At 39.7% G+C, this 72,089-nt stretch overlaps 4 protein-coding genes and 4 pseudogenes across 4 annotated transcripts; 3 read left to right on the top strand and 5 right to left on the bottom strand.

Moving 5' to 3' along the window:
- On the top strand, positions 17,090-17,881 carry Olfr754-ps1 (olfactory receptor 754, pseudogene 1; annotated as a pseudogene).
- Olfr98 (olfactory receptor 98) lies at positions 29,726-30,655 on the bottom strand. Its single transcript, NM_146510.1, has one exon. It carries the CDS (start codon positions 30,653-30,655, stop codon positions 29,726-29,728), a length of 930 nt encoding a protein of 309 aa, NP_666721.1.
- A 3,413-nt stretch (positions 30,656-34,068) lies between these two features.
- Gm25104 lies at positions 34,069-34,231 on the bottom strand (annotated as a pseudogene).
- Positions 34,232-37,226: 2,995 nt separating this feature from the next.
- H2-M3 (histocompatibility 2, M region locus 3) lies at positions 37,227-41,478 on the top strand. Its single transcript, NM_013819.2, has 8 exons — positions 37,227-37,327; positions 37,515-37,784; positions 37,991-38,266; positions 39,262-39,537; positions 39,641-39,745; positions 40,712-40,744; positions 40,859-40,905; positions 41,162-41,478. Exons 1-6 carry the CDS (start codon positions 37,255-37,257, stop codon positions 40,720-40,722), a joined length of 1,011 nt encoding a protein of 336 aa, NP_038847.1. The 5' UTR covers positions 37,227-37,254; the 3' UTR covers positions 40,723-40,744; positions 40,859-40,905; positions 41,162-41,478.
- Positions 44,321-45,080, top strand: Olfr755-ps1 (olfactory receptor 755, pseudogene 1; annotated as a pseudogene).
- On the bottom strand, positions 46,494-47,411 carry Olfr99 (olfactory receptor 99). Its single transcript, NM_146515.2, has one exon. It carries the CDS (start codon positions 47,409-47,411, stop codon positions 46,494-46,496), a length of 918 nt encoding a protein of 305 aa, NP_666726.1.
- Positions 52,110-53,023, bottom strand: Olfr756-ps1 (olfactory receptor 756, pseudogene 1; annotated as a pseudogene).
- Positions 66,439-67,477, bottom strand: Olfr101 (olfactory receptor 101). Its single transcript, NM_146834.2, has one exon. The coding sequence runs from the start codon at positions 67,411-67,413 to the stop codon at positions 66,487-66,489; it is 927 nt and encodes a 308-aa protein (NP_667045.1). The 5' UTR covers positions 67,414-67,477; the 3' UTR covers positions 66,439-66,486.
- Between the last annotated feature and the right edge of the window lie 4,612 nt (positions 67,478-72,089).

Consider the following 72,089-nt stretch of genomic DNA (forward strand, 5'->3'; position numbering starts at 1 on the left):
AACTTCATTGTGCCTCACTGCCCATACTCACATTTCTCAGTAATAATTTTGTGTCTCGTTCAGTTTCTATTGGTAGCATAATATTACAAGCTACGAAATGAAAAAAAAAAGATTTATTTTGGATCCAAGATCAAGTATAAGACAGAAGAACCCCCTTTTGATGGACTCTGAGACAGCATAGAGCAAAACATAGGATTATGTGGAAAGTGTGTGTCTGTGACTTCTGGTAACTCTTCTTAAGTCACTAGTGTCTAATATTTGTGTGTTTACTTAATACAAAAGACAACCAATGGGTCTACCACAGTCAGACTCAATTCCCTCAATTGAGCTGTGATAACTGTGAGAAATAATACATGATTTCAAACCATAGGGCTTATCCTTGCCTTCTCAATTTCTCTTTTAGGAAGTCATGGCTCTTTGATTGGCAGATCTACTTTGCACCTTCCAGGATTACCACATTTATGATATCGAGTATACACACACGCACACACACACACACATACACACACAGACACACACACTTTTGTGTGTGTGTCTGTGTGTATATATGTTATATTATGTACATATATGTCATATTTAGTAAAATTTTAAGTTAGCATTTGCATCCTTCACAAGAAAATGAGACATATCATGATAGAGCAAAGCAGAAACTAATTTTCCTCTTCAAGGAATGTCTAGTGGCTTGGTATTACAAAATAACCAGCAAATAAGAAGTAGGCACTGCGTTGTCCCATTCTATGGTCCATTTTAGTATTTTAGGAAAGAAATACCTTTCCTCCAGGCATTTCCCTACTGGTGTGACTTGAACACATCTTGTATCCATATCTTTCATTCTCATATATGTAAACAATTTTACAACATTGTTCTCCACAACATCTTCCTCATTTCAGCTTCATTCTCACCTTTTTTTTTCCTGATCTTAACTGGACATTTTCTCATCAACTCTGTCAATCCTAATTGCCTCAACAGTATAAATGGATACACTTATTGTATTCTAATTACTATCACTGCAAACAGTTCAGTTTTGTCTCGACTCTATTGTTCAAATACCTCTAGTGTCTCTTCTTTCCTATTAATTACATATACTATACTGTTCCTGGTTACTGGGAAGTCCTAGGTGTGCCTCGGCCCACTTTTTCCATTCCAGCAAGTCATTCTTTCTTTCTGGCCGGGCACCCATTGTATTAGTCAGGGTTCTCTAGAGTCACAGAGTGCATGTGTAGTCTCTCTATATCGTAAGGGAATTTGTTGATGACTTACAGTTTGTAGCCCAACTCCCAAACAATGGTCAGCAGCAACTATGAATGGAAGTCCAAGGATCTAGCAGTTGCTCATTTCCAAAAGGCAAGCAGGCAAAGAAGAGAGATGATCTTCTAATGTCCTTATGCAGCTCTCGAGCAGAGGGTGTGGCCCAGATTAAAGGTGTGTTCACCTGGGACATCCATGGTTTTTCTAATTCTCACTCCTGACATTGTGTAATTCATAAATACTCTACAGAATACCATTCATTGAAGTTAGCTAGGAATTATATTTAGCTATTTGGTCCATCAAGACAATATTTGAAACTGGTAATAGTCCAGTTTTCTTTGTAATAAAGATGTTCAGAAGTTGGTAATACAGAGAAGAGCTGGTGAAATACCAAGATTATGAGAGAATGATGTTTTTGTGTCTTTTGGTTATGTACAGGCACCTGCCAGAACTGTGAAGTTTCAGTAATTATCTTATTTCTTCCTTTATCTTAAGAACATGACTGAATTCAAGTATCAAATTAGTCTGATTAGATTAATAATAAGAAAATGTGTAAATCTTTTCTAATGTATGTCATAGGGGCATCCTAGAGAAACTATAAACCATAGAATGTCATAAAGTAGAAACTTCACCAATTCTACAGTCAACTCTCCTAAGTATAAATTCACATTTGTCTCCTTTGCCACAGCACCAGATCATTGGAGTTTTTTAAAACTACATTATTTTTTTTTCATATTTTTGAAATTTCTACACCATTCAAAGTTGGGTGGAATTAAACTGGTTAATCTTTTTAGTTACCCAATATAGGTGACTGATAGAACAAACAATGTTCCTAATGCACTTATTAATAAATATAAAATACATATGGAGTTTTACAATGATATTATTTCCATTCATGTCCAAGTAACATTGCTCTTAAAACTCATCTGGTATTACTGTTACCTGTGTATAATGCTCTGAGCTTTCTAGTGCCTCCCCTGTTATTTGAAGGTGTAACAAACTGTGGTGACATAGAAGACCCTTCACCACCTTTCCTCTCTTTACTTGTGCATGTCTCTCTGCTGTTCAACTTTCTGTCTCAACCACACTGACCTCTAAGTTGGCACTAGTTCTACACTGGGTCAAATATTCTTACACTTGATATACCTACATGGATAATTCCCTTGTATTTGTCCTAAACTCTCTGTGTTTTTCTATCTCGTGTAAACACACATGTACACACACACACACACACACACACACACACACACACACACACACACTTGTTGCCCTTTCTTGCTTGGATGTTATCAATAGACTGTATCTTAATTTGGTGTATTGAGTCTTATTGCATAACTTCAACTTAAATCCAAGTTCTAAGAAGAAACAAAAATGCTTTCTAATTGTTTTCAATACTGTAACCCCAGAATCCAAAACAATACCCGTTATTTTTACCTGCCCTGTGTACATTTACTGGTCGCAGTATCAGTTTAATATTACCTATTCAGTGTTTGCTAACAAACCTCATGAGATCATATTTATCTTTTATCACAGTTTGCATCTACACTTTATCCACAAAATTCCCTTGACCATGATGTTAAATGAGAACATAGATAAGCAACACACCATAGCACAAGTGATCTATGTCCTGGACTAAGTAAATGATTTTAGCAATAGAGGGACAGTGGCTTTGGCATTTTGCTGTCCTGCAAGATGTATTCCGATTAATTAGTATCAGAAGCAGTTTGGAAATTTCATTAAATTATCAGTGAGTCAACACAGACAGCAAGGAGATGTCTGCCATGAACCCATGTATAGATGTAACTAAATGGTGGGGCATTTCAAGTATCATGAATCATACTAACAGGCACAATGGCCAATGGTTTGGGATTATGTACTAGAAATGATGTAAAAAGTATATCTCAATATAGTTCACAAATTATTTTCATCTTTTCTGAAAATAAAATCATCTGTCATCCATTAAGAACATTCCTACACAGAATCATGTGTTTATAACACTAAGTATAACCTAAGTTTTTACCAACACTGGAATACAGCCTGCTTCTCTGATGAACCCTGACTTTAACAGATAATTTGGATAAGAAATGAATACTCTAATTCTTTGTTCTCTCTCCATTCTACTTATCTCCTCTCTCATTCTTACATGTACACATGTGCCCAACGCTATGACCAGATCGTCTTAAATGAAAGACACCCAGACAAACACACACACACACACACACACACCACCCTGCCATATATTTACAACATATCATATGCCTGTTCACACAAGATACTGAGATCTGAAAACTCCACACACACCAAGGGTGCATGTGCCCCCACCCTAAATCAAATCTATAAACAAATTAGGAAAATAAAAGACTTCCAGATAGTGACTTGTACAGTTTACCTATTTTATCTATGATATAATTTTCACAAACTGTAGTGAAAGATGGCCTCGAGTTATTCTCCCTCACCCATTGCTGTGATCAGAATCTCCTTTCATCAGAGGGGACAAAAGATCCTAAAAGTCCCTGTGAAGGAACATTCTACATAAGCCAAGTTCTCAGGAGGTGGATCATTAAACTCTGCACATATATAACAGTTGCTCAGCTTGATCTTCCTGTGGGACTTCTAACAGCAGGAGCAGGGGCTGTCTCTGACTCTGTTACCTGCCTTTCCCCTAACTGGCTGCCTTGTTTAGCTTCAGTAGGAGAAGATGTGCTTAGTAGTCACTGCAACTTGAAATGCCAAGGTGGGTTGATATCCTCTGGAGACCTTCCCTTTTCTGAGGAGAAAGGGAGGAGAGGGGAGGGGACAAGGAGGGGAAACTGATAGGGATGTAAAGTAAACAAGTAACTGAATTAATAATTTCTTTTTTATAAAAAGAGTTCAAAGAGTTAGTTCACCTGAGATACATTGAGATTTTCATAATAGCTTGGGCTATAGGACACCTAAAGTGAGAAAGATAGAAATAGGGGAAAATGAGAGAAATTTTCTGCCAGTATTACATCAGTCTAAGCTGCTGTACATACTTTAGAATGCATATATATGAACTTACTTATACTTACAATACTTAATCTCAGCAGATCTCACTTTGTGTTCTGACAGAGGGAAGACCAGAACGAACCCTCTCATACTTTCCCAGCCGCATCTTGGGCATTAACATCTTGGGGTTTTCTCTCCAAGGAATCACTCTGTCCAAATTTCATTTCCCATAAGAATCAAGTCACTTATTTTCTTTTTGTTCTAGTCATTTCATTGATGTTGAAAATAATAACATTTTGGTAAAACCTTTGGCCAATTACAAGAGAGGAAAGGGTGGCAATAATATCAAAGATGGGGCAGCACCATAGCAGTCCTTGAGAAATCCAACATACAGTGGATACAGAAAGTCATGAAACTTAGAGTAATATACTGCAAATTAAAATGATGAGCTTTAATCTGAGTTCTACTGACCCTGTGGATCATTTGTGATCAAACATGGAGCCTGAGCCAGGCATGGTGTTGTACACCTTTGATCCCAGCACTCAGGAGGCAGAAGTATGAGGATCTCTGTGAGTTCAAGGACAGCCTCCTGCCTCATCTACCAATCGAGTCTAGGACAGTTAGGGCTGAGAAACCCTGTCTCAAAATATAAAACAAGACAAAACAACATGGAGATTGAGCAATAGGGGTGAGAGTTTGGCTAATTTACCTGTGGGGACTGCTGTTTATATATACACAGGGTAAAAGTAGCAAGTGGGCCTATTGAAAGACTGTAAACCATCTAAATAATTCATTTGTGACTAATATTATTGATGAGTGCAAGTTGAGTAATCATATAGTCTATGACTATTCATTAAACCTCTAAAATCAACTTTAGACTCATTAGACTTTATCTAAATATTTTTGTTTTAATACTGTCCTTGTTTTCTACCTGCCAGAGCTATTTCCCAAATTGCCACCTGTGTTAACGGATCTGCATCCAAGTCAGTTTCCTGTGCCTACACTGATTCCAAGATCCCCAGTGGAATGGGAGGACTTTAGAGCTTGCAGACAAGGAAAACTCAGGGGCTTCCACTCCTAATAACTAAAAGGTTTGACCATAAGACCTCTTGGAACATTTCTCACCAGAGCTCCTCATCTCACTGTGGTACTTTTGCCCTTCCTCCAGCCTTGAGCAGGCTGGCTCAGACCTGGCTTGCCACAGCTGGCTAGCCCACCTAGGGTGGAGTCTTCTGACCTGGGTAAAGTCTGTTGTCCTGATACAAGTGCAGCTTTCCTCCAAGACACCACCACCTGCTGAGAGGCTAAACCTGTTTTCCTGACAGTATCCTGACAAAGCAGTGATCCTGACAAAGCAATGAGATCCTGGTATGGTGGGAGATGGGTTCCCCTGCCCCTCCCTCCGCTCCTTTATAAGCTTGGGCTCATAAGTGTGGGTTCGTGGGTGTACAGGTAGTGGGGGGGGGGGGGGAGAGAGCCCACGTCCAGCCAGAGTTCTGGTGCTCTGGGTGGGTGGATTTGGGAGGACTGGTGGATGCTTTCCACACAACCCCGGTGGGCATCTGGCTGTATGAAGCCACTGATCCCACAAGGCAGGGGCGGGGGAGGGGGGTGGACAAGGGGCAGCCCCCAGTACCAGGTTCTCAGTTTGGGCATCCCATGCTGGATATGGTGGAGGAGCTGAGAACAGAATAGGGCCCCAGGGTGGCACTTGGCCCTGGAGATATGGGAAGAGAGGGCAGAGGGAAAGAAGAGTGTTCGGTGGTTCCCATGCAGGTGAGTGTCTTTATTCCAGGCCTTGATGAACAGAGACAGTCTATGGCTTTAGAGATTTATTGTAGAAAGGCAGGGGGAAAGAGAGAAGATAAAAAGAAAGAGAGAGAGAGAGAGAGAGAGAGAGAGAGAGAGAGACTGGCAATGGCCAAGAGGAGAGAAGGGGATAGGGAAAGAGAGAAAGAGAGTTAGAGAGTAAGAAATGTGAAGGCTTAGAGAGAGAAAGGTAAAAGCTTAGAGATCGAGGAGGGGCCAAACAGCCCCTCTTATAGTGGGATTGTTATCTTGCTGTTGCTAGGTAACTGTGGGGAGGAGTCTAGCCAGAAGGTCAGAAGCTTGGGACATTGTCTACATGACTGAAAGCCACATGCCTCTCCTGTGGGGGTTGTGGGGGTGGTAACTTTGACAGGAGTCAGGGGTCCAGGAGACTTGATTGAACGCCTACCTTCCCATGTGGGTGGAAATTACCACCCATCAGGTACCACCAGGCTTCAAGACCTCAGCTTGAGTGGAGACCAGGCTGTCTGTGCATAGCCCATTGCCCTGAAAAAGTGAAACATAAAAACAAAAACTAGGCCTTTAAGCCCAGGCTTGAGAATGTGACCTTTGTGACTCAATGCTCCAAGGCATGCTAATCATAAAACAGATAGCGACACTCTTCCACCCACCTGGATTCAGGGTGTGTTCATTTAAAGAAAGTCATCCTGACCCACCTTGACCTCTCCTAGAATCCGCTATGCAAATGTGCTATTGTTAGAGACTCATAGAAACTGTCTTGACTTCCACTCCCTCCTGACTCTTAACTGGTATTTTTGATATTTTCCAACAACGCCCTCCCCACCCCCTTGAGTTGTGTTTTCTTCCTTTAAATACCCCCTGTCCCAGCTACTCGGAGCCCACAGTCCTCTACCCCTGCGTGGTTTATGACTGTGGGCCCCAAAGTGCGCCTGGAATAAAAGTCCTCTTGCGGTTTGCATCAAGACCATTTCTCGTGAGTGATTTGGGGTGTCACCTCTCTTGAGTCAGAATGTGGGAGAGTCCTCACCTTGTGGGTCTTTCAGCCCCACACATAAGTAAACATTGGTCTTCATCAGAACTTTGTCTTGGCTTATTATTTCTCTTGCAGCCTTTCCAATCCAAAACCCCAATCTTCCCTTTCAGGAACCCCATAACCCTTGGCCACTGGTGGCTACAGGTGGTGCTCGAGACTAGCCTGAAACCCAAAAGGACTTGGGGTACACTGTCTTGGTAAGGCTCCACAAAAAACAGAAGATATATCCCTACATGGTAAGCAACATATAGCATTAATGTTAGTGCTAAAAATTTCATCTTTTGAAGGTTATTGCTCACAAGGGTGCAAAAAGGATACAGGCTAGACTGAGTTAGTGTTGGCCCAGCATTGATATCAGCTAGGGGTTGACAGTGGAAAATGGGAGTGGAAAATTCTAAACAGGCATTTGTCTACGGTAAAGAACTGCATCAGGAGGGAGGAGTAGGGCTTAAAATAATAAAATAAAATAAAAAGAGTAAAATACAAAAAAAAAAAGGGGGAGATGCTAGATATACAAAAGACATCAAGAGAGAAGGAAAATGGATTTTGGTATTCTCCCAGGGACAGACGGAAATTGGGAGACATCCAGCTTTCTCTCTGGTTCCTGCAGGAGACATCCTTAGTTCTGGTTACATCAAGTTCTCTACCTTCTCTATATTCTGTGTTTGGTGCACCAATCTGTCCATGTGTCAATTTGTGTCTATTTTTGTTTCGTTGTCTAAATGACTGTTGTTCTATGTTTCATCCTGAAAAGAAAAAAAATGGTTAAAACTTTATCTGCTGGCTACCCATCTCTTAATTTGCACAGCAGAGGCTGATTAAAGTTGCCCAGCACCTTAACCAGGAGTCAAGCATAGCATGCAAATAAGATGATAGTTTTCCTAGAAAATTCTCTGCAATTGTGATTATTGGGTTCAGCAAATGACAAAGTGTTTTTCCTCTTGAAATTATAGCTAGAAAAGGTAAAATTCTTTAATTGGTATAAATTTTTAAGATTCGTGTAACTGCTTCATTTAGTTTCTGACTGGTCTTAATGGTATAAATTTGCTCTGCATGTCTTGGTCATAGAGTATTGGCTTATAAGTTATTGGGTGTGATTAAAAAGTGTAACATTGGTAACAAGAAATTTAGCTTAAAACTGGTAACTCAGGGTTGGAGTCATTTTAAACAACAACATGTGGCATGAACCAGCCCAGGAAACTAGGCCTCTAAGGATATTTCTAAATTGGGATAATATTTTATGTAATTCTTATCCCACAAACTAGAGATAAGAATTACATTATATTACATAACTTATAAGAGATATGATTAAAACAATGTCTCTTTAATGAAGCATTAAAAGTTGCACTGTCATGAATTCATATGTATGAATTGGCAGTCAAACTTTGTAACATGGAAGTGATATTTCTGGTATTGATTTTAAAGAGAATAAATTGTTTAAAATTGGGTTTTGCTTTCCAAAAGTTATGGATATATCCTAATATTGAAAAAAAAAACCCTTAAAAATTATGGTTAAAATTGCCAGTGTTCCATTAACTGCAGTTTGCAGTTTGATCGAAAGCTTAAGATTTTTAACTCACCCATATATTGTTAATTAGGATGATTACAGAAGTAATCATCTTATGAGGATGATGCTTTAGAGTAGCGGGTAGCACCAAAGCAGCATGCTAGGCCAAAGTGGTTCCACATAAAGAGGTTTTATTGAAAGGGAGAGACAAAGGAGTGGAAGAAAGAGAAGAAGGGGAGATAAGAGAAGAGCAGAGAAGAGAAGAGAAGAGAAGAGAAGAGAAGAGAAGAGAAGAGAAGAGAAGAGAAGAGAAGAGAGAAAAAAGAGAGTGAGGAAGGGGCGTTTTTTCTTATTTATACGAAAAAATGATGTAACACAACTAAGGGTGAGAGGTAAGCCAAATGGGTTCTTGGATATGGTGGTCATTGGCTTGACAACCAGTCTGCAGGTCGGAGGTTGCACTGTTATCACATAGGTTTGGAATGCCCTGGTGCCAACAGAGAGCACTAATGCAGGTCACAGTAGCTATCCAGCCATACAAAGCAAAGACAGACTTATCTGGATATATTCATCTTTGTGTAGAGATTGGACCCTCATACAATCAGTTTGGCTATGGTTGCTGCCTTGCAGAGGACTACAGTACAAGCAATGCTTTCTCAGCACTAAGGTTATAAGGAATGTTTTAAGTATAAATCATCTTAAGAAAGACTGTCCAAAAAATTAGAGGCATAGGCAGTCGAATTCTTCCCCTGGAATCTGTCCTCACTGCAGGAGGGATAGTCTTTAGGTCAGGACTCAGGCTGTATACTCAGATTTAGAAATATTTACATTTGAGTTAATGCAAAACTCAGAGCAGTCTCAGCGAGGCTTGTGTGGTGTGGCATTTCTTTTGTTTTACCAACCCTGCCTAGGGAAGTTGGACCTTGCCTCTCCTTGCCTCCAGGAAATTATTTTTAAGCAAACAACATTATTACAGATCTATCCGGGTGTTGTTTAAAATAAAGTTTAAGCTTAAGATTTATGAAAGGTCTATGAGGCTGTGGAATTTCTAAAGGCATTACAATGTGGCCTGCCTATTCCATATAGAATTATTATAGATTTAGAAGGTTGTTTTTTTTTTTTTTTTTCCTTTGCATCCTGATAATTGTAAAGGGTTTGCTTCTAGTGAGCTTGTGATCATTGGAAAGTTTTGCTTCTAGGTATGGCTAATAGCCTTACATTATGCAAGATTTTTTTTTTTTTTTTTGTCTCTGCTTCAGTACAAGAAGCTAAGACTTTGAATCTTTCAGTGTATATTGTTTCTTATATAGAAAACATTCTATTAGCTAATGCCTCTGAAGGGAAATTTACTACAAATCTTTGCTCTTATACAACAAGCTTTAAAGTTTTGGGGAGTAGCTGTTGCTCCAGAAAAGATTCAGAGGCTATCTTTTTAATCTTTAGGGTCTCAGTTATATCCTAGAAAATTTATGGTACAGAAAATTTAAGAAAGAAAAGATGATTTGCTTACTTCAAATTATTTTCAAAAGCTTCTGGGAGATGTTAATTGGCTAAAAACCTCACCTTAAGTTCACCACAGGAGGGCTTAAGCCTTTGTTGTTATTTTTTTTTTAATTTTGGTTTTTTGAGACAGGGTTTCTCTGTATAGCTCTGGCTGTCCTGGAACTCACTCTGTAGACCAGGCTAGCCTTGAACTCAGTAATCTACCTGCCTCTGCCTCCCAAGTGTTAAGCTTTTGTTGGATGCTATCAGGGGAGATACAAATTAACTGGTGAAAACCAAAAGGCTTTGCAGAAAGTAGAGGAAGCTCCTGTAATCAATTGTTATCAACTGTAATCAATGGTAATCAAACATGAGCTGTGTTTTCTAGTTATTGTTACTCAATGTGCCCACAGCAATTCTTTGGCAAAAGAGAACATTAACGTAGAATCATCTTTCTTCATCTCCAAGTAAAGTTTTAATATCCTATTATGAAGCTGTTGTGTTGTTAATAAAGAATTGTAAGATAAAACCATGAAGGTATTTTAGAAAAAAAAAAGTCTTAAAAATCTGATGAGGTGTCTGTTCCTTGTTTTGAACAGCAATTAAATTAGTTATTGCAGAACATTGATATTTGGCCTATTGCGTTGCAAACTTTTTAGATTAAAATTGATAATCATTATCTAAAAGATAAGTTGTTAAAATTGCTTCTATGCATGCTTTTGTATTTTCTGTAAAGTTATATATACATGCATTCATCTCATAAAGAATACATCTACTGTATTTATAAATAACCCTACTATGGGAGAGAAGTATATGTGATTGGATCACATGTTTATTCTTTTGATTTTCTCCTACTTCAGCAAAGATAATTAAATTGTGTGCTGTAGCCAGTGTTTTGAAATATTGAAAAAATCAAGCTTTAATTTGTATACTGAATACATATATATATATTAATGTAGAGCTCATGGCTTACAATTACTTGAAATTGTTCCTTTTTTAGATACTAATTCTCAAATTTGGAATTGTTTATACATATACAACTCAAGTTAAGAAAAAAATATTGTTCCTTTAAAGGACTATCTTTGGACATTTAAGAACTCATCCTAGATTGCCTGGGCAAGACCTCTTAAGGCAATGCCACCCCAGATTTATATCCCATTCAGATTATAGGCCTTACACAAGAACAATTGGCCATATAATCTCATTCTTTACATCATCAAAACAGTAATGTCTGGAGAGAATAATTTGGTATTTTTAGAGAATGTGCATGTGAAATTGTAAAGACTTGTTCTCAATGTCCTCAGTTTCTACCTGTTACACATGATGGTGTTAATTCTTGGGGACTTATACTCAATCAATTGCAAATGGATACTCATATTTCTGACTTTAGAGAAATAAAATATGTACATGTGACTATTGATATCTTTTCAGGCTTTCTAGTTGCAACTACTTTAACATGAAAAGCAAATAAAATGTAATTAGTCATTGCCTATGTTAATTTTTTTATGTTGATGTTCCAAATCAGATTATAACAGATAATGGAACTGGCTGTTACAGTCAATCATTTGAGGTGTTTTGTTAACAATTTAATATTACCCATGTTACTGGGAATTTTTATAAATTTCAAGGACAAGGCATTGTGGAACTTTAAAGCTATATCTTCTTAAGAAAAAGGGGGAGGGAGAATTATATCCCCATGCACATTATTTATATCATGCTTTTTATTTTTAAAGTTTTAAAATGTGGATGCCACAGAACTCCTTGCTGAGTGCCTGATAGTATCCTACAACTAGGCATACTCATGCCTATGTGAGAATAAAGGGTCCACTTATTGGCATATGGCATGATCCTGAACAGGTATTTAATATGGGGAAGAGGGCATGTTTGTATTTTTTTTTTTTTTAACAGAATGGGGCAGGAGCTTGCTAGCTGACAGAGTGATTGGTGTGACAAGCTGACACAAAAGGATAATGCTGACCTGTGAGCTTGTTGAGTGCCCTGACAATGGTGACAGGAAAGCTATATTGGTTATATGTTCTTGACCCACCTTTGCTTGCATATGTCTCAGATTCGACAAGCTAAGCTGCCTTGCTTCAAGCTTTTAAACACTGTGGGACAGAGAACATAGAGACTGTGGAAACTGATTTAGAAAAATTAATCAAAAGGAGTTATAATGACACTTCTCTTTCCTTTAATGTGACCAGTTATTCTGACTAAATCATTGACTAGTCTAGAAATAAATCCAATATTGGAGATTCCTATTATGAAGATAGCTTGAAATCTTTATTAGCCAGCAGAGTTAACTTGGAGCATAGCCTCCACTATTTACAAGAGAAGTAAGAGTTTTTTCTGTTGATTATCAAAGTCACCTCACCCACACTAGGTGCCAGGCTTGGGTCTAACCATTGAAAATTTGCAATTGAATTGAGTACCTGGAACATCCCCACAGACAACCTTAATCCTGTTGCTTTCAACTTTGACTTTGTGTTTCTTGCAGGTCGATTACCTTCATACAGGTTCGCCTTCAGCAAAGCGCAGATGGCAGTGATTCATCTCTATGAAGAAATGCATTGAGCGCATGCTGTGGCTTTGGTATGATTGGGAAAAAGGTGTGCAATGAGGGCCAGCAGCCAAAGGCGGGCCACTGGTCTATGGTTTTTATTTCAACCTAAGACAGGGGCATGTGTCAAAGGCTGTGTTTTTCTTAATAAACACTAAAATGTCATGTTTGTGCAAATAAACACAAACAAGCTGCATGTGTACTCTGAGATGGGTCAGAAAAAGGCCAATTAGATTCAGTGCTAAGACAGGCATGGCTGCGAGCCAACTTAATTCCCAGGCAGGACCATGGAGCATAAGTAAATTTTACGCCCCTGTCCAGCTATTTTTAATAAATAAAAAGGGAGGAACTGTACCCTTCCCCCAGCCTTGAGCAGGCTGACTCAGACCTGGCTTGCCACAGCCAGCAAGCCCACCTAGGGTGGAGTCCTCTGACCTAGGTAAAGTCTATTGTCATGCCACATCTACAGTTTTCCTCCAAGACACCTGTTGAGTAGGTGAACCTGTTCTCCTGACACTATCCTGACAAAGCAACAGGATCCTGGCTTGGTGGGGGATGGGTCCCCCCCCCCCCCCCCCGCCTTTATAAACTCAGACTCATAAGTAAACATTGGCCTTGATCAGAACTTTGTCTTGGCTTATTATTTCTCTCGCAGCCTTTCCCATCCAAAACCCCATCTTTTCTTTCAGGAATCCAGTACCCACTGGCTGGTGGTGGCTACAGGTACTAAATTCCCTAGCTGAAGACAACCTTGAACTCCTTCCAAAATCCTATATGTCCTGGAGACTGGGTTTATAAGTGTGTACCCCCAGGTAGGACCTTAACACTTCTAGCTTCCAAGTGTGATAATTATTGGTAGACCTAACTCATAAAAGTTATCCGTGGAGTCTGCCTGAGTCTTATTTCCAGCACTCATGTGGCAATTAATATGACCAGTAACGCCAGTTCCATGGTGTCAGATGCCTACTTCTAGCTCTGCTGTTACCAGACACTTATGAGGTGCACAGACATAAATATAAGCAAAACATCAGTACACATAAAACAAAAAAACATGTTTTGTTTGTTGTAGAGAACATACTGATCCTAGAATATTAGAAACGTTCTAGGAAACATGACATTAAGTACTCAGTGTAGGAGAACAGAGATCAAATCCAAGCCCAGTTTCCAGGTTTAACCCAGCATTGGAGATTCCTCCATTTCCTCTGAGGTTTCACTTCTTTGTAACTTTGTAAACTTTGTCAGGTACTTTTGCCTGGATACTGATGATGCTTCTGCAACTCTCATTATAATTGGCTGGCAGGTACTTAGCGAATCTAATCAGGGCTACGGGAAGGATGGGGTCCTCAAGCAACAGAGCTGTCCTGCAGATGGCGGTGGTGGCTTTGGCTCTTACCCAAACAGGTGCTGGTGAGTTCAGGGGTTGGAAAGGAAATAACCTCTAAAGGGAGAAACAAGGGTGTCGTGACCAGATTTTCGGGATCCCTTCTCCTCCTGGTCCTGAGTTCCACTCCCTGCCCCACCCCCAATCCATTGCTTGCCCACTGGCCCGGGGTTATCTGGGAAGGGTTCTGATGTTGGAATTTTCCCTGACTCTTCTCTGGGAAGACATTTGGACCACAATCTCAAATGACACAATTGTTTATTTTATGTTATCATTGTATTTTAATGTCTATCTATGAGTATATGATGTGGATACTTGGGTGTATAATGTAATTATGTCTTTAGTGCTTGTATGTATGTGTGTGTATATGCATGTAAGTATGCATGAATGTTTGTGTGTGTGTTTGCTTGTGTTTATATGTTTGTATGTGTGCATATGTGAGTGTATGTGTGTGTTTATGTGTATGTATGTGTAAGCCAGTACTGTGTATCTCCCTCTATCTTTTCTATCTATCTTCAGATGGGATCTTGCCAATTTGGTTAGACCAGCTAGCCAGTAAATTCCAGAGATTCTCCTTTTTCTGCTCTCCTGGTACTGAGATTATAGATTTGAATCAACCACATGCAGACTGAATATACACAGTTTAAACAATTTACATCTAAGTCACAAATAACTAAATCTTAAAGATCTAATTTCTAAAATTACAATTCTGGAAAAATATTTTTTGACTCATTTAAAGATGTTTAGTTACATTTTGAAGAGGTGTTTACTTAAGGTGTATAAAGTATTACAGAGACCACTTTATCCCATAAAATAGGTAATAGCATACTTGTTTGCATGCACAAGCACTTGTATACACAAATGAATGTCACAATGATGTATCATTGTGAGCAACATAAACTAGGAAGCAGTATCATTAACAAATGCTAGCCTTGCCTGAGTCTCGGTACTGACCATCTACTGTGCATGGGAACATGGGACAGAAAAGCCATAATCAGAGTGGAAGGTCCCTGCTGAGAACAGACACTCCAGAAAGCTTTATTATACTTCTTTCATATGTCATGTGTTTTATATCCTTCCCTGAGTCTGCAGTCCTAGTTCTAGCAGCTTCGCTTGGGCTAGGATTAAGGCTTTTGTTTTTGTTTTTTGTTTCGTTTTTTCGAAACGTATGTATAGCTCTGGCTGTCCTGGAACTCACTCTGTAGACCAGGCTGGCCTTGAACTCAGAAATCTACCTGTCTCTGCCTCCCAAGTTCTGGGATTAAAGGCATGTGGCTTAAGGCTTTTTTCATAGACCTTTATGGCCCTGCTGTCTTCCTGGCCTTTTACCCACTGTTTTCTTTCTGCAGAAGGAAAAATGCAACAGGTACATCCAGACTGCTAATAAGTATGATGGAATATGGTCCCTAATATGGAATAGAGTAGACAGGAGCCCATGGGGCAACACAACCAGCTCATCTTGTGGCATCTGATCAAGTCTCATTTGTTCTGTTAAAGGCAGAAACAGTGATTAAGGCTCTGATGCTTCTTTCACCATTTAGAAAGGTAAGTTGCCGGGCCTAACCTGTAGCATGTGGTGGAACAGAGGATAGACCCCAGGGTTATGGGGACTCTAAGCACTGGGGCATTTGGAGATGAGTACTTTAGTGTCTCACCACTCCCAGGGAATAGTCTGAATTTCTTCTATTCTCTTTCCCAAAGAAAGCACTGCCTTGTGTGGGACTGAATCAGGTTTTATTACCAGCACCCAGGCAGCAGTTCACAACCATCTGTAACTTCAGTTTCAGGGATGGGACAGAAGCCCTCTTCTAGTCTATATAAGTAGTAGGCCTGCACAGGGTATACAGACACAGAGGTAGGTAGAAGGAGGAGGAGGAAGAGGAAGAAAGGCAGAAAAAGAAAGAAAGAAGGAAGAATAAATAAATAAATAAAACCAACCCTCATATACAAAAATTTAAAAAATGCTAAGGAATAAAGACATACATGGATGCAAGATGATTTAAGCCAACCTTAGTTTGCACACTCTTTACACCAGGTTGTAGTAATATCAGCTATAGGATTGCAATGAAAAACAGAGAGATAGGGCTGGTGAGATGGCTCACCGGTTAAGAGCATTGACTGTTCTTCTGAAGGTCTTGATTTCAAATCCCAACAACTACATGGTGGCTCACAACCACCGGTAACGAGATCTGACACCCTCTTCTGATGCTTTTGAAGACAGCTACAGCATACTTATGTATAATAATAAATAAATCTTTGGGCTGGAGCAAGTGGGGTTGAGCAGAGGTCCTAAAAATTCAATTCCTAACAACCACTGAAGGCTCCCAACCATCTGTTCAGCTATGGTGTACCCATATACATAAAATAAGTAAATAAATCTTAAAAAAAAAAAAGACCGTAGAGATACAGTAAAATTTATCTAGGTACTATCAAGCAGAAAAGTGAATGACCCGATGGAAATGTCTCCACAGAAGACCTAATTCACTGAGTCTGTGCCCCTTGGATTATCTGAAGTCCCTCCTATTTATCTATGCATCATGATCTATGCCTCTATTATCACAAAGAACATGCTTGTTTTAGTGGTAGTAAACAGTTCTCAGAAGCTTCCTACACCCATGTATTTCTTTCTGGTGAGCCAGGCATTCCAGGCTCATGTCCACAGTGGTGACCAGAATGCTGGAGGATTTTCTGTTGGCAAACCCCATTCCTGTGACTCATAGTGAGAACTTTGGTCATTTTAAAAAAAACACAGAAATGTTATAATAAAATATTTTTGTTTTAATCTCAGAAGTTGGGTATGGGGCTGCTTTAGATGTCCACAGCAGGTAACTGTGATTTACCTTGTGCTATGGCAGGGGCATGATTTTGCCAGCTGCAGTTAGTTTCTGCAAGCATATGGCATTTGGAAGTCTGGGGACTCTTGAGAGGGTATATAAGGGGGAGAGCCCTGAGAGTAGCTGTGGCTACCCCTCTCACTACTGCTGCTGGTTGCTGATTGCTATTGTAGTTTGTTGCAAAGTGGTCCTGCACAAAGAGTCAAGAAGAAATTATATATCCTCACAGTGAAGATCAGACCTGCTCCAAGAACCTGGGTACCCCTAATCAGCAGGAAGTAGTCTAACAATATGGATACTCCCTTTTCCCCTCTATCTTTCTTTCTCTTCTATCTAGTATTTCAGGATTAGAAGTCTTAAGGGTGTAGAAAGGCAGTAGAAAAAGAAACCCATAAAGTAGCCAAAAGTCTGGCTACACTGGCTGGCTGCTTGCTCCAGTTCCTCACCTTCACCTCTCTAGATGCAGATGAGTATTTCCTGCTGACTCTCATGGCACATGATCACTGCCTAGCAATCTTTTACTCCCTATAATACCCACGTCTCATGAGGCCTCAATGGTGCTTGGGGTTGGTGCTTATAGTCTGGCTGTCTGGCTTTATGGAAGCTGGATTAGTGGTTGCTTTGACAGCCCAGCTGAGGTTCTGTGGCCCCAACCTAATTGATCACTTTTACTGTGATTTCTCACCTTTGATGATCCTGGCTTGCTCAGATACCTGAGTGGCCCAGATGTCTACATTTGTTCTCTTTGTTGTCTTCTTACCTGTTCTCTCTGGGCTGATTCTGATGTCCTATGCTCAGTTTGTGGTGATTGTGCTGAGAATTCCCTCTGGGGCCAGAAGGACCAAGGCCTTCTTCACATGCTCTTCTCACCTGGCTATGATGTTCACATTCTATGGATCACTCATGGTGTGGTACACTGCGCCCTCTGCTGTCCTTAGTTTGCACACTCCTCTCCAAGGTCATTGCTCTGCTCTACACAGTGTTTGCCCCCATTTTCAATTCTGTCATCTACACCTTGAGGAACCTGGACATGCAGAAAGCACTAAGAAGGCTTCTTTACTGCAAATCAACTGAAATGTGACCTAAGAAGGAGGGCAGTGAAGATTTTCTACTGGACTTCCAGTGTCTTGATTGAAAAGTCTCCCACAATGGGCTTGAGATGAATAACTATGCTCTTTTTCAGATTCCCCTTTAGGTCTTCTGAAGTATGCCCAGGGGAGAAGAGAATAGCTAAACAATTTTCAGATGTTAGTTTAAAAGATTATATAAACTACTGTGAGTTGTTTACTGAATGCACTATAAATAATGCTCTGGTTTGATCATCACACTGTGAAAACATGCACTGAATAGCCCGTTGCTGTGTGAAGCACTGCTGCTAATTACTAATGAAAACAAAATTATAGAAAGAAGACATCAATACAAAGACAAATCTAGAAAAATGTTTACGTATATTATTGTAGTATGGCATTTGACGAGTTTTTTCCTATTGTTTGAATTTGGTTTAAGCATGCAAACTTGATGGTTGAACTTTCAATTTGCTTTCCCACAAAATTATATGTCATAAGTAACTTTACACATGTCATACATATACACAAACAAAAACAATAATAAATTATTTTAAAAGGAAACCTATAAATACTCTCTAGAGGACAGAATAAAATTATATTCTTCCTCATCCTGCTTCTATTACCCTGGGTTATCATCAGCCTCACCAGTTTCATGACCTCTTACTTTTGATTTAACGTCTGTGACTTCTAAAGCTCCCTTTAACATGAGTCATCAGTGGCTTCCAGGTTCAGCTGGGAGGAAAGATTAGAAAAAGACAGGACTATTTAAATTTACTAGATCTCCAGAATAAGAGATGCAGTAAAAGAAAACAGGGGGCTGTTGTTACTAAACCACTGGTAAAAATTCTAACAATTATCACATGACTGTAGTGACTGCTAATCCCCCAAGACTGGAAGGATATGGCAAAAGAAATACTGGAACCTGTGTCACATTTTGAATGGTTCTCATGATGGGGAGAAGAGACAAAGGAGACAGAATGACAACACTGAACCAGGGGTAGAGATATTTCCAAAGACCAGCTGCTTGGTGAAAGTCATTTTGCTGAGACAGAGGTGCAGGCTGTAGATGATGAAGAAACCTGGCATCATATCACTTGGCAGCCTTAATTGCCTGGGACAAAGTCACAGAATCAGGGAAAAGAACCATTTCCTCATGTCATGAAAAGTCCAAAAGAAACATTCCCTGACATTTTAAGAAGGTTGACTTCTGCTGTAGAAAGGAGTATATCAGATCATGGTACCAATCGAATCTTTAGAATGAAAGCTAGGAAATAATCAGACCATAGAGGGCAAAGTCAGCATCAATAGATGAGTGGATTAGATATACAGTTGATGTTAGACCTTGTTTGCCTGATATGATCTTAATAAAAGAAGCTGCCACTAGAAGCCTTGAGACAACCCAAAATTCAAAATGTTTTAATTGTAGTGAGCAGGTTTATCTCAGAATAAATTGCAGGGAAAATAAAATTAATCCCAAAAGGGAGCCTATGCCTTCTGGAATATGTAAAAGATGTGGCAAAGACTGACTGATATTTGGCTAGGAAATGTAGAGCAACAGTAGACAAATAGGCAACACCTTACCAAAAAACTCCCAGGGGGGCCTCTTGCAGGCCTCAATGACAAGCAGGGAGAGTTCTCTTCCTCGGGACAATTAAACACCATTGCTCTAAAAACAGATGTTCTGAGATCAGACAAAAAGGCTGAGGCAAATTCTATAGACAACTCAAAAAACCTAAAAGGGAGCCAAAAAGAACATTTTGGCAAATTTCTATAGAGGATCAAAGCCCCAAGCCAAGAATACTAGTAAACAATATTGAGATTGAAGGAATGGTCAACACTGGAGCAGATGTCACCATTATCTCTCCAAAACCGTGGCCTGCAAGTTGTCTACTTCAAGAAGTAGACATCAAATTTCAAGGAGTTGGGACTTTATCTCAAATAAAACAAAGCACAAGATGGCTTAAACATATAGGACCTGAAGGTCAGATAGGAAAATTAAGGCCATATTTGGCTGATATAGCCATTAACTTATGGGGAAGAGATATGTTACAGCAGTGGAAAACACAAATTCATACCCCCTCCGTTTCAGAGGCGGGTAACAAAACTGGTCAGGCTCCTAATAAAAAAATCAAATTAGCTGAGGAAAAATTTCAAAGGCAGTTACAGACTGTCCAGGATGTCCATAAATAAGATACAGCAGGAGCTGACAATTTAGCTTTACCTCAAGGAGCCACTGATGATAAGACACCAACAGCTTTATCACTAAGGTGATTGACAGACTAACCCAAAACTACAGGCAATAGAACAACTTGTCCAGGCTCAGCATATAGAGGAGTACATCAGCTCTTGGAATTCTCCAGTATTTATCATTAAAAAAAGACTGGCAAATGGAGGATGTTGACACATCTCAGAGCAATTAATAAGATTATTCTGCTGATGGATTCCTTGCAGCCTGGAATCCCGCTGTCTTCCTCATTGCCTAAGGAATGGTCTATCATAGTGATCAATCTAAAAGATTGCTTTTACAATTCCTCTACATGAACATGATAAGGAAAGAATTGCTTTGTCAGTGCCTACCTCCAATAGAAGTTGTCCAATACAAAGATATCATTGGAAAGTCCTGCTATAGGGAATGTTAAATAACCCTACCTTGTTTCTATATTTTGTACAACAGTCATTAGAGATGATTAGTAAACAATTTCCCCAATCCATTATTATTTATCATTATATAGATGGCATCCTACTGGCTGATCCAGATATAAGTATCCAGGAGAGAATGTCTGATGAAGAAAAAAAAGACAGAGAGAAAGAAAGAAATAAACAAATAACCTTGCCTTCCTGGGGATTGTAAATAACCCCTGAAAAGTATACACCTTGGTGATTCCATTAAATAACTAGGATATAGAATAAGTCTGCAAAAATTTAGGCTACAAAAGGTGTAAATCAGAAGAAGCCAATTAAGGACTCTTAATGATTTTCAGAACTCACTGGGAGATATTAATTGGCTGCCACCTGTGATTGGCTTGGCTACTCAAGAGCTAAGCAATTTATTTCAAACCTTGCAAGGTGATAAAGATTTAAATAGCCCAAGAAAATTGTCAGTTGAGGCTGAGAAGGAGTTAGCTCTGGGAGAAAGGAAATCGCAGGATACCCATCTAGATCCTATTGGTCCAAAGATGGCCTGGATTTTAGTTATCTTACCTTCTACCCTTCCCCCTACTGAAATTCTCATGCAGAGTGAAGATTTATCTTAGAATGGATATTTTTTAGCTCCTAAACAGAGTAGGAAATTTAAAACCTACATAGGTCTCTGAATTGATACTAAAAGGAAAAATGAGACTTTGACAATTAGCTGGAATAGATCCAGCTGAAATTGTGGTACTTTTTAATAACACAGGGACTGCCTCGTTATGGGCACAAGATGAACATTGGCAAAGAGCATGCAATAATTTCTTGGGAGAGATTAGCAACAGAGGTTCTAAAAGCAAGTGACTTCAGCTGATAAAAAGAACTAACTGGATTCTCCCTAGTATAATAAAGATTTCAAATTTCTGGAGCTCCTACATTTTATTTATTATTTATTTATTACTGATGCTAATAAGTCAGGGAAGGTAGGATGTAAATCTGAAGATATAAGTAAAGTTGCTAAGAGTCCCTGTCAGTTGGTTAAAAAATATGAATTATATGCAACACACACGGTGCTGTCAGATTTTCAAGAGTCTCTTTATATAATAACTGACTCTCAATATGCAGAACGTGTTTTACACATAGAGACTGCTGAACTTATTCAGGATGATTCTGAATTGACTTCACTATTTACTCAGTGGCAACAAATGATCAGAAATAGGAGTCATCCACGATATATAACACACATAAGATCCTATACAGGTCTGACAGGCCCTCTGGCATGAAGTGATAGTGAAATTGACCAGGTATTGATAAGAAGTGTACCAGAGGCTTCAGAAGTCCCTAAAATCCACCATGTTAACAGCAAAAGTTTAAAGAAAGAATTCACTATCACTTGGCAACAAGCCAAGGAAGTCGTGAGGCAGTGTCCTACTTGCTCATTGTATAACCAAACTCCATTACCTACCAGAAGTAACCCTAAAGGCATACAAAATAATAGAATTTGGAAAATGGATGTGTTCCATTTTTCAGAGTTTGGTAAACTGAAATATGTGCATCAACACTATATTTCAATGGGCAATTGCCTTAGCTTCAGCAAAAGCTGATTTTGTAATTACACATTTGTTAGAAGTTATGGCCATTATGGGAATAACTGTACAAATTAAATGGACAATGGTCTGGCATATGTCTTTCATAAAATGAAGCAGCTTTTTTTTTTTACATAGTATAAGATAACATATACCCAGAAGATGCTCCAACATGTTATAAGGACACATACTCCACTATCTTCATAGCAGCTTTATTTATAATAAGCAGGAGCTTGAAAGAACCCAGATGTCCTTCAACAGAGGAATGGATACAGAAAATGTGGTACATTACACAATGAAGTAAAACTCAGCCATTAAAAATGATGAATTCATGAAATTCTTAGGCAAATAGATAGAACTAAAAAATATCATGAATGAGGTAACCCAATTGCAAAAGGAGACACATGGTATACACTCACTGATAAGTGGATACTAGCTCAAAAGCTCCAAATAACCAGGATACAATTCATAGACCACATGAAGCTCAATAAGAAAGAAGACCAAAGTGTGGGTGCTTTGGTCCTTAGAAGGAGAACAAAATACTCATAGGAGTAAATATGGAGATAAAATGTAGAGCCAAGACTAAAGGAAAGGCTACCCAGAGATTGTCTTACCTGGGGATTGATCCCATATACAGTTATCAAACCCAGACACTATTGTGGATGCCAAGAAATGCTTGCTGACAGGAGCCTGATATGGCTGTCTCCTGAGAGGCTGTGCCAAAGCCTTACAAATACAGAAGTGGATGTTAGCAGTCAACCATTGGACTGAGTGCGGGGTCCGTAATAGAGGAGTTAGAGAAAGGACTGAAGGAGTTGAAGGGGTTTGCAATATCAACTGAAGGAAGAACAATATCAACTAACAATCCCCCCCAGAACTCTCAGGGAGTAAGCAATCAACAAAGGAGTACGCATGGCTCCAGCTGCATACGTAGCAGAGGATGGCCTTGTCAAATGAATCAATGGAAGGAGAGGTCTTTGATCCTATGAAGGCTCAATAGATGCCCTGGTATAGGGGAATCGAGGGCAGGGAGGTGGGAGTGGATGGGTGGGTGGGTGGAGGAAGACCTTCATAGAAGCAGGGGAAGGAAGGATGTGATAGGGTGTTTCTGGGAGGGAGGGAAACCAGGAAGGGTAATAACATTTGAAATGTAAATAAAGAAAATATCCAATAAAAATAAGAAAAAAATGTGATAATAATCATAGTTAGAATGGGAAGAGCTATACAATGTACAAAATAGAAAAATACTATTTTTATAATGTGTCTCTTAATAAAAGAACTATTTTTTTAAAAGATAAAACATCTTAGAGACATATCATCACATAATCCTACAGGACAAGCCATTGTGGAGAGATCTAATCAAACTGTAAAGGAGATGCTTAACAGGCAAAAGGGGCAACAACAACAACACCCCAGAGATAGATTACATAGTGCCTTATTAACTTTAAAAATTTTAAATGCTAATAGACAAAAAACTATGGCTGCTGAAAGACATTGGATTGCAGAAAAAAAAATTGCTGAACTAAACCAGCCTGTTTATTTTAAGGATGTTCAGACATCAGAATGGAAAATGGGAAATGTATTAAGCTGGGGGTTAGGTAGGGCTTATGTGTATATTTCCACAGTAAAAGAAAAGCTATGTGTTCCTTTCAAATCAATATAAATGAGACATGACAAAGGAGACCTCCCTGAAAACCTTGGCTAGGGAGAGGAAGAATGAATCTAAGTAGGTCAACAAGATAGGTGATGTATATTTAGTGATGTATGTCTATACATACAGATAGCTCTGGAACTAGCTGAGATTTAAATGTCTATATATAATCAATAACACCTATTGGGTACAAAATTCTCATGACTTATTACAGACCATCCATTAAGATGGAATGAATCGAAATTTATACTGTACTTTGATTTTGTGATCAAACTAAACTCTAAAGAAAGGTAGTTGTCTTTCTTTATTGGTCTTCTTTAACTGATCTGTGCACCCTGCACATTCCATATAAATGCCTTTACAAAGAAGCTATGTGTTGCTTGTAAGGTTTGTATATTGCAGAATGAAAGAGGAGAAAGACAGCCCTAACAAGATTCACACTCTGGGATGCTGAGAATCTGGGACTTTCCATTCCAGACCCTTGTTTGATTCTACCTCAACCTCTTTGAAGCTGTTTCCTTTAAAGACTTGCTCCCAGGACGTTTTCAGAACAGCTAGGTCACCCATCCAGCTTTTCAGACTGTTATAGTCAGGATGTCAGCTAAGCTGTGAACTTTCTCAGCACATAGAGACTTGAAGGAAAATGATGACAACTAGCCCTCCTTTGACAAAACCAATTTTCCTATTTCCCTTTGGGCCCCCAGAAGGGAATTTTTCACTCCAATTCAGCTACAAGTACGCAAAAGAAGATCATCATCCCAGTCCCTTAAGTTGGGGTAGATGATTCTTGTTATTTTATGAATTATGTTGTCATTTTAAGGGATAATTCACAAATATTGTAGCTTTGGACAGAGAGCTTAGATGCAGGGATTTTTATCTTTCCTTTCTTCTCTGTCTTTCCTTCTTAGGTAAAGGAAGAGTGGGTGGAAGAGATAAGGTGGATATAATAATAATATCATATAAATTAGAGGAATAGACAAATAGGAGTAGGTTATCAAATTTACTCTTAAATAAAACATTGAATAGCCATATCTTACATTGGTAGAAATCTTTTATAATTAATGCAAATTGAAGTTATAATTTTACATTGGTACAGAATTTGTAGATTGATACAGATTTAAGGTTTTCATTGGTGTGAATTTCCTATATTGATACAAAATTTGAAATTAAAATTGTTAATGTAGGCTTTGTACCTATGCAACTAATCTGAGGATACAAGACTTAGACCCAGTCCTTCTAATAACTGGCCTAACAAAAAAACTGTTTAGAATGATTAAGTTATGCAAGTTAAAGGCCAGATAGTAAACTCATGGTTATGTTAGATTCGGATTTAATTATAATAAAGTGTTTTTAATTTATTCAAATAGAAATGACCAAGAACTTCCCAACGGCAGAACAGCTTCTGTTGTAAACAGTTGCCTGATGTCCCAGACATCTCAGGGACAACTTGTAAGGAGACAGTTATCTGAGTCCAGCCCTCTCAAGGACAACTTCTCCATCTCACTGGCAGGGTCACACAAGTCCATGTTCCCAGGACTAGGAACAAACTCCTATCCAACATCTCCAAATGTTTTCTTTCTTCTTTTCTTTTCTTTTCTTTTCTTTTCTTTTCTTTTCTTTTCTTTTCTTTTCTTTTCTTTTCTTTTCTTTTCTTTTCTTTTCTTTTCTCTTCTCTTCTCTTCTCTTCTCTTCTCTTCTCTTCTCTTCTCTTCTCTTCTTTTCTTTTCTTTTGATTTTTTTCATTTTCTTTTAATTAGGTATTTTCTTCATTTACATTTACAATGCTACCGAAAAGTCCCCCAAACCCTCCCCCCATTCGTCTCCCCCCCAGTCCCACTTCTTGGTCCTGTCATTCCCCTGTACTGAGGCATATAAAGTTTGCAAGTCCAATGGGCCTCTCTTTCCACTGATGGCCGACTAGGTCATCTTCTGATACATATGCAGCTAGAGACACGAGCTCCGGGGGGGTGTGGGGGGGTGGGGGTACTGGTTAGTTCATATTGTTGTTCCACCTATAGGGTTGCAGATCCCTTTAGCTCCTTGAGTACTTTCTCTAGCTCCTCCATTGGGGGCCCTGTGTTCCATCTAATAGCTGACTGTGAGCATCCACTTCTGTGTTTGCTAGGCCCAAGAATAGCCTCACAAGAGACAGCTATATCAGGGTCCTTTCAGCAAAATCTTGCTAGTGTATGCAATGGTGTCAGCGTTTGGAAGCTGATTATGGGATGGATCCCTGGGTATGGCAGTCTCTAGATGGTCCATCCTTTCGTCTCAGCTCCAAACTTCACTGAGCTATCTCCCCAGACATTTCCTTTTTGAAGATTATTTGACCAGAGACAGGTCTGCTTCTGACAGCACTTTGAGCATTAATGGAGTTACTCCAGTCGTGGAAAGATAGTCACAAAATAGGGCAAGAATTGCCTTAATTCATCTACAGACAAAAATACTATCTGGGAAAAGGACACATTAGGTGAAATGTCGACTGATAGCTCTGCCAATACAGAGTAATCAGTCCTTCACAATTCTTCTTTACAAAGGTCTGTAAGATGATCCTGGGCCAGAAGACTGAAGACTGATGCTCCAAAGTTTTGAGGAATGAAAGACTGTCCAGGTAGTCATCTGTCTCTATAAATTGGTTAAGTTTTTTTTTTTTCCTTTCGGGACAGGGTTTCTCTGTATAGCCCTGGCTGTCCTGGAAATCACTTTGTAGACCAGGCTGGCCTCAAACTCAGAAATCCGCCTGCCTCTGCCTCCCGAGTGCTGGGATTAAAGGCATGAGCCACCACGACTGGCTTGGTTAAGTTTGGAAGCTATGTTTTGTGCTTCCTATATTCTCAGGCAATGTTTAAGTCATTCTTGGATTCTGATGTGGTTGAAGACTAGTTATCGTTTCATAGTCAACTCAACTTGTTTAGCAATGAGAGAGATGACATAGATTTGAGAGGATGTTTTTCATATGGTAATACAAGTTAAACCAGAACATTACTCAGGAATAGAATCGTAAGCTCTTTGAGTTAGGATAGATGGTGGAGTGCTTTATCTAAACTGACAAATATGATGGACTGGGTGTTATGTGTCTGTTATACTTTATAATTTGCATAATTGTAATGGTTGTTCAATTTATATCTGAGAGTAAAGGGAGCCTTTTAATTGGATTAAAAGTGGGAAATGTTGTGAGTTGCCCTGGTGCTGTTTGTATTCTTATGTTAATTATGCTTCCTCAAGAGGGGTTGTCCCAACAAGGAGTAGATCGCTTACTCTGGTGATTTCATGTGAACTTTCTCCCCATTCTTTTTTTTTTTTTTTCCATTTTTTATTAGGTATTTAGCTCATTTACATTTCCAATGCTATACCAAAAGTCCCCCATATCCACCCACCCCCACTCCCCTGCCCACCCACTCCCCCTTTTTGGCCCTGGTGTTCCCCTGTACTGGGGCATATAAAGTTTGCAAGTCCAATGGGCCTCTCTTTCCAGTGATGGCCGACTAGGCCATCTTTTGATATATATGCAGCTAGAGTCAAGAGCTCCGGGGTACTGGTTAGTTCATAATGTTGTTCCACCTATAGGGTTGCAGATCCCTTTAGCTCCTTGGCTACTTTCTCTAGCTCCTCCATTGGGAGCCCTGTTATCCATCCATTAGCTGACTGTGAGCATCCACTTCTGTGTTTGCTAGGCCCCGGCATAGTCTCACAAGAGACAGCTACATCTGGGTCCTTTCAATAAAATCTTGCTAGTGTATGCAATGGTGTCAGCGTTTGGATGCTGATTATGGGGTGGATCCCTGGATATGGCAGTCTCTACATGGTCCATCCTTTCATCTCAGCTCCAAACTTTGTCTCTGTAACTCCTTCCATGGGTGTTTTGTTCCCAAATCTAAGGAGGGGCATAGTGTCCACACTTCAGTCTTCATTCTTCTTGAGTTTCATGTGTTTAGCAAATTATATCTTATATCTTGGGTATCCTAGGTTTGGGGCTAATATCCACTTATCAGTGAGTACATATTGTGTGAGTTTCTTTGTGAATGTGTTACCTCACTCAGGATGATGCCCTCCAGGTCCATCCATTTGGCTAGGAATTTCATAAATTCATTCTTTTTAATAGCTGAGTAGTACTCCATTGTGTAGATGTACCACATTTTCTGTATCCATTCCTCTGTTGAGGGGCATCTAGGTTCTTTCCAGCTTCTGGCTATTATAAATAAGGCTGCTATGAACATAGTGGAGCATGTGTCCTTCTTACCAGTTGGGGCATCTTCTGGATATATGCCCAGGAGAGGTATTGCTGGATCCTCCGGTAGTACTATGTCCAATTTTCTGAGGAACCGCCAGACTGATTTCCAGAGTGGTTGTACAAGCCTGCACTCCCACCAACAATGGAGGAGTGTTCCTCTTTCTCCACATCCACGCCAGCATCTGCTGTCACCTGAATTTTTGATCTTAGCCATTCTGACTGGTGTGAGATGGAATCTCAGGGTTGTTTTGATTTGCATTTCCCTGATGATTAAGGATGTTGAACATTTTTTCAGGTGCTTCTCTGCCATTCGGTATTCCTTAGGTGAGAATTCTTTGTTCAGTTCTGAGCCCCATTTTTTAATGGGGTTATTTGATTTTTCTGAAGTCCACCTTCTTGAGTTCTTTATATATGTTGGATATTAGTCCCCTATCTGATTTAGGATGGGTAAAGATCCTTTCCCAATCTGTTGGTGGTCTTTTTGTCTTATTGACGGTGTCTTTTGCCTTGCAGAAACTTTGGAGTTTCATTAGGTCCCATTTGTCAATTCTCGATCTTACAGCACAAGCCATTGCTGTTCTGTTCAGGAATTTTTCCCCTGTGCCCATATCTTCAAGGCTTTCCCCCACTTTCTCCTCTATAAGTTTCAGTGTCTCTGGTTTTATATGAAGTTCCTTGATCCACTTAGATTTGACCTTAGTACAAGGAGATAAGTATGGATCGATTCGCATTCTTCTACACGATAACAACCAGTTGTGCCAGCACCAATTGTTGAAAATGCTGTCTTTCTTCCACTGGATGGTTTTAGCTCCCTTGTCGAAGATCAAGTGACCATATGTGTGAGTTCATTTCTGGGTCTTCAATTCTATTCCATTGATCTACTTGTCTGTCTCTATACCAGTCTAACTGGTCAAATAAAGGCTAGAGTCTGTGATTGGGCAGTAGAAGGGAAAGGTGGAGATGGAGGCTTTAGAGGGTAGAGGAAGGATAGAGGATGATGAAAGAGGATGGAGGAAGAAAAGGTGAAAGGAAGGTGGAGCAGAATCACATGGCCTGAAGAAACCTCAAGTAGCAAGGGATCTCACAGTTGGGGAGCAGATTAGTGTAGTGGTAGATCTACCCAATATAGATGTGCACCTTATAAATATAAAAACCGAGTTGTGTGCTGTTGCATGGGTTTATTGGGGTTAGAAGTTTACTGCAACAGATAGAAATAGATATTCATGCATCAGATGTAGGAATATGAGTAGACACATTAAAGAATACCAAACCCAAAATAGTATTATTTTCAGTAGATCATTTTATTTGGTGCTTGTCTTGTTGCTGTAGCAAAACACCTGACAAGCAATGTAGAAATGAAAGTTTTATTTTATTCATGGTTTGAAGAATAAAATACATCAGGATGAGAAAAACACAGAAGGGAGATAGTGTCACAGGTCATATTGCATGTGTAGTAAACAAGCAAAAAGGGATGAATAATGATAGTAAGCTAGGTTTTTTCTTTTTCTCTTTATCAGATTAGGATGATTTTATGGAACAGATGGTTCTACCTACATTCAAAGTGCATCTTTCCGACTCATTGGAATCCCTTTAGAGATACCTTCCCAGACATGCCCAGAGGTGTGCATTGAAGATGATTCCAAATGGAGTCCAGTTAACACTGAAGATTATCCGTAGCAATCATGTAATTCTCCCATGAGCCATGGTATTAACTGACTCACTTTGCATGTGTGATAGTGATGCAGGGCATGATCCTTCCTTAGTCCTGAGATTTCACCATGTTCAAGATCCTTCTCAATGAACTCTTAACATCCTTGTTTCTCAGACTATAAATGAAGGGGTTCAGAGTGGGTGTTACCAGAGTATACATGACAGCAGCTACCACCTCCTGAGAGGAGTGAGAACTAGATGGGGGCTTCAGGTAGGTAGCAAAGACTGTGCTGTAGAAAAGGAGGACTACAGAGAGGTGGGAACTACATGTGGCCAGGGCTTTCCGTTTCCCCTGTGCTGATGGAACCTTAGCCACAGCATAAAAAATACAACCATAAGAACTTACAATGCAGAGAAATGCACTGATTGCTAAAAGTCCACTCAAAGCCATCATCAGACTCTCATTGAGGTATGTATCAGAGCAGGAAAGCAATAAGAGAGGCCCAAAGTCACAGAAAAAATGAGGAATCTCTTGATTGTTATGAAAATATAACTTAGAGAACAACAAAGTATGGGTCAGAGACACACAATGAGCTACTCCCCATGACCCACTGACCAGAACTCTACATCTACAAGGAGTCATTAGAAGTGGGTACAGCAGTGGGTGGCAGATAGCAGCATAGCGGTCAATAGCCATGACTGCTAGAAGCAGGTTATCCATGTCAGCAAAAACAGCAAAGAAGTACAACTGAGTCAGGCATCCAGAGAATGAGATTGATCCATCTCCAGTCCACAGAGCCTCCAGCATTTTAGGGGCTGTGGTGGTGATGAAGCAAAGATCCACGAGTGAGAGCTGACTGAGGAAGAAATACATGGGGGTGTGGAGGTGGACATCAGTGCCAATAGCTAACAGAAGTAGCAGGTTCCCTAAAAGGCCCAGCAAGTAGAGAACAAGGAAGATGCTAAAGAGGGGCTGCCATTTCTCTGCATCACTAGACAGTCCCAAGAGGATGAATGTAGGAGCCTGACTGCAGTTCATCGTGGGTCTTGTATTTCAAGAAGAAATTGGTGTGAAGACAATATATTTGCTGCAGGCAACAATGGCATCAACCCAGACCTGGTCCCTTGGCAATGTGTCTCCCTCACAACATTGAGCAATGGAAACTAGAATAGCAAAGGGAGGGGCAAGATTTGGAGTTCATTAAAAATGGCTCCCTAGGGAAACAGAAAGACAATTTGTTGAATGTTTTCCAGGAATTCTCTGGGTGAATGGTTTGCTATTTAACCACTGTGTTCCATGATAGAATAACAAGTTTCTTGTGAATCTTTTTGACTGTGATTCCTTTGAAGATAGAGGCTGCATCTCAGTACTTAGTTTAGTGCTTTGCTGAAAGTGCTATTTCAATAAATGTTCCTGCCCATCTATAAAGTCACTACTCTGGTCACATCTCCAGAAGTCTACGTAGAGTACTGCTGTTTCCTGGGTGACTTACTGTAATTACTGTTGCCTCAATGAATGCATTGTTCACACTGATTCCAAGGGAGTTCTTTCAAAAAATATAATCATGTTACTTATTTATTTAAAAGAATTTATAAAGATAAACATATTTTTTTTTATGAAATTGAATAAGGTCTCATGTGGCTTCTAAAGCTCTTATTAGCTTGATCTGGCGATGTGTCATAAACTTCATTGTGCCTCACTGCCCATATTCAATGAGTTATCAGCAAGATTCACATTTCTCAGTATTAATTTTGTGTCTTGGTTAGTTTCTGTTGCTAGCATAATATTACAAGCTAAGCAATGAAAAAAGATTTATTTTGGATGAAAGATTTAGTAGAAGACAGAAGATCTCCCTTTTTGATGGAGTCTGAGACAGTCATAGAGCAACACACAGGACGGTGTGGGAAGTGTGTATGACTTCTGGTAACTTTCCTTAAGCCACTAGTGTCTAATCATTGTGTGTTTATCTAATCCAAAAGACAACCAAAGGCTCCACCACAGATTCAGTTTTCCTAATCTCAGTACCTCACTGACCTGAGAGATAATACATTGTTTCAAACCATAGGGTTTATCCTTGCCTTGTCAGTTTCTTTTCTGGGAAGTCATGGTTCTTTGACTGGCAGATCTACCTTGCACCTTCCAAGATTACCACACTTGTGAAATGGAGGATGTTATGAAACACACACACACACACACACACACACACACACACACACACACACACCACATATTAAACATTTAGTAAAGTTTTAAGTTAGTATTTGCCTCCTTCACAAGGAAACGAGATATATTATGATAGATCAAAGCAGAATCTGATTTTCCTCTTCAAAGTATGCCTAGTGCTTGGCATAAAAAAAACAAAAAACAAAACCAAAAAAACAAAACCATCAAATGCTTGTCATGAAGTGGATAATTTCCTAGTAGTGATTGGAGTCAGAAGTGGGTACTGCATTGTCCCCTTCTGTGGTTCATTTTAGTATTTCAGCAAAGAAATACCTTTCCTCCAGGCATTTTCCTGCTGGTGTGACTTGAACACACGGTGCATCCATGTCTTTCATTCCCACACATGTAAACAGTGTTATAGCATTGTTCTCCACAAAATCCTCCTCATCTCAGCCCCTTGCTCACCTTTTCTTTCCTTACCTTAACTGGACATTTTCTCGTCAACTCAATCAATGCTAATTACATCAACAGTGTATCTGGCCACACTCATTGTACTTTAATTACTATAATTCAAGCTGCAAACATTTCAGTTTTGCCTTGACTCTATTGCTGAAATACCTCTAGTGTCTCTTCTTTCCTATTAACTACACATAGTGTACTGTGCCTAGTTACTGGAAACTCCTAAGTGTGGCTCTGCCCACTTGTTCCACCCCTAGCTAGGCAGTCTATCTTTCTGGCTGGTCACCATGGTTTTTCTAATTCTCACTCCTGACATTGTGTAATTCATAAATACTTGTACAGAATACCATTCATTGAAGTCAGCTAGGAGTCATATTTAGCTATTTGGGACTGTCAAGACAATATTTGAAATTAGTAAAAGTACAGTTTTCTCTCTAATGAAGATGTCCAGAGGCTGGTAATATAGAGAAGAACTGGCACAACAGCGAGATCATGAAAGAATTTTGTGTGTGTGTGTGTGTGTGTGTGTGTTTGTGTCTTCTGGTTATGCACAGGCACCTGTCTGAACCGTGAAGTTCCAGTAATTATCTTATTTCTTCCTTCATCTTAGGAACATGACTGAATTCAAGTATCAAATTAGTCTGATTAGATGAACAAGAAGAAAATGTGTAAATCTTTTCAAATGTTTGGCATAGGAGGCATCCTATGGAAGCAATGAACCACAGAAAACCATAAAATAGAAATTTCACCAATCCTACAGTCAGTTATTCTAAGTATAGATTCTCATTTGTCCCCCTTGGTCACAGCATAAAAATTACTGGAGATTTTTAAAAACTATAGTATATATTTTTTCAAGTGTTTCAATTCCTATTCTATACAAAGGTTGGGCAGAATTAAAATATTCAATCTTTTTAGCTACTCAATGTGACCAGTAGAAAAAGCAATGTACCTAATGCATTTACTAATAAGTATAAATTATATGGTGTCTTAAAATAACATTATTTCCATTCATGACCAAGAGATATTGCTCCTAAAACCCACCTGGGATTACTGTTACCTATGTGTAATGCTCTGAGCTCTCCAGTGCCTTCCATGTTATTTGAAGGTCTAACACACTGTGGTGAACTAGAAGACCCTGCATCACCTTCCTCCTCTATTTGTGCATCTCTCTCTGCTTTTTAATTTCCTGTCTCAACCACACCGACCGCCAATTCAGCACCAGTTCTCCACTGGAGTGAAGGTTCTTGCACTTGTCTACATGTCTACATGGATAATTCCATCATTTTTACTCTAAACTCTGTGTTTTCTATCTCTTATAAACACACACACACACACACACACACACACACACACACGCACACACACAGAGTTGTTGCCCTTCTCTGCTCTGTTGTTATCAATAGATTGGATCTTAATTTGGTGTATTGAGTCTTATTACATATCTCCAACTTAAAAGAAATAACTAGGGAGAAACAAAAATACTTTTTAAATTTTCTCAATACTGTAACCAACCTCAGCATCTAAAACAACACCTATCATTTTTACCTGCCCTCTGTGCGTTTACTGGGCTAAGAGCCTATATTATTACCTAGTCAGTGTTTGATAGCAAACTTCATGAGATCATATTTACTTGTTATCACAGTTTGCATCTACACTTTATCCACAAGATTCCCCTGATCATGATGTTAAATTTAATGATAATTAGAACACATGAAAACAACACACCAAAGACAAGTGATCTATGTCCTAGACTGAGTAAATGACTTTAGCAACAGAGGCATAGTGGTTTTGTCATTTTATTGTCCTGTATGATGTATTCAGATTAGTTGGCCTCAGAAGCAGTATGGAAATTTCACTATATTATCAGTGACTCAACACAGACAGCAAGGAGATGGCTGCCATGCACACACGTGGAGGAGAAATGTTCTCAATTAGCAATAATCTTGCCTTGGATAAACCTCATTGGCTACGATACTGCCACTGTGAAAAGCTAGGAGAAATGTTCTAAATGTAACTGTTGATGGTAGGACATTTCAAGAATCACAAATCATATTAACTGACACACATGGCCAAGGATTTGGGACTATGTACAAGAAATGATGTAAGAAGTATATCCTATTACAGTTCACAAATTATTTTTATCTTTTCTGATAATATATTCACCCCTTTCCACTATAAACACTCCTACATAGTCATGTGTTTATTTAACACCAAATATAACCTAATTTGTTACCAACACTGGAACATAACCTGCTACTTTGATGAATATTGATTTTAACAGATAATTCAGATAAGAGATGAATACTCTAATTCTTTGGTCTTTCTCCCTTCTCCTTATCTCCTCTCTCATTCTTACATGAATGCATATGCCCAACTCTATCACCAGATCCACTAAAGTCTCTCTCTCTCTCTCTCTCTCTCTCTCTCTCTCTCTCTCTCACACACACACACACACACACACATCCTGAATATATTTACAACATATCAAATGCTTGATCACACAGCCTATCCTGAGATCTGAAAGTTTCACGGACACCCAGAGTACACATCCCTCTCCCACAAATCTATAAACAAACCAGGAAAATAAAAGATTTCCAGACAGTGACTTATACAGTGAACCTACTCTGTCTATGGTGTAATTTTCACCACCTGCAATTAAAGATGTCCCCCACTTACCCTCACTCACCCATTGCTGTGGTCTAAACTTCCTTTCAACAGAGGGAAAAAAAATAAGACCCTGTAAATCCATGTGAAGGCACATTACACATAAGCCAAGATTTCAAGAGATAGAGGGTCACTAGGCCCTCTGCACATATGTAACAGTTGCTCAGCTTGGTCTTCTTGTGGGACTCCTAACGGCAGGAGCAGGGGCTGTCTCTGACTCTGTTGTCTGCCTTTGAATTCCTTTTCCCTAACTGGGATGCCTTACCTAGCTTCAGTAGGAGAATATGTGCCTAGTCTTCACTGCAAGTTGAAATGCTAAGGAGGGTTGATATCCATTGGAGGATCCTTTTGTGAGGAGAGAGGGAGGGGAGTGGAAAGGGAGAGATTGGGAAGAAAGGAGAAAGGGGAAACTGTGATAGGGATTTAAAGTATAAAAAAAAACTGAATTAATAATTTTTTAAAAAAGAGTTGAAAAGGTTAGTTCACCTGAGCTACATTGAGATTTTCACACTAGCTTGGCCTATAGGACAACTTGTCTAAGGAAGGATGGGAGTGAGGGATGAAAGAAGGGAGGGGTAAAAGAGAAAGTGAGAGATATAGAAATAGGGGGAAATGAGAGAAATTTTATGCCAGTATTACATCAGTCTAAGCTGCAGTACATACTTTAAAATGGATAGATGAATTTACTTATACTTACAATACTTAATCTCAGCAGATCTCACTTTGTGTTCTGACAGAGGGAAGACCAGAATGAACCCTCTCATACTTTCCCAGCAGCATCTTGGGCATTAACATCTTGGGGTTTTCTCTCCAAGGAATCACTCTGTCCAAATTTCATTTCCCATAAGAATCAAGCCACTCATTTTCTTTTTGTTCTAGTCATTTCATTGATGTTGAAAATAATAACATTTTGGTAAAACCTTTGGCCAATTACAAGAGAGGAAAGGGTGGCAATAATATCAAAGGTGGGGCAGCGCCACAGCAGTTCTTGAGAAATCCAACATATAGTGAATGCAGAAAGTCATGAAACTTAGAGTAATATACTGCAAATTAAAATGACGAGCTTTAAGCTGAGTTCTACTGACACCGTGGATCATTTGTGATCAAACATGGAGTCTGAACCAGGCATGGCATTGCACACCTTTGACCCCAACACTCAGGAGGCAGAGGCAGGAGGATCTCTGTGAGTTCAAGGCCACATCAACTACCAATTGAGTCCAGGACAGATAGGACTAAGAAACCCTGTCTCAAAATATAAAACAAGACAAAACAACATGGAAATTGAGCAATAGGGGTGAGAGTTTGGCTAATTTACCTGTAGGGACTGCTGTTTATATACAGCAAGTGGGCCTATTGAAATACAGCATACCATCTAAACAGTTCATTTATGACATTTGTGACTAATATGATTTCTGAGTGAAAATTGAGTAATCATATTGTCTATGGCAAACCATCAAACTGCTAAAATCAACTTTAGATTCATTAGTCTTTATCTCAATATTTTTGTTTAAATATTGTCCTTGTTTTCTATCTGCCAGAGCTATTTCCCAAATTGCCAACTGTGTTAATGAATCTGCATCCAAGTCAGTTTCCTGTGCCTACACTGATTCCAAGAACTCTTGCTTGGATCCCCAGTGGGATGGGAGGACTTTAGAGCTTGCAAACAAGAAAAACTCAGGGGCTTCCACTCCTAATAACTAAAAGGTTTGACCATAAGACCTCTTGGAACATTTCTTACCAGAGCTCCTCATCTCACTGTGTTACTGAACTCCCTAGCTGAAGACAACCTTGAACTCCTTCCAAAATCCTATATGTCCTGGAGACTGGGTTTATAAGTGTGCACCCCAAGTGATAATTATTGGTAGACCTAACTCATAAAACTTATCCATGGAGTTTGCCTGGGTCTTATTTCCAGAACTCATGTGGCAATTGATAGGACCAGTATCACAAGTTCCAGGGTGTCAGATGCCCACTTCTAGCCTCTGCTGTCACCAGGCATTCATGAGGTGCACATACATAAATATAAGCAAAACATCAGTACACATAAAACAAAACGAAAAAAAAACCGTTTTGTTTGTTTTAGAGAACATACTGATCCTAGAATATTAAAAATGTTCTAGGAAACGTGACATTAAGTACTCAGTGTAGGAGAACAGAGATCAAATCCAAGCCCAGTTTCCAGGTTTAACCCAGCATTGGAGATTCCCCCATTTCCTCTGAGGTTTCACTTCTCTGTAACTCTGTAAACTTTGTCGGGTACTTTTGCCCGGATACTGATGACGCTTCTCCAATTCCCATTCTAATTGGTTGGCGTGTACTTAGCGAATCTAATCAGGGCTACCACGGGAAGGATGGGGTCCTCAAGCAACCGCGCTCTCCTGCACATGGTGGTGGTCTCTTTGGCTGTTACCCAAACAGGTTCTGGTGAGTTCAGGGGTCGGGAAGTAAATAACCTCTAAAGAGAGGATCACGGCATCGGGACCAGGTGCTCGGGGATCCCTTTTCTGCCGGGACCTGAGTTCCGCTCCCTGCCCCACCCCCAACCCAATGCTTGTTCACTGGCCCGGGGTTATCAGGGAAGAGTTCTGAAGTTACCCTGCCTCGCCCCCAGGCTCACATTCACTGCGCTATTTCCACACTGCGGTGTCACGGCCGGGCCGTGGGGAGCCCCAGTATATCTCTGTGGGCTATGTTGACGACGTGCAGTTTCAGCGCTGTGATAGCATTGAGGAAATTCCGAGGATGGAACCTCGTGCACCTTGGATGGAGAAGGAAAGACCAGAGTACTGGAAGGAGCTGAAACTCAAGGTCAAGAATATTGCACAAAGTGCCAGAGCAAACCTTCGGACCCTGCTCCGCTACTACAACCAGAGTGAAGGCGGTGAGTGACCCTAAGCCTGGGTCAGACTCCTTCCTGTCTGTCTACTGCCAAACCAGAGTAGCCCTGGGTGCCAGGTTAGATGTTTGGAGTTGGGCTTCAGAGCTCTCAGAAACCTTTAACCGGTTTCACTTTCAGTTTAGGTCCAAATCCTGTTGGCGGGCGGAGCAGGGTGAGGTGGCTAAGGCTGACACCCTGTTTGTGGCTAGGCTCTCACATCCTGCAGTGGATGGTTTCCTGTGAGGTAGGGCCAGACATGCGCCTTCTTGGAGCCCACTATCAGGCTGCGTATGATGGCTCAGATTACATCACCCTGAATGAAGACCTGAGCTCCTGGACTGCAGTGGACATGGTGTCTCAGATCACGAAGAGCCGTTTAGAGTCAGCTGGCACAGCAGAGTACTTCAGGGCCTATGTGGAGGGAGAGTGCCTGGAGCTGCTCCACAGATTCCTGCGGAATGGCAAGGAGATTCTTCAGCGAGCAGGTATGAGGAACAACTAGGAACCACTTTTAGTAAGCAAAGATAACCCCCTCAAACATACAAGTGAGGCTCTTGATGTCTGGGGAGGGAGGAAATACCAGATCCGCTGGAATACTGCACAAGGAGGAGGAAGAGTGGTACTGGCCTTCCTGATCCAACATCAGAGAGTGACTGTCCCCAGGGCTGACCCTACTTTCAGAACATTTGAATCTGTCCCAGAATGGAAGGAGAAAACACCCTGAGATACACAACCAACCACTTCCATTCAGTCTGCAGCTCATTGTGTACCATGGCCTCTTTCAGGTCTGGTTCTCTCAACACCCCTAATGTCTTTGGAAGTCACACTGCACTAATGCTGTGAGTCTCTGCTCAACCTAATCAGGACTAGAGATGGGAAATGTGAAGCTCCCTACTAGATTTTCTCTTAGGGCTTCTATTGCTACAAAGAAACACCATGGCCAAAAGCAAGTTGGGGAAGAAAGGGTTTATTTGGCTTACCCTTTCAGCACTGTTTGTCATTGAAGAAAGTCAGGACAGAAAGTCAAATAACTGATCTACATGACATGGAGGAGTGCTGCTTCCTGTCTTGCACCCCATGGCTTGCTCAGCCTGCTTTCTTATAGAACCCAGACCTCAAGCCCAGCGATGGAACCACCCACAATGAGTTGGGCCCCACAGCATCAATCACTAATTAAGAAAATGACCTCTAGTCTTGCCTACAATTTGATCTTATGCTGTCATTTTGTTAACGGAGATTCCCTCCTCTCATATAACTTTAGTTTGTGTCAAGTTGACATAAAACTATCCAGTGCACTAACCCTGATTTTAGAACATTCCAAGGAATGGATCATGATAGGTCCCTGGATCCAGACTCCCGTATGGTGCTTACATCCCTCCTGTGCCCTAATTCTGTCCATCCAGAGGATGCTCCTATGATCTCCAATGACTCTCCAAAAATAATGCAAAATACTTGAATTTTCCACCTTTCCCCCACCCAGATCCCCCAAAGGCACATGTGGCCCATCACCCGAGACCCAAAGGTGATGTTACCTTGAGGTGCTGGGCTCTGGGCTTCTACCCTGCTGACATCACCCTGACCTGGCAGAAGGATGAAGAGGACCTGACCCAGGACATGGAGCTTGTGGAAACGAGGCCTTCAGGGGATGGAACCTTCCAGAAGTGGGCAGCTGTGGTGGTGCCTTCTGGAGAGGAGCAGAGATACACATGTTATGTGCACCATGAGGGGCTAACCGAGCCCCTTGCCCTGAAATGGGGTAAGGAAGAGAAGGGTAACAGAGTCAAGGAAAGAAGGAGCCTAGATTAAGATCAGAACTGAGAACTGGGCATCATGACTCTCACCCTCCACTCCTTTCCCAGGAAGATCGTCTCAATCATCTGTCGTCATCATGGTCATCGTTGCTAGTCTGGTTCTCCTGGGAGGTGTGATCACTATTGTTGTGGTGTGCAAGAGGAGGGGTGCAGGTAAGCAAAAGGGTTGACTGAGTCCTTTTTCTCACCTCTGGACTCCAGGTCTTAGTTGGAATTGTTCCTGCCTGTTCACTGGGTAGACATTTGGCCCACCATCTCAAAAGACACAATAGTTTATTTTATGTTATTGTCTATCTATGAGTATATGATGTAGATGCTGTGTTTATAATGTAGGTATACGCTAGTCATATATGTATGTATGTATGTACATACATATGTGTGTATGTGTCCATGTGTATGTTTATGTGTATGTATGTGTAAGCCAGTGGTCAGTACTGTATGTCTCCCTCCATACTTCTTATCTTTTTTTTGAGATAGGATCTTACTAATTTGGTTAGATCAGCTAGCCAGTAAACTCCAGGGATTCTCCTATTTCTGCTTCCCTAGTACTGAGATTATAGATGTGAATCAACCACATGCAGACAGACTCAATATACACAGTTTAGACAACTTACATCTAAATCACAAATAACTAAATGTTAAAAGATCAAATTTCCAAAATTACAATTCTGGGAAAATATTTTTTTGATTCATGTAAAGACTTTTAGCTACATTTTGAAGAGGTGTTTACTTAAGATGCATAAAGTATCAGAGAGGTCTCCTTATTCATGTTTGCATGGGTATAGTAATGAAAGTCACACTGATGTACATTTATGAACAATTAACTAGGAAGAAGTATCACAAACAAATGCTAGCCTTGCCTGAGTCTCTGTGCTGACAATCTGCTGTGCATAGGATCGTGGGAAAGAAAAGACATAATCAGAGTGGAAGGTTCCTGCTGAGAACAGATCCTCCAAAAGACTTTATTACACTTCCTTTATATCTTACATGTTCTACATCCTTCCCTGAGCCTGCAGTCCTAGTTCTATCGGCTTCCCTGGGGCTAGGATTAAGGCTTTTCATAGACTTTCATGGCCCTGCTGCCTCCCTGGCCTCTTACCCACTGTTTTCTTTCCACAGGGGAAAGATGAATCAGTTATACTCAGACTGCCAGTAAGTATGGTGGGATATGGTTCCTGATATGAGATAAGGTGGACAGGAGCCCATGGGGCAACACAGCCAGCTCATCTTGTGGTGTCTGATCAAGTCTCATTTGTTCTGTTAAAGGCAGGAACAGTGATTAAGTTCTGATGCTTCTTTCACCATTTAGAAAGGTAAGAAGTTGCCGGGCCTAACCTGTAGCATGTGGTGGAACAGAGGATAGACCCCTGGGTTATGGGGACTCTAACAATGGGACATTTGAGCTGAGTACTTTAGAGTATCACACCTCCCAGGAAAGTTTGAATTTCTTCTATTTTCTTCCCCAGTATGAAAGAAAGCCTTGCCTTGTGTGGGACTGAGTTTACAGCATGTGTTCTGATCTCTCCTTCTGTACTATAATTCCAAAACCCTCAATGTCTCTTTCTGCAGTTGGCATCTCATGGTGTGTCTCCTGTCAGCACAGTGTGACAAAGTGAGCAGCCCAGGGCATCCCTGAGGACTGAGTCTCCTCTCCATACCTGTGTCTCCTCCTTTTCTCACCTGTACCACAGGGGGATCCAGGACTTCTTCATCCCTTGTGGAACTTTAGGTTTCTATGGGCAGCTTCTTCCCTATTGAAAAATAAGGATGTAGATATAGCTTTATTATTATTATTTTTTTTTTTACCTTCTCGATAAAAGCTGTACTTCATGCTGTTAAAAGTGTAAGATTTGTACATTGGAAAGGAAATAAAACATGAAAACTCACAAACCCCATGTGTTCAATGTGCTCAGTCTTTGTGGGTGGTTCAGGAGAAGGCTGGAGAGCAGAGTGTGGCTGACATTTGACAGCGCTACATCTTCCATGGGCTTGGATGTAGTTATCTCCTCTACCCTTGATCTTCAGAGGAGGAAATGGATTTGAACCATGATGCCATGTGAGTTATATGTAATATCCTGAGCATGGATGAGACCACCTAGGGAATGACTAAGATGAGAAAGGGAATAAGGACTGAGCCCTGAGGACTAACAGTTCTATATTGGCATTTATCTGAAATACAGTGGTAGGTTATATTTTATTTTGTATGGATGTTTTTTCACTTTAATACTTCTAATGCTTTAGAATTTCAAGTATGTAATTTGCTTTTTGTTTTGTTTTTACCGAGGGTTACAAATAGGATTGCTTCAAGTGTCAGTAGAGACTTTGGACTTGGGTATTTTAAACTGTGTCAAGACTGTGATAGACTATGGAGACTTTTGTTATTAGACTAAATACATTTTATATTAAGATATGGCCACAGGGATATGGGCTAAATGGAGTGGAATGTGGTATTTTGAATAAGAATGGCCCACAAAGCTCAAGTATTTTAATATTTGTCCCAAGATGGTAGAACTTGGTAGAGGTTGTTACCTATATAATAAATTCAATTGATCCAAATTAAAGTATGAAGGCAGGTTTATTGAGACTTGTTTCAGGTGGATTCCCTGGGTTCACAGGGGAAGGTCAGTGAAGTCTCATAGCTGGGATGAGTTAGGGTTTTATTTTTTTGTAGAGGAGGGGAGGGAGGCGGTGATATGATAGGGAGGTACTGGGGTAATTGCCTTATTAGGTGAATTTTAGGCCCTTATAGGGTGGCCTTAGGTCCAGTTGAGTACTTTGGAATCCAGAACTAGAGATGGCATTGTTCAGTGTTCTATGAAGGCCTTTGGAAGCATGAGCTCCTGTTCAGAAGAGATGCAGAGGACCTCTTGGCCCATACCATCTTGGCTTTGTCCCCAAACCCCCTGTGTATCAGAACTATATGAGAAGGATTCAGATAGTAGGCCTTGTCCAGGTGCTGGCATTACATACATGTAATCCCAACACTCAGGAGGCAGAGGCAGGCAGATGTCCCAGTTCAAGACCAGCCTGGTCTAGAGAGCCAACTGCAAGATCATCAGGCTACACAGAGAAGTCCTGTCTTGTAAAGAAGATGAAAGAGGAGGAGGAGAATGTGTAAAAATGGTTATGAGATTCCAGCAAAATTGTCAGTTCACTTGTAGTAGCTGGCAATGTTTTTGGAAGGTGACAGTCTGTGGTTGATGAATAAATCTAATAGGCATTTGAAGAATGTTACAAGTTACAAATGAAGGGAAATATGATCGACTATACAGATTATGGAGTTAAAATTATATGATACAAGTACTGGATAGAATTATATTTAGAGGTTTTGAAATATCAGAATTGTGAACTTGGTTAAACAAGAAGTTTATACAAGGAAAAAGTTTGAGGAAGGATGAGAGCTGAAGAAGCAGTTTTTTTTTTTTTTTTTTTTTTTTTTTTTTTTTTTTTTTTTTTTTAGGAAGTGGGTCTGGAGAGATGGCTCAGCAGTTATGTACACTGACTGTTCTAGTGGAATGGAGCCAGTTTTGGTTGTCAGCACCCAGGAAGCAGCTCAAAACCATCTGTAACTTCAGTTTCAGGGAGAGGATGGAAACCCTCTTCTAGTCTACAAAGCACTAGCACTGAACATGGTATACAGACGTAGAGGTAGGCAAAAAAGAAGAAGAAGGAGAAGGAGGAGGAGGAAAAGAAGGAGAAGTGGAAGGAGAAGGAGGAGAAGGAGAAGAAAGAAAGAAAGACAGAGAGGAAGAAAGGAAGAAAGAAAGAGAGGAAGAAAGAAAGAAAGAAAGAAAGAAAGGAAGGAAGGAAGGAAGGAAGGAAGGAAGAGAGAAAGAAAGAGAATACAATCAACCCTCATATAAATAAAAGAAAAAATACTAAGGAAGGAGTAAAGAAATGGATGGATGCAAGATAATTTAAGCCAACCTTAGTTTGCACATTCTCTTTGCATCATCTTGTAAGAATATCAGCTATAGGATTGCAATGAAAAACATAGAGATACAGTAAAATTTATCTAGGTACTATCAAGCAGAAAAGTGAATGACTCATGGGAATGTCTCCACAGGAAACATAATTCACTGAGTCTGTGCCCCATGGATTATCTGAAGTCCCTCCTATTTATCTATGCATCATGATCTATGCCTCCATTATCACCAGGAGCATGCTCATTGTAGTGATGTTAGACAGTTCTCAGAGGCTTCACACACCCACACATTTCTTTCTGGTGAGCCAGGCCTTCCAGGCTCATGTCCACAGTGGTGACCAGAATGCTGGAGGGTTTCCTGTTGGTAAACACCATTCCTGTGAATTGTAGTGAGAACTTTGGTGATTTTCAAAAATACAGAAATGTTATAGTAAAATGTTTTTGTTTTAATCCCAGAAGTTGGGTATGGGGCTGCTTTAGATTGTCCACAGCAGGTAACTATGATTTGCCTTGTGCTCTGGTAGGGGCATGATTTTTCCAGCTGCATTTAGTTTCTGCAAACGTATGGCATTTGGATTCTGGGAACTCTTGAGAGGATATATAAGTGGGAGAGCCCTGTGAACAGCTGCATCTCCCTCTCACACTACTGCTGCTGGTTCCTGATTGCTGCTGTAGTTTGTTGTGATTTGTCAAGTGTTCCTACACAAAGAGTCAAGAAGAAATTAGATATCCTCACAGTGAAGATCACACTTGCTACAAGACACTGGATACCCCTAATCAGCAGGAAGTAGTCTAACAATATGGACACTCCTCTCCCCCCCCTCCATCTTTCTTTCTGTCCTATCTAGTGTTACAGGGTTGGAAGGCATGAGAGTATAGAAAGGCAGTAGAAAAAGGAACCCATAAAGTGGCCAAAAGTCTGGTTACATTGCCTGGCTGCTTGCTCCAGTTCTTCACCTTTAGCTCTCTTTATATAGATGAGTATTTCCTGCTGGCTCTCATGGCATATGATCACTGCCTAGCAATCTGTTACTCCCTATAATACCCACGTCTCATGAGGCCTCAATGGTGCCTGGGGTTGGTGCTCACAGTCTGGGTGTCTGGCTTTATGGAAGATGGATTAGTTGTTGCTCTGACAGCCCAGCTGAGGTTCTGTGGCCCCAACCTAATTGATCACTTTTACTGTGATTTCTCACCTTTGATGGCTTGCTTCGATACCTGAGTGGCCCAGATGACTACATTTGTTCTCTCTGTTATCTTCTTGACTGTCCCATTTGGCTGGTTCTGATCTCCTATGCTCAGATTGTGGTGACAGTGCTGAGAATTCTCTCTGGGGCCAGAAGGACCAAGGCCTTCTTCATATGCCCCTCTCACCTGGCTGTGGTGTCCACACTCTATGGAACACTCATGGGCTTGTACACTGTGCCTTTTGTTGTTCATTCTCAGCTCCTCACCAAGGTCATTGCCCTGCTCTACACAGTGTTCACTCCCGTCTTCAACCCTGTCATCTACACCTTGAAAAACCAGGAGGTGCAGCAGGCACTAAGAAGGCTTCTCTACTGTTAACCAACTGAAATGTGACCTAAGAAGGAGGGCAGTGAAGATTTTCTATGTGACTGTCAGTGTCTTGATTGAATAGTCTCCTACAATGGGCTGGACATGGGGTAATTATGTTAGTTTTCAAAATTCCACTTTAGGTCTCCTGAACTGTGTTCAGGGGGAAATATAGTAGTTAAACAATTTTCTCATGTTAGTTTAAAAGATTATGTAACTACTGTTCACTGCATACAACACAGTGCACTGTAAAGATGTGTACTGAACTGCCATTCTGTAGCCTCTTGATGTATATAGCACTGGTGCGAATGACTAATGAAGGCAAAATTATACAAACAAAACACCAATACAAACATAAATCTAGAACAATGTTCATCTACATTATTGTGGCATGACATTAGTAGAGTTCTTTCCTATTGTGTGTATTTGGTTTGAGCATGGAAACTTGATGGTCAAACTTGCAATTTGCTTTCCCACAAAATGATGTGTCATAAGCAACTCTACACCACACACACACACACACACACACACACACAATATCAACAATAATATATTATTTTAAAAGGAAATCTATAATATAATTTCCATTAAAAGATGGAATAAAATTATATTCTTTCTCATCTTGCTCCTATTAATCTGGGTTATGGTTAGACTCACCAGCTTCCTGACCTCTTACTTGCAATTTAACTTCTGTGAACTCTAAAGTTCCCTTTAACATGATTTGTCAGTGGTTTCCAGGTTCAGGTGGAGGAAGGTTATTAGAGAAAGACCAAAATACTTAAATCCACTACATCTCCCAAATAGGAGATGCAGTAAAACCTTTTAAAATATCAGGGAGCTGTTGTTACTAAACCACTGTTAGGAATTCTAATAATTATCATATGATTGTAGTGTTTGCAATAGATATTCATGCATCAGGAATATGAGTATAAGAAGACAGAGAATAACAAACCCAACATAGTATTTTTTTTCCTATAGATCATTTTATTTGTTACTTGTCTTGTTGCTGTGGCAAAACACCTGCCAAGCAATTTAGGAATGATAGATTCATTTTATTCATGCTTTGAAGGATACAAGACACCAGGATGAGAGAAGCACAGGAGGAAGATGGGGTTACATTGCATCTGTGATCAACAAGCAAAAATAGATGAATAATGATAGCAAGCCTGTTTTTTTTCATTTTTCCCTTTATCATTCCAGGATAATTCTATGGAAGTGATGGTGCCAACCACATTCAATGTGGATCTTTCCTATTCAGTGGAATTCTCCAGAGACATCTTCACAGAAATTGCCAGATTTGTGTTCAATGTGGCTCTAAAGCCATAGCAATCATGTAATTCTCCCATGAGCCACGGTGTTAACTGACTCACTTTGCATGATGTGGGGTGGGATCCTTCCTGATAGTTGATCATATTACTGAGACTACTCCATGTTTAGGATTCTCCTCAATGAACTTTTAACATCCTTATTTCTCAGACTATAAATGAAGGGATTCAGAGTGGGAGTTACGAGAGAATACATGACAGCAGCTACCACCTCCTCAGAGGAACGAGAACTAGATGGGGGCTTCAGGTAGGTAGCAAAGACTGTGCTGTAGAAAAGGAGGACTACAGAGAGGTGGGAACTGCACGTGGACAATGCTTTCCTTTTCCCCTGTGCTGATGGAACCTTAGCCACAGCATAAAAAATACAACCATAAGAACTTACAATGCAGAGAACCGCACTGATTCCTAAAATTCCAACCAAAATTATCACCAGGATTTTATTGAGGTGAGTATCTGAGCAGGAAAGCAATAAGAGAGGCCCAAATTCACAGAAAAAATGAGGAATCTCTTGATTGGTATGGAAATATAACTTAGAGAGCAACAAAGTATGGGTCAGAGACACACAATTAGTTACTCCCCATGACCCACTGACTAGAACCCCACATCTAAAAGGAGTCATGAGAGCTGAGTAGCGCAGTGGATGACAGATAGCGGCATACCTGTCAATAGCCATGACTGCTAGAAGCAGGTTATCCATGTCAGCAAAAACAGCAAAGAAGTACAACTGAGTTAGGCATCCAGAGAATGAGATTGATCCATCTCCAGTCCACAGAGCCTCCAGCATTTTAGGGGCTGTGGTGGTGATGAAGCAAAGATCCACAAATGAGAGCTGACTGAGGAAGAAATACATGGGGGTGTGGAGGTGGACATCAGTGCCAATAGCTAACAAAAGTAGCAGGTTCCCTAAGAGACCCAGCAAGTAGATAACAAGGAAGATGCTAAAGAGGGGCTGCCATTTCTCTGCATCACTAGACAGTCCCAAGAGGATTAATGTAGGAGCCTGACTGCAGTTCATCCCGGGTCTTGTATTTTAAGAAGAAATTGGTATGATGACAATTTTTTCAGTGTAGGCAAGGATTGGCAACAACCCAGTCTTTGTCCTTTGGCAGTGGGTCTCCCTCACAGCATTGATTGAGCAATGGAAACTAGAATAGCAAAGGGAAGGACAAGACTTGGAGTTCATTAAAAATGGCTCCCTAGGGAGACATAAAGACAATTTGTTGAATGGTTTCCAGCAGTTCTCTATGCTATTTACCCATTGTGTTGCATGATAAAATAAGAATTTTCCTGTGAATATTTTTGATTCTGATTTCTTTTAAGACAGAGACTTCATATTAAATACTTAACTTAGTGCTGTGGTGAAAGTGGGATTTCAATAAATTCTCCTGTCCTTCCTGTCCACCATCCTGGTCGCTCCTCCTTTTCAAGCATCTTTAAATTTATTACATTTTAAAAGCAAATTATGTCTTTTTATTGGAGACTCAGAACAGGGAACACCCTACCATTTTCTTTAGGTATGAGTAGTTACATTTTTTAAAAATTTTAATATTTTTTATTACGTATTTTCTTCAATTACATTTCCAATGCTATCCCAAAAGTCCCCCATACCCTCCCCCCCACTTCCCTACCCACCCATTCCCATTTTTTTGGCCCTGGCGTTCCCCTGTACTGGGGCATATAAAGTTTGTGTGTCCAATGGGCCTCTCTTTCCAGTGATGGTACTAGGCCATCTTTTGATACATATGCAGCTAGAGTCAAGAGCTCCGGGGTACTAGTTAGTTTATATTGTTGTTCCACCTATAGGGTTGCAGACCCCTTTAGCTCCTTGGGCACTTTTTCTAGCTCCTCCCTTGGGAGCCCTGTGATCCATCCAATAGCTGACTGTGAGCATCCACTTCTGTGTTTGAGTATTTACATTTTGATCCAACTTTCTTTTCATCTCTTTTGTTGTCTCTACCTGGGAGAAGCTTTTCAAATATCCCACTAGCCAGACAGCCTCTCAAAAGTAGGAACATTCTTGAAGGGTTTTAACATAAAGAAAATAGGCAGGGATGGATTTGTTTCAATCACTGAGTTAATAGAAAGTATAGACAGTTTTATTACAACATAACAATTCCACTTCATCTAAGAATGTATAAGGTATAAAAACTTCTTTGCACTGATTTGTTTCTTATTCATGATTGAGCCAGATTAGGTAAGAGACATGGTCACATTAATTTCTGGAGTCAGACCAGATGTGTTGTAGAAAATAATGGGCTTGGTGTCTTCCATTAATCTCAACCATTAAGAACTTTTAGAAATAGATCGGTAAGATGTTCTTTGGTCTCCAAATGTACTCACCACAACTCAAGCAGTCTCTTCCCTCAGTTTCTGATTGCTGGGGTTAGAATCATGCTGCCATGCTGACCGAGACACTTTTTGCATAATAAGTTGTATTTTATGACATTTCTATTATCCAGCTTACACTGAGACTAAAAAAGACTCTTCCCAGGTCACAGAGTATTAGAATAAGAAAATGTCTGCTCTGTGGACCCAGCAGTCTCTCTCCCTCTTTTTACCTACAAATACCTATGGCTTTAGTTATTTTGAAACCTTGGCTTCTCTGTTACCTATCTAAGCTCATTCTTCAAATATTGAGGATGCTTACTTGTCTCTCTGCTAGGACTACTAATGGGACCATGGTAAATAACTCTTGTGTCCTATCTCCCCAAAAGTCAGGCTGCCTTAAATTATCCTACTCTAAAGTTTCCAGGATGGTTCAGCTCTCCCTATTTTAAGACTCTTTCTTCTCTGTGAAATTAATTCCTGGCATTCCTTCCTATCTAATGAAGTCTTATTTTAAGAGATGGATAATTTTCATCTTATCTGCATAATCAAAACAGAAGTGTTTTCAATGAATATTAAATGTTTTGAGGAATAAGTTGATTGGGAAAGGTTTCCTATTTAATTGTACACTCAGAACTTACTAAAAGGAAGGTAACTTTTAAAATTGCTTTTATCCCTAATATTACAAAGTACCTGAATGGCCTCCTGAGGTACACTGGTAGGAGCAGACATAGCTGTGGGAAGTAGTCCTTCTGGTTCTTTTCATTTAAGACGTGCTGGATTCACTCTGTGTATGTAAAAGAAGAATGAGAACAAGTGTGTCTGGAGCCTGTGTATTTGGGGGGCACAGAGAAAACTACCTTAACTGCACTAGAGTTAGTCAAAGGCTATCATAAGGGAGAGTCCTACAGAAGAGGAACCATACTGGGTGAATATACGATATGTACACCTAAAAATACAAAATTAATGAACTGGAGAAAACTTTTAAGGGGCCTGATGGATTCTAAGCTTTATACCTGGACAGTTTGAGAAATGATGTTATCACTAGTCACTCTGTGAAGGTTGCCTACAAACAACTAAGTGCATTTTCTTTAATAATCATGTATGTTTTTCTGTTTATTAACACAGCAGTTCTTTTTAAAAATTCAGCTCCTCTGAGCAAGGTTATTTATAAATCTTTGGAACATAAAACAGAGCACTTCTAAAAATATATATCAAAAAACCTATTTATCAAATTTTTAAAGCAAAAATAGCATTTGCAATGGTCGAAACTACTGATTTTGTTCAGAACTTTCAATATTTGGGAATTTCAATTTGGCTTTAGATTGTTTAATTAAACATGGTGATGAACTTAGATGAGATGTGGTAATACAGTGCAGAAGTCAAACAGCCTTCACAATCCTCACACATTGTGAGGAGTTCATCTCAAGACCAACTCTGGGAGAACCAAAATTGAAACCTCAGTATTGATGTTTAATGTTGCAGACAGATAACCCTCTACAGAAAAAAAAATTACAGGAAAATTGCAAGTTTACTCCCAATGTATTCACTTACCTGGCTGATTGTTAAGACCACAAGTGACAAAGATTCTCAGGTTTATGTACACAAATTGCACAGGTTGAAAAATATTGGAAGTGACTGCTCACTTGGTTCTTGCCTGAATTTCACCTCCAGAAATCCCTTATGCCATCAACAATTCTGGTGTTTTAACGAGACAGATCTGGAGACATATAAACCCCAAGGGGGCACATCCCCTGGTACTGAGTTGAATGGGTATGAAAATAAACACATTTGCAAAAGAAAGGTTTATTTTAGGGCAATTTCTCTGTGGTCCTCTTTTTTTTTTTTTTTTTTTTTTTTTTTCACAAGCAACATGGGCACTTGCCCTATGAGATACATAAGCTGAGTGCCCAGCTTGGCTACTGCTCTGTAGACACCATGTTGTAGTTTTTAGTAGTACTTTTAGCATAGGGTCCTTCATTTCTCTTAGTCCTCCAAATGTTGTAACTTTTACATTTGTTACATGAACAATTTCACATTTGCTATGCTAAAGTTCAAGTTATTGCAAGTTATCTTTGTATTTGATGACTCAGTCAGACATACTGGGGTCTAATTTGTAGTCCTGTTTAACCCATGGATATTTTCTTTACATTCTTTCCCAATGGCATTTATTCACTGAATGTGGTATTAGGCTACATAGGGACCTTTTCATTGAAGTAGGTGATAGACAATTGAACTTACTCTACTGTACACATTCCTATTTGTCTCTTATTTCATCTCTATGCCCTCTTTCGTTATGTTATTCCCTTTGTTTCCTCTAGAATCTAGATAGCTTTGCTTCTCTTTCAGGTCATATATACATACATGATATTCTGTATCTATATAAAATGTAGATATAATCTAGGAACTCTAACTGCCACTACCTTAATTCAGTTAACATGTTTATTTCTAATTGGAAGGTTTTCATGCATACAACATAATTTTGTTTTTCTTTATAACTGAAAAGATCTAGTCATGTGTGTGTGTGTGTGTGTGTGTGTGATGTAAAATGTTCCTTATCCATTCTTCAGTACATAGACACCTATGTTTGTTTTATTACTTATGTATTGTGAGTAATGTTGTATATTTATGTGCAAGTGTCTATGAGATATGTTGACTTGGAATTTTTTCAGTTCTATCCCTGAGTGGAATTGCTGGGGTAACATAACAAAAATGTTTTCAGTTCACCTCTTAGTGATAAGTGTTGGGGAGGGGAAGATAGTAGCCTGTATGGAGAGTTGGCTTTGGCCTCAATAGCAACCTCAGGTGGCAATTCCTGTTGCCTCTCACAGTTATGCTTTAGTTCAGTAGCCCTTTGCTCAGGGAGGTGTGTAAAGCTCTTTATCTACCTGGTTCAGGAAAAAGTGATGAAGGATTTCAGATTGACTACCTCTCATCCCTCTGATTTAAAGAAATGGTTCAAGAAGAAAAATAAATTGGTTCTTTAGAATTTGAGAAAATTGCTTTTTTTCTCCCAATCTGGTTTGTGAAACTTAATCTACTATATTTCCAAGAGTATACATATATAATTCCTTCTTTTTCTCATTTAAAGAGTGTACTTACACAATAATAACTATATTTTTAGTATTTATTAAATTAATTGTACATGTTTATATGTATGTATGTGTGTATGTATGTATGTATGTATGTATGTATGTATGTATTTAGGTATATATTAGCTACAACATGTGTAGGTTAGGGAACAAGTTTCAAGAGTTGATTCTCTTCTCCTACCATGTGAGTCTCAGGGATTAAATAAGCTAGGCAGGCTTGGTTATAAGTGTCTTTACCCATTGAGCCATCTGTCTAATCCTTTTCTAGCTTTAATTGATTCATTGACTCTGTTGTTTTTCCCAATACATATTGATGTGGCTCCTAAAGAGGAAATAGTGGATATAAAAAGAGATACGTTTTCCTTTGAATGATGTTCTGTGGCCTCATTTCTCAGGCTGTTTATTTCTGGATTGAGTGTTGAGGAAAGAAAAGTATGAAAAACTAAGAATAAAGTCTAATGCAAAATCTAAGTTGGAGATTTTGAATGTGGGTTTAGAAACTCAAAGACACCAGTAGGGATAAACAAAATGACTACAGAAATGTGGCATAGACAAGTGGAAAAGACTCTGGTTCTGCCCTTCACTGATGGCATCCTTAGCTCAGGAGATAATATATGTTCATAGGCAAAACTAATAGAGATGAAGTGCCTGCATGTGGGGAAGCCAATGATCTAAGCTCACTTACACAATCATTGGAACAAGAGAGTTTCAAAACTAAGAGGACATTACAGAACTAGTGAATGACACTGGCCCCACAGAGCAGATGGAGAAGTAACAGCTGTGTGCATAACTCCAAAGTTGATTCCACATCACACTGGCCCAGACAGCTAAAACCTTATGCATACACAAGCTGACACTTATGATGACTTTGTAGCACATAATCACATAACAGTGACAGGACATGACTGTGAGTATGGCCATGGAAGTATAACTACAGAGTGTGAATGCAAAACCCTGCAGTGTGCACTCTATGGGGAAATGTAGGCACTGTACATGAATGACCTACAGATGGACTTTATTGTTGAAAGCACTATCATGGAAATGTAGCAAAGATCCAAGCAGAAGAGCTGTTCCAAGAGGAAATGCCTAAGTGAGCAGAGATGATATTCCAAAGAAATAGCAGCGATAATGAAGACATTGGCAATTAAAATCACCAAGCCTAAAGCCAAAATAAAATTATTTCTACCTCAAACTTTCTGGAAAACCCCATGAGAAAAAAATTCAATCATTAGAGTGAAATTAGCCACATTCCTTCTTGATCTCTGAGAGCAGGATAAACCACAAGGACTGACATTTATAAAATTATAATTTCTGTCATTTACAAATCTAATCCACTTGGTGAGGCCAATTCATGAAGACAGGACCATTAATCCATTATTACAAAGTGTGAATTTTCTTTGTATGCTAAAAACCAATACAGCAATTTACCTGTCTTTCATTCCATGTAAATAATGATTTTTTTTGATAATACACAAATTTAGTAGTTTTTCCTCAGTACTACTTGAGATTTTGTAACTTTTAATTTAAGAAAATTTGGAATTTTACCATTGAGATACAATTATTTTAAACATACTGGAAAATTTTGATTGTGCTTTGAACTCAAAATACCACAAAAATATTATATTAGGCTATTGCTATTTTAATAATTTTCTTTTGTTCTTTTGACTTTTTTTAGTTTAAAAAATTTTTTATTAGGTATTTTCTTTATTTACATTTCAAATGTTATCCCCTTTCCTAGTTTCCCCTCTGAAAATCCCCTATCCTCTTCCCGACTACCCCTGCTCCCCAATCCACCCACTCTCATTCCTGGTCCTGGCATTCCCCTGTACTGGGGCATAGAACCTTCATAGGACCAAGGGCCTCTCCTCCCATTGATGAACAATGAGGCCATCCTCTGCTACATATATAGTTAGAGCCACAAGTTCCATCATGTGTTTTATTTGATTGGTGGTATAGTACCAAGGAGCTCTGAGGGTACTGGTTAGTTCATATTGAAGTTCCTCCTATGGGGTTTCAGTCCCCTTCAGGTCCCTGGGTATTTCCCTGGCTCCTTCAATGGGGACCTTGTGCTCTGTTCAATGGATGACTGTGAGCATCCACTTCTGTATTTGCCAGGCACTGGCAGATTGCAGAAGACAGCTATTTCAGGTTCCTGTCAGCAGGCACTTGTTGACATCTTCCTAGTGACTGGGTTTAGTGGCTGTTTATGGGGTGATACCCAAGTGGGGCAGTCTCTGGATGGTCATTCCTTCAGGCTCTGCTTCGAAGTTTGTCTCTTTAACTCCTTCCATGGGTATTTTGTTCCCCATACTAAGAAAGAAAAAAGTATCCACAGTTTGGTCTTCTTTCTTCTTGAGTTTCATGTGTTTTGCAAATTGTATCTTGGGTATTCTGAGCTTCTGGGCTAATATCCACTTATTAGTGAGTGCATATCATGTCTTTTCTTTTGTGATTGGGTTGCCTCACTCAGGATGATATCCTCCAGATGCATCCATTTGCCTTAGAATTTCATAAATTTATTGTGTAAATGTACCACATTTTCTGTATCCATTTTTCTGTTGAGGGACAAATGGGTTCTTTCCAGCTTCTGGCTATTATAAATAAGGCTGCTATGAACATAGTGGAGAATGTGTCTTCACTACAAGTTGGAATATCTTCTGGATATATGCCCAGGAGAGGTATTGCTGGATCTTCCGATAGTACTATGTCCAATTTTCTTAGGAACCGCCAAACTGATTTCCAGAGTGTTTGTACCAGCTTGCAATCCCACCAGCAATGGAGGAGTGTTCCTCTTTCTCCACATTCTTGCCAGCATGTACTGTCACCTGAGTTTTTGATCTTAACCATTCTGACTGGTATGAGGTGGAATCTTGTAGTCTCCCCTCCCCCAGCCTGAAACCTGCTTGCTCAGGGGTGGAGCTTCCTGCTCATTCGTTCTGCCACGCCCACTGCTGGAACCTGCGTAGCCACACACATGCTCACCTTTCTACTGGACCAGAGATTATTCGGCGGGAATCGGGTCCCCTCCCCCTTCCTTCATAACTAGTGTCGCAACAATAAAATTTGAGCTTTGATCAGAATGAATTTGTCTTAGCTCCGTTTCTTCTTTCACCCCATCTAGATTCCTCTCTTACAGCTCGAGTAGCCATATCAGTCAAACCGTTCATGTTTCGAGCTGCTGGCAGCCACAACAGAATCTCAGGGTTGTTTTGATTTGCATTTTCCTGATGATTATGGATGTTGCAGATTTATTATGTGCTTCTCAGCCATTCAGTATTCCTCAGTAGAGAATTCTTTGTTTAGCTCTATACCCCATTTTTAAAATGTGATTATTTGATTTTCTGGAGTCTTGTTTCTTGAGTTCTTTGTATATATTGGATATTAATCCCCTAACGGATTTAGGATTGGTAAAGATCCTTTCTCAATCTGTTGGTGGTCTTTTTGTCTTTTGATAGTGTCTTTTGCCATATAGAAGCTTTGCAATTTTATGAGGTTCCATTTGTCAATTCTCGATCTTATAGCACAAGCCACTGTTGTTCTGTTCAGGAATTTTTCCACTGTGCCCATATCTTCTAGGCTTTTCCCCACTTTCTTCTCTATAAGTTTCTGTATCTCTGGTTTTATGTGGAGTTCCTTGATCCACTTGGACTTGAGCTTTGAACAAGGAGATAAGAACAGATCGATTTGCATTCTTCTACATAATAACTGCCAGTTAAGCCAGCACCATTTGTTGAAAATGCTGTCTTTTTTCAACTGGATGGTTTTAGCTACTTTGTCAAAGATCAATTGAACATAGGTGTGTGGGTTCATTTCAGGGTCGTCAATTACATTTTATTTAACTATCTGCCTGCCACTGTACCAGTACCATGCAGGTTTTTTTTTTTTTCCTCCACTATTGCTGTGTAGTACAGCTTTAGGTCAGACATGGTGATTCCACAAGAGGTTCTTTTATCATTGAAAGTAGTTTTTGTTATCCTTGTTTTTTTGTTATTACAGATAAATTTGCAAATTGCCCTTTCTTTTTTTTTTTTCCATTTTTATTAGGTATTTACCTCATTTACATTTCCAATGCTATACCAAAAGTCCCCCATACCCACCCACCCCCACTCCCCTACCCACCCACTCCCCCATTTTGGCCCTGGCGTTCCCCTGTACTGGGGCATATAAAGTTTGCGTGTCCAATGGGCCTTTCTTTCCAGTGATGGCCGACTAGGCCATCTTTTGATACATATGCAGCTAGAGTCAAGAGCTCCGGGGTACTGGTTAGTTCATAATGTTGTTCCACCTATAGGGCTGCAGATCCCTTTAGCTCCTTGGCTACTTTCTCTAGCTCCTCCATTGGGAGCCCTGTGATCCATCCATTACCTGACTGTGAGCATCCACTTCTGTGTTTGCTAGGCCCCGGCATAGTCTCACAAGAGACAGCTACATCTGGTTCCTTTCGATAAAATCTTGCTAGTATATGCAATGGTGTCAGCGTTTGAATGCTGATTATGGGGTGGATCCCTGGATATGGCAGTCTCTACATGGTCCATCCTTTCATCTCAGCTCCAAACTTTGTCTTTGTAACTCCTTCCATGGGTGTTTTGTTCCCAATTCTAAGGAGGGGCATAGTGTCCACACTTCAGTCTTCATTCTTCTTGAGTTTCATGTGTTTAGCAAATTGTATCTTATATCTTGGGTATCCTAGGTTTGGGGCTAATATCCACTTATCAGTGAGTACATATTGTGTGAGTTCCTTTGTGAATGTGTTACCTCACTCAGGATGATGCCCTCCAGGTCCATCCATTTGCATAGGAATTTCATAAATTCATTCTTTTTAATAGCTGAGTAGTAGTCCATTGTGTAGATGTACCACATTTTCTGTATCCATTCCTCTGTTGAGGGGCATCTGGGTTCTTTCCAGCTTCTGGCTATTATAAATAAGGCTGCTATGAACATAGTGGAGCATGTGTCCTTCTTACCAGTTGGGGCATCTTCTGGATATATGCCCAGGAGAGGTATTGCTGGATCCTCCGGTAGTACTATGTCCAATTTTCTGAGGAACCACCAGACTGATTTCCAGAGTGGTTGTACAAGCCTGCAATCCCACCAACAATGGAGGAGTGTTCCTCTTTCTCCACATCCACGCCAGCATCTGCTGTCACATGAATTTTTGATCTTAGCCATTCTGACTGGTGTGAGGTAGAATCTCAGGGTTGTTTTGATTTGCATTTCCCTGATGATTAAGGATGTTGAACATTTTTTCAGGTGCTTCTCTGCCATTCGGTATTCCTCAGGTGAGAATTCTTTGTTCAGTTCTGAGCCCCATTTTTTAATGGGGTTATTTGATTTTCTGAAGTCCACCTTCTTGAGTTCTTTATATATGTTGGATATTAGTCCCCTATTTGATTTAGGATAGGTAAAGATCCTTTCCCAATCTGTTGGTGGTCTTTTTGTCTTATTGACGGTGTCTTTTGCCTTGCAGAAACTTTGGAGTTTCATTAGGTCCCATTTGTCAATTCTCGATCTTACAGCACAAGCCATTGCTGTTCTGTTCAGGAATTTTTCCCCTGTGCCCATATCTTCAAGGCTTTTCCCCACTTTCTTCTCTATAAGTTTCAGTGTCTCTGGTTTTATATGAAGTTCCTTGATCCACTTAGATTTGACCTTAGTACAAGGAGATAAGTATGGATCGATTCGCATTCTTCTACACGATAACAACCAGTTGTGCCAGCACCAATTGTTGAAAATGCTGTCTTTCTTCCACTGGATGGTTTTAGCTCCCTTGTCGAAGATCAAGTGACCATAGGTGTGTGGGTTCATTTCTGGGTCTTCAATTCTATTCCATTGGTCTACTTGTCTGTCTCTATACCAGTACCATGCTGTTTTTATCACAATTGCTCTGTAGTAAAGCTTTAGGTCTGGCATGGTGATTCCACCAGAAGCTCTTTTATCCTTGAGAAGATTTTTGCTATCCTAGGTTTTTTGTTATTCCAGACGAATTTGCAAATTGCTCCTTCCAATTCGTTGAAGAATTGAGTTGGAATTTTGATGGGGATTGCATTGAATCTGTAGATTGCTTTTGGCAAGATAGCCATTTTTACAATGTTGATCCTGCCAATCCATGAGCATGGGAGATCTTTCCATCTTCTGAGATCTTCTTTAATTTCTTTCTTCAGAGATTTGAAGTTTTTTTTTTTTTTTCCATTTTTTATTAGGTATTTAACTCATTTACATTTCCAATGCTATACCAAAAGTCCCCCATATCCACCCACCCCCACTCCCCTGCCCACCCACTCCCCCTTTTTGGCCCTGGAATTCCCCTGTACTGGGGCATATAAAGTTTGCAAGTCCAATGGGCCTCTCTTTCCAGTGATGGCCGACTAGGCCATCTTTTGATATATATGCAGCTAGAGTCAAGAGCTCCGGGGTACTGGTTAGCTCATAATGTTGTTCCACCTATAGGGTTGCAGATCCCTTTAGCTCCTTGGCTACTTTCTCTAGCTCCTCCATTGGGAGCCCTATGATCCATCCATTAGCTGACTGTGAGCATCCACTTCTGTGTTTGCTGGGCCCCGGCATAGTCTCACAAGAGACAGCTACATCTGCGTCCTTTCAATAAAATCTTGCTAGTGTATGCAATGGTGTCAGCGTTTGGATGCTGATTATGGGGTGGATCCCTGGCTATGGCAGTCTCTACATGGTCCATCCTTTCATCTCAGCTCCAAACTCCGTCTCTTTAACTCCTTCCATGGGTGTTTTGTTCCCAAATCTAAGGAGGGGCATAGTGTCCACACTTCAGTCTTCATTCTCCTTGAGTTTCATGTGTTTAGCAAATTATATCTTATATCTTGGGTATCCTAGGTTTGGGGCTAATATCCACTTATCAGTGAATACATATTTGTGAGTTTCTTTGTGAATGTGTTACCTCACTCAGGATGATGCCCTCCAGGTCCATCCATTTGGCTAGGAATTTCATAAATTCATTCTTTTTAATAGCTGAGTAGTACTCCATTGTGTAGATGTACCACATTTTCTGTATCCATTCCTCTGTTGAGGGGCATCTAGGTTCTTTCCAGCTTCTGGCTATTATAAATAAGGCTGCTATGAACATAGTGGAGCATTTGTCCTTCTTACCTGTTGGGGCATCTTCTGGATATATGCCCAGGAGAGGTATTGCTGGATCCTCCGGTAGTACTATGTCCAGTTTTCTGAGGAACCGCCAGACTGATTTCCAGAGTGGTTGTACAAGCCTGCACTCCCACCAACAATGGAGGAGTGTTCCTCTTTCTCCACATCCTCGCCAGCATCTGCTGTCACCTGAATTTTTGATCTTAGCCATTCTGACTGGTGTGAGGTGGAATCTCAGGGTTGTTTTGATTTGCATTTCCCTGATGATTAAGGATGTTGAACATTTTTTCAAGTGCTTCTCTGCCATTCGGTATTCCTCAGGTGAGAATTCTTTGTTCAGTTCTGAGCCCCATTTTTTAATGGGGTTATTTGATTTTCTGAAGTCCACCTTCTTGATTTCTTTATATATGTTGGATATTAGTCCCCTATCTGATTTAGGATAGGTAAAGATCCTTTCCCAATCTGTTGGTGGTCTTTTTGTCTTATTGACGGTGTCTTTTGCCTTGCAGAAACTTTGGAGTTTCATTAGGTCCCATTTGTCGATTCTCGATCTTACAGCACAAGCCATTGCTGTTCTGTTCAGGAATTTTTCCCCTGTGCCCATATCTTCAAGGCTTTTCCCCACTTTCTTCTCTATAAGTTTCAGTGTCTCTGGTTTTATATGAAGTTCCTTGATCCACTTAGATTTGACCTTAGTACAAGGAGATAAGTATGGATCGATTCGCATTCTTCTACATGATAACAACCAGTTGTGCCAGCACCAATTGTTGAAAATGCTGTCTTTCTTCCACTGGATGGTTTTAGCTCCCTTGTCGAAGATCAAGTGACCATAGGTGTGTGGGTTCATTTCTGGGTCTTCAATTCTATTCCATTGGTCTACTTGTCTGTCTCTATACCAGTACCATGCTGTTTTTATCACAATTGCTCTGTAGTAAAGCTTTAGGTCTGGCATGGTGATTCCACCAGAAGCTCTTTTATCCTTGAGAAGATTTTTGCTATCCTAGGTTTTTTGTTATTCCAGACGAATTTGCAAATTGCTCCTTCCAATTCGTTGAAGAATTGAGTTGGAATTTTGATGGGGATTGCATTGAATCTGTAGATTGCTTTTGGCAAGATAGCCATTTTTACAATGTTGATCCTGCCAATCCATGAGCATGGGAGATCTTTCCATCTTCTGAGATCTTCTTTAATTTCTTTCTTCAGAGACTTGAAGTTTTTATCATACAGATCTTTTACTTCCTTAGTTAGAGTCACGCCGAGATATTTTATATTATTTGTGACTATTGAGAAGGGTGTTGTTTCCCTAATTTCTTTCTCAGCCTGTTTATTCTTTGTGTAGAGAAAGGCCATTGACTTGTTTGAGTTAATTTTATATCCAGCTACTTTACCAAAGCTGTTTATCAGGTTTAGGAGTTCTCTGGTGGAATTTTTGGGGTCACTTATATATACTATCATATCATCTGCAAAAAGTGATATTTTGACTTCCTCTTTTCCAATTTGTATCCCCTTGATCTCCTTTTGTTGTCGAATTGCTCTGGCTAATACTTCAAGTACTATGTTGAAAAGGTAGGGAGAAAGTGGGCAGCCTTGTCTAGTCCCTGATTTTAGTGGGATTGCTTCCAGCTTCTCTCCATTTACTTTGATGTTGGCTACTGGTTTGCTGTAGATTGCTTTTATTATGTTTAGGTATGGGCCTTGAATTCCTGATCTTTCCAAAACTTTTATCATGAATGGGTGTTGGATCTTGTCAAATGCTTTTTCTGCATCTAACGAGATGATCATGTGGTTTTTGTCTTTGAGTTTGTTTATATAATGGATTACATTGATGGATTTTCGTATATTAAACCATCCCTGCATCCCTGGAATAAAACCTACTTGGTCAGGATGGATGATTTCTTTAATGTGTTCTTGGATTCGGTTAGCGAGAATTTTATTAAGGATTTTTGCATCGATATTCATAAGAGAAATTGGTCTGAAGTTCTCTATCTTTGTTGGATCTTTCTGTGGTTTAGGTATCAGAGTAATAGTGGCTTCATAAAATGAGTTGGGTAGAGTACCTTCTACTTCTATCTTGCGAAATAGTTTGTGCAGAACTGGAATTAGATCTTCTTTGAAGGTCTGATAGAACTCTGCACTAAACCCATCTGGTCCTGGGATTTTTTTGGCTGGGAGACTATTAATAACTGCTTCTATTTCTTTAGGGGATATGGGACTGTTTAGAAGGTCAACTTGATCCTGATTCAACTTTGGTACCTGGTATCTGTCCAGAAATTTGTCCATTTCGTCCAGGTTTTCCAGTTTTGTTGAGTATAAGCTTTTGTAGAAGGATCTGATGGTGTTTTGGATTTCTTCAGGATCTGTTGTTATGTCTCCCTTTTCATTTCTGGTTTTGTTGATTAGGATTTTGTCCCTTTGCCCTCTAGTGAGTCTAGCTAAGGGTTTATCTATCTTGTTGATTTTCTCAAAGAACCAACTCCTCGTTTGGTTAATTCTTTGAATAGTTCTTCTTGTTTCCACTTGGTTAATTTCACCCCTGAGTTTGATTATTTCCTGCCGTCTACTCCTCTTGGGTGAATTTGCTTCCTTTTTTTCTAGAGCTTTTAGATGTGTTGTCAAGCTGCTAGTATGTGCTTTCTCCCGTTTCTTCTTGGAGGTACTCAGAGCTATGAGTTTCCCTCTTAGAAATGCTTTCATTGTGTCCCAAAGGTTTGGGTACGTTGTGGCTTCATTTTCATTAAACTCTAAAAAGTCTTTAATTTCTTTCTTTATTCCTTCCTTGACCAAGGTATCATTGAGAAGAGTGTTGTTCAGTTTCCACGTGAATGTTGGCTTTCCATTCTTAATGTTGTTATTGAAGATCAGTCTTAGGCCATGGTGGTCTGATAGGATACATGGGACAATTTCAATATTTTTGTATCTGTTGAGGCCTATTTTGTGACCAATTATATCGTCAATTTTGGAGAAGGTCCCGTGAGGTGCTGAGAAGAAGGTATATCCTTTTGTTTTAGGATTAAATATTCTGTAGATATCTGTCAGGTCCATTTGTTTCATAACTTCTGTTAGTTTCACTGTGTCCCTGTTTAGTTTCTGTTTCCATGATTTGTCCATTGATGAAAGTGGTGTGTTGAGGTCTCCCACTATTATTGTGTGAGGTGCAATGTGTGCTTTGAGCTTTACTAAAGTGTCTTTAATGAATGTGGCTGCCCTTGCATTTGGAGCGTAGATATTCAGAATTGAGAGTTCCTCTTGGAGGATTTTAACTTTGATGAGTATGAAGTGTCCCTCCTTGTCTTTTTTGATAACTTTGGGTTGGAAGTCGATTTTATCCGATATTAGAATGGCTACTCCAGCCTGTTTCTTCAGACCATTTGCTTGGAAAATTGTTTTCCAGCCTTTCACTCTGAGGTAGTGTCTGTCTTTTTCCCTGAGATGGGTTTCCTGTAAGCAGCAGAATGTTGGGTCCTGTTTGTGTAGCCAGTCTGTTAGTCTATGTCTTTTTATTGGGGAATTGAGTCCATTGATATTAAGAGATATTAAGGAAAGGTAATTGTTGCTTCCTGTTATTTTTGTTGTTAAAGTTGGCATTCTGTTCTTGTGGTTTCTTCTTTTAGGTTTGTTGAGGGATTATCTTCTTGTTTTTTCTAGGGCATGGTTCCCATCCTTGTATTGGTTTTTTTCTGTTATTATCCTTTGAAGGGCTGGATTCGTGGAGAGATAATGGGTGAATTTAGTTTTGTCGTGGAATACTTTGGTTTCTCCATCTATGGTAATTGAGAGTTTGGCTGGGTATAGTAGCCTGGGCTGGCATTTGTGTTCTCTTAGTGTCTGTATAACATCTGTCCAGGCTCTTCTGGCTTTCATAGTCTCTCGTGAAAAATCTGGTGTAATTCTGATAGGCTTGCCTTTATATGTTACTTGACCTTTTTCCCTTACTGCTTTTAGTATTCTATCTTTATTTAGTACATTTGGTGTTCTGATTATTATGTGTCGGGAGGAATTTCTTTTCTGGTCCAGTCTATTTGGAGTTCTGTAGGCTTCTTGTATGTTCATGGGCATCTCTTTCTTTAGATTTGGGAAGTTTTCTTCAATAATTTTGTTGAAGATGTTTGCTGGTCCTTTGAGTTGAAAATCTTCATTCTCATCCACTCCTATTATCTGTAGGTTTGGTCTTCTCATTGTGTCCTGGATTTCCTGGATGTTTTGAGTTAGGATCTTTTTGCATTTTCCATTTTCTTTGATTGTTGTGCCGATGTTCTCTATGGAGTCTTCTGCACCTGAGATTCTCTCTTCCATCTCTTGTATTCTGTTGCTGATGCTGGCATCTATGGTTCCAGATTTCTTTCCTAGGGTTTCTATCTCCAGCGTCGCCTCACTTTGGGTTTTCTTTATTGTGTCTACTTCCCTTTTTAGGTCTAGTATGGTTTTGTTCATTTCCATCACCTGTTTGGATGTGTTTTCCTGTTTTTCTATAAGGACTTCTACCTGTTTGGTTGTGTTTTCCTGTTTTTCTTTAAGGACTTGTAACTCTTTAGCAGTGTTCTCCTGTATTTCTTTAAGTGAGTTATTGAATTCCTTCTTTATGTCCTCTACCATCATCATGAGATATGCTTTTAAATCCAGGTCTACCTTTTCAGGTGTGTTAGGGTGTCCTGGATTGGGCGAAGTGGGCGTTCTGGGTTCTGATGATGGTGAGTGGTCCTGGCTTCTGTTAGTAGGATTCTTACGTTTACCTTTCGCCATCTGGCAATCTCTGGAGTTAGTTGTTATAGTTGTCTTTGTTAAGAGATTGTTCCTCTGTTGATTTTGTTACCCTCTATCAGCAGGCGTGGGAGACAAGCTCTCTTCTCTGAGTTTCAGTGGTCAGAGCAGTCTCTGTAGGCAAGCTCTCCTCTTTCAGGGAAGGTGTACAGTTATCTGGTGTTTGGACCTCCTCCTGGCTGAAGGTGAAGGCCCAAAACAGGATCTTTCCCAGAAGCTGTGTTGCTTTGGCCAGGAAGGTGGCCAGTTGTCTGGAGTCGAAGATGTCGCCGCCTCAGAAGCTCTGTGGCTCTTGTCCGGAAGGAGGCCGGCCGTCTGGAGCTGAGGTTGGCGCCGCCTCAGATGCTCTGTGGCTCTTGCCGGGAAGGTGGCTGGTTGTCTGGAGCTGAAGATGGCGCCGCCCCAGAATCTCTGCGACTCTCTTGCCCGTCCCAGAAATGGCTGGCACTCTGTATTCCACATGGTCACCCGTGCAGCCTGCCCTCCGCGGAGTCTCGGAGCCAAGAAGGCTCCCGCCGGCGCCTGTGCCACAAACCTCTCAGGCCGGGCAGACCCCCGTGCTCTCACCAGGAAGGTGGCCGGCTGTCTGGACTCATTAATTCTTAATGATACCCTATAAGAATTTCTAAAATTATATCATTATTTATTAAGCTCTTTTATAGTGAGACTGCTATTAGGTCCTTTTCTGATAGTCAAAACTGCAATGAGGATTATGTCAATCTCCCCATGTGTCACCAGTTCATTACATCTAGATACTAACCAGACTTTCTATTACCCAGAGCACATTCCAAGAGGTTGTAAAACCATTAATTGGAGCTCATAAAAGGGAAATAATGATTTATTATAGGAGCTACTACAGAACACAAAATATTGACTAGGTTTGCCTATAGAAAACTTTACTAATAACTTAGTTATGTTTCTTAACTCCCAACCAATCTTTGAAGCTGTGACAGGTGATGAATGTTTAGCCAGATACATACTCTTAATGGATATTCATGTAAACATTCTCTGTTGTAAAATTCTTATTCAATTTATGATTTGAGTTAATGTGTGAACTTGTCATGAACATTTTACCTTGTGTTCATATATTCTGAAAGATGTATAAATGCTGAGGGAAGGAGAAGTGTTAGACCTGAGCTGAGGAGAAGATTTTAGACAGAACTGAGGATAAATTTTTAGTCAGGCCACAAAAGCTGAACTCAAGAAGAACTTAGAAATAAAGGCATAGCATTGTGAGAAAAGGCATTGAGAGTAAGAACATTATTTTGACATCAGAACAGGAGAAGAGAGCAAAATTAGGATAATACAGAGTGCAATAACTTAGAAACTCTAGGAAGCATAACAAACTAAGAGAGCAATATGCATAATGGTGAGAGAAAGAAAGAAAAAAAAAGAAGGTGCAGAGAGCAGAAGGAGCAAGCAGCCTTCTCCTTACCATGAGACAGAATAGGTCTTTTCTTAATAACAAGGCAGGCTTAGTCTTATTAAAAGTGTCAAAGCTTTCTACTTACAAACTTGGGTTTAATTCATTTACCATTTACAGGGTAGAAGTTTTTTCTTTCTGTTTGCAGTAAAGATTGGAGATCATTTTTCATCTAAAACAAGTGATTTCTTTCTGCACTGCTGATTGGTCCTTTGCCCCAAATGCATATGTAAGTGTAGATGTTTGTGTTTTGTGAAAATGTATGCAAGTTGGTCCCAACTTGTGTGAATGGAAACGTGTAAATGTGCATGCATGAGTCTGTATGTAAATTTATGTGAGTTTATGCATATTTGCTTATGTGAAAGTTTTTCATTCTATGAGCGTTATTCTCTTGTCCAGGTTCTATAGAAGTTTATTGCTTCAAACTTCCCCCCTAGCCTGAAAAGCAAGAGGCATGTGGACAAAAGGGAAAGGTCTCTGGCAATTAATCCTTTAATTAATACCCCACACCCCCGCTGTTAAACTACAGGTATTAGTTGCCTAAACCAAAGGATTTTAACCCTCAGATAGAGCAAGAAAGTCTTTAGGACATTTTAGAAATCATTATCAGCATTTCAGTATAGTTAGAGAGCTAGACAGTCTGGAGATAGTCTATAAAGCCACACCAGAGTCCTACTATGTGTCTCCTTTCAATCCTCACCAGGCCTGGAGGTTCCAGACAGGTGTGCTGGATACAGATCTATAATACCAACAATTAAGAGTTGGAAGCAAGTCATGAGGAATTTAAGGCCAGCCTGAGCTACAGGAGACCTAGTCTCAAAAATAATAATAATCAGTAATAAAATTTTACAAATAAAAATTTATCCACTCACTACCAATATTAACAGAATCAAAAATTAGGCTTAAAATAAATGTTTTATCACTGAAACTTTTAGTAGCACACTCATAATTTGCAACTAACTTTTCAAATTGAGAATCCATAGTTTTAATAATTCTTCAAAATAAGCAAGCATAATAATAATTCATCCAAACAATATAAGTTGAAAGATGATCAATATACTAGACATGGGTAGTATACACAAATTTCTCTACCCAGGTACATACATAACATGTTAGAGTAAGTTACACATCAATGTCATCAACTGATATGCCAAAATCAAATTCAGTGAACAAATTCTATGACTAGAGGGCCACAAATTAAGCTTCCTTTGCTTTAAAACATCAATATGTTTAGATATATTTGACATTATATTCAATTTGGTCAGAAATATATTTGTACATTTATTATACATAAGAACATATCGTAATTTCAGAAATATATCTTAATTTTTCATTGCCTGGTTATTTGCACTGAAGTAGACTTCTTTAGATTCTTCAGGTCAGAGCCATCTTCTCACCTTTCTATTCAATGCACTCCTCACTTCCTTGTTTCTCAAGGTGTAGATGAGTGGATTGAGAGCAGGGGTGACCACACTGTACATGATGGCGATGATTGTATCCTGATCCAGAGAGCTGCCTGAGGCAGGACGGATGTAGGTGAAGAGAACAGGAGCATAGAACAGAACAACAACCATGAAGTGGGAGGCACAGGTAGACAGAGCTTTGTGGAGCATGCTGCAAGAACGGGTCTTGAGGAGAAGATTGGTGATGATGTAGAAATAAGAGAGAAATATCAGAAAAAAGGAAGTGAGGGCAATGGTGCCTGTGACTGTATTGAGCAGCCAAAGGTTGAGCTCAGTGTTTCCACAGGCCAGATCCAGCAATGGCTTAATATCACAGAAGAAATGATGGACATGATTGGGACCACAGAAGCTCAAACGAGATGTCATTACAGAGTGAAGCAAGGCATGGAAAAAGCCCAGGGTCCAGATAGTAACAGTCATGTGAATACAGAGCTGGTGATTCATGATCACAGAATAGTGGAGTGGTCTGCAGATAGCCACAAAGCGGTCAAATGCCATCACTGGCAGCAGCATGGTCTCAGTGCTACCCAGGAAGTGGAAGAAATGAAGCTGAGTTATGCATCCCAAGAAGGAAATAGCTTTGCTTGTGGAGAGGAGGTTCTGCAACAGCTTTGGCACTGTTACAGTAGAATAGGAGATATCTAGACATGCTAGGTTTCCCAGGAAGAAATACATAGGTGAGTGGAGTCTTGGGTCCAAGATGACAATCATCAGGATGGCTCCATTTCCAGTTATATTGATAAAGTAGATGGTGAAGAAAATCACAAAGAGAATAGGGTTTAATTCTTGTATATCTGTTACTCCCAGGAGGAGAAATTCAGTGACTGAGGTTTGATTAGACATCACCTATAAGAAAGGACAATTAGTATATAATACTACCCTGCATGTTGACCAGTCCTTCTGGCCATAAATTTACTTTTCATAACCAAAATATTTTGAGAGGTAGTTATTGTTTTTCATGATGCCTTCCCAATTTTTTCCTGGTATTTATCCAATATTATGTTAAATAACAATGTTAAATACATGTCTGTTGTGGGTTGTGATCAAACATATTCTAATTTACTACATTTAGTTAGTGACTTTTAATAGAACACAAGCCCACCATATTTTCTTTGTGTGACCATTTCCATTTTTACCCTATTTTCTCCTTATCTCTTGTTTAAGTTGGCTCCATCATGGAGTAGCTTTTAAATAGTCTACCAGGTAGACATCTGGGAGGTAAATACACTTGAAAAATTCTAACTAGAGGAGGATGAGTTGATTGTCTCATTCCAACCACTGGTCCTTTAAAGAAAAGAAACATACCATAAGAATTGGCCAATGTGATTACCTGAAATTAAAATATTCTGCACAGTATGATGCTATCTACAGAACCTGAAGAATGGGCAAAAATATTCTCTAGGTATACTTCAGGCACAGGATTAATATCTAAAGTATGTAATTGATTGCAAATGTTAACCACACAAAAGTCTACTAATCAATAAATGGACTAAAGACCTCAATTGACATTTTTCACAAAAGATAGAGATGAATGGCTAATAAGTTATTTTAAAGTGTTTGGCTTCCAGAGCTACCAAAGAAATGCAAGTTAGCTTACTTTATCATTTCTCTCATTCCGGGCTAATGGCCTTCATTAAGAATGCAGAGGACAACAAATGCTGGTGAGGAACATATAATGGTGCATCCACCATGGAAATCAGACTGGTTGTGTCTCTAAAACTTAAAAGTAGAATCACCATTTGACTCAGCTATACTGATCCTGGGATGAACCCAAAGGACTATACATCCTACTACAGAGATACTTGCATGTCTATGTTCAATCCTACTGCATTCGCAATAGTTAGAAAAATGAATCAGCCTAGATGCTCATTGTGTAGCAAGGAATAATGAAAACTTAGTACATATACACAATGAAATTTTATCCATCTGTAAAGTAAAATAAAATTATGTCTTTGCAGAAAAATACATGGAACTAATTCTGTGATGTTACACAGGCAACAAAGTCACAGAAATGAACATACCCTATGTTCTTTCTTATATTCAGTCCTAGTTAAATATGTAGATCCAAGAGGGTGTAAGCATGGGTAAAACCACAAAACTAGAAAGAGGACCATGTGACTAGGAAAAGGAGAGATTTCTAGAAAGAAATATGAAAAACAGTGGAACAATATGTAAAGGAAGTCCAGGAGATCAACATAAGAGAAGGAGACAGGGAGATGACAGGAGAGGGAGCAAAATCAACGAAAATGAAGTATGTTTGAGAAATCCCACAGGGAAATCCATTATCTTGCAAACTAATTTAAAAATTAATACATTTTTAATGCGTAAAATGAAAAGTAAAGCTATGTTTTAAATATAGCAGTAACTATACTTTGTCTATGTAAAATGTAGGAAAAAAATAGAAATGTTCTTATATAGCCTTCTTCTTAGTCACAACCTAGGAAATACCGTGGAAGCATATGATCACGATAGCCAAAGAGTCTGACAATATTTGCATTTATTTTTCTGAACTATATTTGATGTTGCACTTCAAGTTCCCTAAAATATTATCCATTAAGTATTTTCAAGTTAAATTTCTAATGGTATGTGAGCACATGTAGAAACAATTGCCTGATAACAGATATCTTTCTAAATTTATTTATTTATTTATTTATTTATTTATTTATTTATTTATTTATTTATTGAGGTACAGTGTCCTACTTAATCTGTAGGTCACCACTTCTCCTAGGCTGACTTGACAGAGAGCTCCAGAAATTCTCCTGCCTCTACTTCCCCAGGTCCCTGTACTCAAACACAGGTTACCACACCCATTCTTTATTGCTGAGTGTTAAGGATCTATACCTGTTTTTTTCTGCTTGGATAGTAAGCACTTAACAGATGGGGCCATTTCCCCAGACCTCTTCCTTTGTTTGTTTGTTTGTTTATTGGAACATAGTCTATAGTCTCCATATAAGTACAATTCTCCTACTTCAGCCTCCCAAGTGCTGGAGTTATAGACCTGTGTTGCTCTGCCATCTAACTTACCTTGCATTATGACTTGTGCTTTTTGTGCTTCTGTTTTTCTAGATGCCTTGAGGTGTGTTTTTCAATCCCAGAGACCCTGGATCAGAGAAGCTCTCCCTGCAGTCCCTCCCTCATTTCACGAGCAGCAACTGATATATACTCACTTTAGCATACTTGAAATCCTGTCTTTTTTTGTGGTCTAGCTTCTTGGGTCCCTTATTCCACTTATCTTAAAATAAGCTCACTCATCAGATACTAAAGAACTTTCCTCTCCTCTCTTCTAGCTCCATCAGTGTGCCAATGGTAGCTGTGTTCTCTTCTGAGACTCCAGAAGCCTGTCTGCCTCATCTCAATTTTCTCCACAGATGCTGGAATTGTCCAGCTCTTCTATCATCTAAAAATATGTTTTCTGTATTAGTCTGCCTCTTTTTTCAAATACAATCCCTCTATTCCTTTCTTTCAAAACTCTTTTTCTGTAAAAATATAATTGTAAAACATTTAATATTTTACTACACTTTCAGTTTACTAAAAGACTTTTTAAGTCTTCTCTTCTCTTCTCTCTTCTCTTCTCTTCTCTTCTCTTCTCTTCTCTTCTCTTCTCTTCTCTTCTCTTCTCTTCTCTTCTCTTCTCTTCTCTTCTCTTCTCTTCTCTTCTCTTCTCTCCTCTCCTCTCCTCTCCTCTCCTCCCCTCCCCTCCCCTCCCCTCCCCTCCCCTCCCCTCCCCTCCCCTCCCCTCCTCTCCTCTCCTCTCCTCTCCTCTCCTCTCCTCTCCTCTTCTCTTTTTTTTCTATATTAGGAGAGTACCTGAATTACCTTCCTAAATAACACTGATCAGAGCAGACATAGTTTTGCGAAGTAGCTTCCTCTGGTTCCTTTCTATTAAAGATGCCCTGGATTCACTGTACAAAAGGAAGAATCAAAATAACTGTGTGGAGGGTCCATGCTGCTTGGAGCCACCAAGAGAACTCCTTATCTGCAGTGGAGTTGAACAGAGGCTGACACTAGTATGAGTCCCACAAAGGGGGAATCACCCAAACCTTAGAGATAACTAGATGAAGAAAATAATTAATGAACTGGGGAACACGTATAAGGATCCTGAGGATTCTAAATTTTATAGCTGGAAGACATTCTGAGAAATGGGGTTACCACTTCTGCAATTCTGTCAAGGGTTGCTTTCAAACAATTCATGGTAATGCCTCTTCTATGTGATTATAAACACAACAGAAATACATGTTTAAAACCTAGCCCCATTGCAAAATATATTTATCATTCTCTGAGCCAGAAATCAAAATGATAGCACTAAAACAAATTTAGGGAAATTATTTACAGACTAATGAAAACTATTAACTAGACTTCTCTGTACAACCAGAACTCATTCTTGTACACCACACTTTTAATATTTAGAATTTTCAGATTTGGAAAACTAAATATTCTCCAAACAGGAACCAAGTGCAATGCAATGAATGAAAGAAGCCAAAGAAGCTTCCTGATCTGCATATAGAGTGAGGAGTCCATCACTAGAAAGGAAACCAGCCTGAACCCTGCCCATTGGTGTTTAATGTTACAGACAGACTAAAGATCGGGGCATTTTAATCCTAATTCACTCTCTTACCTGACTGACTGTTAAAAGCATTTTTTTTTTCCAGGAGCATGTCCAGAAATTGTACGAGTTTGGAAATATTTGAAGTGATAGTTCATGTTGTATATCTGGCTTACAGTCTTCATCTATCGACACCTCTCTACCATCCTGACATTCTGCAAGCACTCTAAGAAGACTGAGCTCTAGACATAAAAGTCCCAAGGGAGCTTGTCCCGCAGGCTGAGCAGAATAGATGAGAAAATTAATTTTTTCACACCTGCCATAGGGGAAATGTGCATGCACAATTCCTCTGTGCTCCTTGTGTTTTTCCCTCAGTTTTTCCATAGTTTCAGGTACATGAACAACAGAGGTCTAGGTGGCCATGTCCATCAATACAGTCAATTTTCTTTTATCTCTTTAGAGTTTTTAGTTCACTCCGCCACCAATACAAATTCCCTGGAAGTGCACTGAAAATTTCATGGGAAAAATGGACATAAAAATTTTTAATTGATGGCAGATATGTTGTTTTATTTGTGGTATTGAATAGTCTTCCTCATTTTTATTCTCCTGTCTTCATCTTCCAAGTGCTGGAATTACAGAAATATACCACTATGACTGACTGGAGATCTGTCCATCTTCTGTGGAATGATATCATGTTTCCTTAGTGCCACTTGCTAATTAGTCTCTCTTTTCACTGACATCTGTCTTGATACCTTCAATGTTGGCTGGCAAGATAGCTCAGCGGATATGGTACTTGCTGTGCAAGCATGAACAATATAGTTTTTAATCCTAATACCCTCCTAAAAGCCATACTTGAATGATGGCAACCTGAAACTCCAATACTCAGGAGGCAAAGACTAAAAATTCCTGGGGAAAATTGGCTAGCTACATGAGTCATATTAAAGAGCTCTTGGCTCAGGGAAAGGCCGTGCCTCAA

This window comes from Mus musculus, chromosome 17 (assembly GCF_000001635.26).
Source record: "Mus musculus strain C57BL/6J chromosome 17, GRCm38.p6 C57BL/6J".
NCBI lineage: Eukaryota > Metazoa > Chordata > Mammalia > Rodentia > Muridae > Mus > Mus musculus.

What these genes read in the sequence shown, in the direction of transcription:
- Olfr98 (NM_146510.1), bottom strand. Translation starts at nt 30,655, where the DNA reads ATGAACTGCAGTCAGGCTCCTACATTCATCCTCTTGGGACTGTCTAGT.
- H2-M3 (NM_013819.2), top strand. Translation starts at nt 37,255, where the DNA reads ATGGGGTCCTCAAGCAACCGCGCTCTCCTGCACATGGTGGTGGTCTCT. An exon ending in GGAGATTCTTCAGCGAGCAG is followed by an intron (nt 38,267 to 39,261) that starts GTATGAGGAACA and finishes TCCCCCACCCAG; the next exon opens with ATCCCCCAAAGGCACATGTG. An exon ending in GCCCCTTGCCCTGAAATGGG is followed by an intron (nt 39,538 to 39,640) that starts GTAAGGAAGAGA and finishes CTCCTTTCCCAG; the next exon opens with GAAGATCGTCTCAATCATCT.
- Olfr99 (NM_146515.2), bottom strand. Translation starts at nt 47,411, where the DNA reads ATGAACTGCAGTCAGGCTCCTACATTAATCCTCTTGGGACTGTCTAGT.
- Olfr101 (NM_146834.2), bottom strand. Translation starts at nt 67,413, where the DNA reads ATGTCTAATCAAACCTCAGTCACTGAATTTCTCCTCCTGGGAGTAACA.